Genomic DNA, 72,089 nt, shown 5'->3' on the forward strand with positions numbered 1-72,089 from the left:
CTTCTACTTCTTTGAACACATCATATATGAAGAGCTCAAAGATTAGCAAGAGAAGAATGTTTGTGAGACTCATTGTAAAATTCATATTCACTCAATTTTGTTGTATTTGACATTTGTGAGGTTGATGCTTACTGGTATTACAATGAATCATTAAAGGTGATCACTACCTTGATTACTGAGAAGATATAGTTATGATCCTACCAAAATCAGAAGGCATAAGTTGGTTAGTTTTTTTTTTTTTTTTATTTATTGTAAATAATGATAATCAAAACTCAAAACTAAGAGTTTTGAATTATTTATTTTTTTTGTTAACTTAGTTATGAAGCTTGCTCCAACAAAGCTTTAAGAGTTCAAAGGACTTTCGAGTTTTTAATACTATAAATATCGAAAAGCATAAAGGCTATTAATGTATACCCAAATAATAAGTCAAACAACCTATTATGTCATCATCAATTTTTTAAAAGTCCTTATAAACCATATCTAAAGGCAAATTAAAAAATAATAATCCCACCATTGTGAAATTAGCCAATAATAATCCCAAGTCAGGAATTAGCTAATAATAATCCCACCTCGTCCATTTTTGGAAAATAATACTCCAAATGCTGACGTGGCACTTTTGTCGTTTAGTGACTGTAGATTATTATTTTCCAAAAATGGACGAGGTGGGATTATTATTGGCTAATTCCTGACTTGGGATTATTATTGGCCAATTTCACAATGGTGGGATTATTATTTTTCAATTTGCCTATCTAAAATTGACGGAGTTCTAGTGTGTATATGTTGCTGCATTTTTTATTTATAATAAATGAACATATTCAAATATCATTTGTAAAAAGGTGGCTTTTGGATGATGATAAATGCCACAAAGTTTGTTATGCAATTATTCATATAATCGTGTACAGTTAATAATCGTAATTCGTAAAGGCGATGAGAAGATAATATTATTGAAGAAAACGAATAATATTTTTTAAATGAAATTCCTTTATTAGTACAAAAATGATACTCATGTGGCCACTTTTGATTATTTATATATTTACACACTCAGAAAAGAAGAGGATACTCATGTGACCACTTTTGATAATTTATATATTTACACACTCACAAAAGTTGAGGTTTAATGAACACTATTTTTTATTATTTTTATTTTAACAGAAAGCTCACACACTCAACTATGTCCGTTCAGGTCAAATTTCAAATTTGTACTATTCCGTCCCTGATATTCTTGAAACATGGCAATTTCGTCCAAAAACCTAAGATTGAATCGAATAATTGGACAAACCACATGGACAAAAATAACAGTTAACTCATTTCTTTAAGACATGGGACTGACATGTTTCAAGAAAGCCATGGAAAGAAATGATAGAAATTTGAAATTTGACGTGCACTGGTATGATTGAACAAACTACATGTATGAAATGTTAGTTAATTCTATATTTTATTTTATTTTTGTTTATATATATACCATATACGTAATCATTTATAAAGATGATTCACAAGTCATATATTACAAAAAAAAAAAAAAAATCCTATTATTATAATAGTAATTTAACTTATGTAACCAATGATTTAGGAAACTTTATGCATTAGAGTTTAGTAATAACTTTTGGGGGACTTTCAACTAGTTTTAACACGTTCAATCCGTTTGGCATATTTCCTTTTTAATAGTATATAACACAAATCGGATGATTCATAAGTAGACTTGTATATATAATAACACTGGAAGATACAATGTACAAAAGAATCAAGCTTTTATTATCAATTAGAAATATTATTATACAATATATAATAAGAATGAAGCATGTTAACCAACTTATAAGTTAATAAACCTTCTCAATTTGCACTCAGATTCATTTCCAAGCACAAGAAGCAACCAAATCGCGATTCATCCAGCCAAGAAACAGAGCCCCGTCTCGTTCTTGAAGGCTATACTTGCTCGAATAATTCTCGAGCAACGATTTAATAGTGGAGTTCACAAGTGAACTCAAAGGGTATGGTGTAAATCCAGCCATTGTAAATCTTGATCTCCATTTCCCTAATACTTCATGTCTTTCAACTCTTTCAGCCCCTTCACACGCTATAATGTTTACTATATCGCGTGCAAGACAATGTTGTTCAACATTAATTCGTTGTTGATCATTTCTAGGTAGAGTTACATCAATCGATTCAAAAATAGCCGTGTAGTAGTTTAGTGTTTCTTGAAACCTATGGACGAAAGGGGCGGTGTTGACATTCGATTCTTGTTCAACAAGTGTAATGATTTTTGAAGACCGACAAAGAACAACAAATGTCCAGAGTGATGCTTCTTTAGACATTTGCCGGTCTTCAAAAATCTAGGAAACATTATTTGAGAATACAATTGAATTTATCGGAGATGTAGAATGAGATCCTCAACTGTTGGGTTATCATCTTTCAACCCCATTTTCCCTAAATATATCAATTCTGATTTTCAAACCTCCCAAAGCCACCTATCCGCCTCCAAAAAGATCAAGACAGCTTGAAGCATGAGCTGGACTTGCTGTCATTCCACCAGTTGAGTATTTAATCCCAATATATACCAACTGAAAATCAATCTACTCGTAATCACATGGTACACCAATGCAAGCATCTGAATAAACAATAAACAATAACAAATCAAAGACAAAATCAAAAGCTACAAACATATCAAACAAATTTCATAGAATCATGATTTATTTTAAACACATATACATCTATTTTTAAACACAAACAGACATTACCTCTTCATCAATAAAGTTGAGATCCATTTTATAACCTTGATCACATTCGGAAGCTCGGCCAACGAACTCAAGACTTCCACACCAAACAACAAATCCAGCAAGATCTACCTGAAGAACATCTAGCATCCAAACTTTCAGTTCATGATAAAAAGAAAAAAATCAAAAAATATCTATTTTTAAACTACCGTTCGTCTGCATAATATTCAAATCGATATTAAAAATGATGAATAAACAGACATCACCAGGTTTTCTAATTTGCATTGGGATTTCTCCTTTTACAAACATATCAAAATCAATCTACTTGTAATCACATGGTACAACAATGCAAGCATCTGAATAAACAATAACAAATCAAAGACAAAATCAAAAGCTACAAACATATCACTCAAATTTCATAAAATGATGAAAGAAATTAGGTCACGGATTGTTACCAGATTTAGCGAGAGAAGAATCGATGGAAGCATTGGAGAAGATAACGATTTAAAGAAACTTTAATCTGGAAAACACATAACATAGCTCAAGAAACCACGAAGAAGAAGGAGACCTGATTACAAAGTATATTAACAATTACCAACAAAATAACAATTATGTGATTTATCTAAAACACATATACATCTATTTTTAAACACAAACAAACATTACCTCTTCATCAATAAAGTTGAGATCCATTTTATAACCTTGATCACATTCGGAAGCTCGGCCAACGAACTCAAGACTTCAACACCAAATAACAAGTCCAGCAAGATCTACCTGAAGAACAGGATAGCATACAAACCTCAGTTTGTGATAAAAAGAAAAAATCAAAAAATATCTATTTTTAAACTACCATTTGTAACACCCCGAAAACAGGATTGGAAATTAAACCCCGTTAATACTAAAGACGGGGAAAGTACCGTTAGCGGTAAAAGTAAACCGGAAAATATTAGGAATCAAGTGAATAATCCTAATATTAATTAAAAGTAAATAAGAGCTTCCAGGAAAATAGAATGGATAAAAGGCCCGATTTAACGGGACTTAAAATAAAACGGGTTTTAACTCTCGGAACCCACTAAGTTAACTAGGTAAAATTAACCTAGTTAGTAATGAGTAACTAAATAATAAACTATGGGTTATAGTTTCATTTATGAATCTCTAAACTTGAGGGGCTAAACATGGACAACTAGAGAAGTGTTTTATTAAAACACTTAAATAAAAAAAACACATACATGTGTGTACGTATGCGATCAGAAGAAGGAGCCAGGAGAGCTCAAACCCTAGTTCAACAAATCCTCCAAATCGAAGCTCAAATCAAGCCCGAATCGTCTGCATGATTACAAATTCGTGATCGCCTAGTCGTGGGGATCATAAGGTATGTAAAAATTTGATGATTTGTGAAGTTGTAAAATTTGAGTAATCTTCATAATCGCAAATTATGTATGGATTAGAGAGGCTATGGCTGAATTAGTGTTGTATGATTTCTTGAAAACAAACCCTAAATGTAAACTCGCTAATTTAGCACCATAAATTAGTGTTTTGGTTAACTAGTTATGTAGGTGCTAAGTGGGTTTTATGAATATGGGATGAACACTAGAATTATAGTGTTAAAATAGATGAACATTAGGTAAGTAATGCAAGTTCTAGTTGTAACTTATAAACACTAGACATAAGGGCTTGAAATTGATGCTTGAAGCTTGGTTGGAAGTTAATCAAGAACTTGACAAAAGAAGTATGCGAATCTTGCACACTAGGTGTTTGTTAAAATGCCTAAATGAAAACTAAAGTGCTGAAATAGATGATATTTTTGACATCTCTTAGCCTACAATCACTGTGTTATAGGTTTCTAACCATTACCAAGAGTTTAATAAGGGTTATAGCCATGGAAATAGGTTGCATTTGATGGTTTGGGTCGAATTTGAAAGGAACCTAAACATGATTTCCGTAGCTTTTTATATGGATTTTGACCAATCTTAAAAAAAATCATATAAAATCAACCGTTTATCCGATTTGGGTGTTCTATACCTTTTCGGAAAGCTTATGAAGTAAATTTTTACTGTTTTCAATCATAAGAAACAAATGTGGTTGTTAAAGAGGTCAAAAATGTGATTAAAACTGCTGTTCAGAAAACTTAAAAGCTGATTGAAAAATGAAAATATAGTTGTTGTGCTGATTTTATAAAAATCATATAAAATCATAGAAAATTCGTTAGAAAGTGTACCTTATATGCTTGCGAAGGTATTGAAGTTTTCTACGATCTATTTTTGAACATGTTAATCTTGTTCGGACTTTAAATGGGTCATATTGGTCGATTACAGCAGCTGAATAGAAAATCGCTGCACATTAATAATGTTATTATTAATCCGGAAAAGACATATGATTGCGTATACTTGTTTAGTCATGAAGTATTTATTGTTAGGAACAAATAGCACTTTATGTGACATGCTTAAAGTGTTTAAAATCACTTACTAACTTGTTATATAAGTAATTTCACTAACGGGTCAAACGGTTAGTGAATGAAAATAATTATGGTATGAAACTAGTTGTTGAATATATGGCATGCTTTGATTGATAAGTGTGTAAAAAAAAAGGGGTCCATAGGGTGATGGCCATTATATAGAATGACCAATCTAACCATCTTATGGATGTTATGATATAGTTCACTCTAAACAAGCTAGGTGGGAGCTTGAAAAGGAACGGGTCAAACGGACCATGGATGCGAAGAATGTTTGCGCGGACGAGAGGTAAGTAAAGCTTACACTTTTTTTAGGATACGTATTTACTTTATAGATTATAAACACGACAAAGGTTATATCCGAAATATGGGTTCCGACACGAAATGATACGGGTCGGGACGAATAAAAGGATAAAAACCATGTTTAATTGCAAAAAGGGCGAAATGGGTTAAATAATGAAATGGTAAATAAATACCATTCAAATATAAGTGCAAAATGTTTGGTCGTTTAGACTAAACAGGTCAAATGGTAATGTTAACACCATTTGACGAATAACGACTAACAAGTGCATGTCGAGTCTAATGCTCACAGGGTAAAACGGCTTATGGAATTTACGTGGCTATGAATCAGCAAATTATTAAGGCAAGGTATTAAAATGGGTCAATACTTTGACCCGCGCCAGGTACGCGTAAATTTGGTGGAAGATATGTGAATACCTTAATGTAGAAAAATGACATGTGAAAGTAGCGAGTGGGATTTAAACTTAAATGATTAAATCCTCTCTAACGGGTCAAAATATACATTTAAGCGTAGACGGGTCAAAATCTTGTAAAAAGGTAATAATCCGAATGCATAAAAGTCTCAAAATTTATTAAGCCGGATGTCGGACTTTAACTCCATATGATGGAGAATCAAATTACAAACATGTAGGAAGAAATGGTAGGTCAAACGGACAAGCGAATTTAAAGGTACGAAAGATTTCGTGTCAATTACGGCAAAATGGAAAGGCTGAATGCAGGGGCCACCATAACTTACGGTGCCACCGTAAGTTACGGTGGAGCTGAATTATTTACGGTGGTTGCCTACTGTTGTACGGTAGGAAAATTTTATTACAGAGGCCACCGTAACTTACGGTGCCACCGTAAGTTACGGTGGAGGTCATTTTCAAATTTTTGTTTTTGGAATCAATGGTTTCCCAGACTCGTTTGGACACGTTTTAAAGCCCGTAAGACTAAAGCATTTCGTGTTTATGAAATATAGGTACATTTTGGATGCCGGAAGACGATCAAGTTCGACGAAGGACCGAACACGATATAGATACATGCTTCCGCACTTTAACACATTGCAAATTTTAAACAACGAATTCAACCACATTATGTAGAATAACTTATGAATTGTAAAAGTTTTAATAAATTCGTATTTTTATAGTATGTGTAGGCTTAACTACACATCTAATTGTGTGCGTTTACATATAAAATTGTTAATTAGTAACTAGGGTGTTACAAGTTGGTATCAGAGCCCTGGTTTAAGAGATTCAAGTATGGTGGGGAAAACCATGCTTGGACTTAAACCTTATGCTCTTGACAAAGATTGGTGTTCGGTTCGAGGCTTGATCGCAAATCCGGTAAGTACATCTATGCTAATAGTTTAGCATGCTAAAGTGTTGTAAACAACACATGGGGTTATCGTGTGATACACGTTACCTCAATTAAGCGATAAATGTAGTTGACAAAGTTACGCGTGTTAACACATATAGTACAAAAGTCTTGTATTATGATACGGGCATTTAGTAAAGTTGACATTACTAACTTTTGTGAATGTCTTGATTGAAGGACACTTGCGTTTAAAGATGACAAAGGTTAAACAAATTAAAGATGTGATAGAGGAACAGTCCGAGGCATGACGAGAGGAACATGCTCACTAAGGACTAAATCGCGTAAAGACCGCGAACAAGGTTAATGGCAAGAAACGCCCGTCGGGGCAAGCATTATCAGGTGCGTGCTTTTAAATATAATCGCGCAATTAGCAATGTGCAACAAACATGTAAAGAATGATTGTCGCATAAGTAAATTAGAAACTTGGGAAACCTGAATAGAATACCTATCCAGGATATTATCTCCAAGAAAACTAAATAGAGGTGTTACTTACATGGGGTGTGATGTGAAAACTATAAAAAGGTCGTGTATGTCATGTGTTAATCGCTTACTCTGGCCAAGTAAGTAGTGGCATATGATACCATGAGTTTCTTATAGCGGACACATTATATCTGATGTAGTAAGGACGGGGTAAATGGGACAAATTAAAAAGTACCCAAAAGAATCAAGTGAGCAAAATATTTGATAATAATGTAAACGCACAGCCGAGTGACAGAAGCGTATTACATTAAGATAATGAGCCCGAGTGAAGGGACAAAGAAACACGTAAGATGATCAGAATACGTATCGGGAGGGGGTGTACTTACACTCGAACCCGGAAAATGCAAATATGTAAAATGATGTAGACATGTATTGGGAGGGGGTGTACTTACACTCGAACCCGGAAAATGTAAATATGTAAAATGATGTAGACATGTATTGGGAGGGGGTGTACTTACACTCGAACCCGGAAAATGCAAATATGTAAAATGATGTAGACATGTATTGGGAGGGGGTGTACTTACACTCGAACCCGGAAAATGCAAACATGTAAAATGATGTAGAGATGTATTGGGAGGGGGTGTACTTACACTCGAACCCGAAGAATATAAACATGTAAAATGATCAAGATATGCATTGGGAGGTAGTGTACTTACACTCGAACCCGAAGGATGCAAATAAGACTCTTAACGGGCCGATTTTGTAAAACACCAAATTTGATAACAAAGTAGGAATATAAAAGCGAAACGAAGTCATAATGCATACCGTAAGGGTTGCAACAATAACGACTTCGGTAAAACACCCGGTTGGTGGGTAAGGATTTAAACACATGCGTAGACCGAGAAACAGGAACGCGCATGGAAAGTCAAAAGACTCGGGTTTTGGGTCATGACCAAAGGACGATAAGATAACAACAAATAGAAATTTTGATGAATTACGCTCAACTATTTTAAAGTTGAACGGGTCGAACAAAGATTGAAGTTTAACATTTATAAGTGATAAAATTTTCACACGAACTAGTCTAACAAAATTTAAAAAAGGATGACTCTTGCTAACGTAAGTAAGCGCGGATCAAATAAAAAAAAGTGAGAAATATTAGTAAACCTATGTAAAGGAGTTAAAGGTGTTAAAAACATTAGAATAAAAGAACCCGGGTAATGGGACGTAAAGAAGTATAGGTAAGAACCGGTTAACAGTAAGTGTAGGGCAAATCGACGTGTAATTGACGTTAGAAGTCAAGGAGTCGGAAGGATAATTCGAAAGAAAACAATGTAGCCTTAGACGGTCAAGGTCAAACGAAATCCAAAAAGTAAAGGTGAATAATTCTAAAACATAAGAGGGGGTGCCTTAATGCCATATGCGTATATAAATGTATACATATTTGAATAAAGACTTGAATAAAAGATGATCTACGGGATCATCATAACCTGCGGGATATGAATTAAAGCAAAAGGATCATAAGGGTCTCACCTTAAAGAGGTGAAAACATAAGGAAATAGCCTACGAGGTTAAGTGAAGGAACCTACGGGTCAATAGTGTAAGGTGAGGGAATTTGTTACGATTCCCCGCATAAAGTAAGAACGGAAAACAATAAATTCTGAGTTATCAATTTCCTTGATATGGATAATTGACAAAAGTTAAAAGGAAAATGCTAAACTAAAACTCCGGTTTTTGCAAGAAATGACGTTTTTTACGAATATGAATTCTGATAGACGAATATGTAATAGGCATGAAAGATATAAGTCTTGACACTGATAAGTGCAAGACGATACATTTGAAAAGAAAGGTTGGAATAGACCTAAACATGACGTGACGCGATCACGGTCAAGAGAAGTAATGTGAAGTAATCATATTATGACCCGAGTGATGGGTACAAAGTAACTGGACTGATAAGTCTAGTTAGTGAGATCGGTTAAGGTCGAAACCCAAATTAAGAAATTGTTTAACACGTTATTCGCTACGAAGAGTAATGTAGAATAAACATAATTTATAAACCTATGTGACTAAGTGGCCAACGTTTGGCGACTCGGTCAAGTAAACAACAAAGGTATATAGATCCAAGAGATAAAGTGACGGCCCATGAGACCTCACTAACAGAAAATATTGATCACTTATTTGAGGGATCATAAAGCTATAAGTTCATGAACAAAAGAATAGTTGCTAAAAGTGAAAGATTTCACCAAGGACCTTTAAACGGGTCAAAATGACGGATTCATAAATAATTTGATAGTATATGAAAGCGATGAATATCGCTAAGTTAACGGGACTAGTGGAAATAACGAGGTTACGTTATTTCAAGATTGCACTATGTAGTATGAGATACGTAGACAATTAGTAACCAAAAGGATATTGCCATACTTTTCTGGTAATACTAACAATTGGTCAAAGTAAAAGTAACGATTAAAAGATTTCTCGGATCAAATGCATTGAGTTTGAACTCGATGAATTAAGCAAGAAAAGGTTTCGAGGACGAAACCTCTTTAAGGGGGGTAGACTTGTAACACCCCGAAAACAGGATTGGAAATTAAACCCCGTTAATACTAAAGACGGGGAAAGTACCGTTAGCGGTAAAAGTAAACCGAAAAATATTAGGAATCAAGTAAATAATCCTAATATTAATTAAAAGTAAATAAGAGCTTCCAGGAAAATAGAATGGATAAAAGGCCCGATTTAACGGGACTTAAAATAAAACGGGTTTTAACTCCCGGAACCCACTAAGTTAACTAGGTAAAATTAACCTAGTTAGTAATGAGTAACTAAATAATAAATTATGGGTTATAGTTTCATTTATGAATCTCTAAACTTGAGGGGCTAAACATGGACAACTAGAGAAGTGTTTTATTAAAACACTTAAATAAAAAAAAACACATACATGTGTGTACGTATGCGATCAGAAGAAGGAGCCAGGAGAGCTCAAACCCTAGTTCAACAAATCCTCCAAATCGAAGCTCAAATCAAGCCCGAATCGTCTGCATGATTACAAATTCGTGATCGCCTAGTCGTGGGGATCATAAGGTATGTAAAAATTTGATGATTTGTGAAGTTGTAAAATTTGAGTAATCTTCATAATCGCGAATTATGTATGGATTAGAGAGGCTATGGCTGAATTAGTGTTGTATGATTTCTTGAAAACAAACCCTAGATGTAAACTCGCTAATTTAGCACCATAAATTAGTGTTTTGGTTAACTAGTTATGTAGGTGCTAAGTGGGTTTTATGAATATGGGATGAACACTAGAATTATACTGTTAAAATAGATGAACATTAGGTAAGTAATGCAAGTTCTAGTTGTAACTTATAAACACTAGACATAAGGGCTTGAAATTGATGCTTGAAGCTTGGTTGGAAGTTAATCAAGAACTTGACAAAAGAAGTATGCGAATCTTGCACACTAGGTGTTTGTTAAAATGCCTAAATGAAAACTAAAGTGCTGAAATAGATGATATTTTTGACATCTCTTAGCCTACAATCACTGTGTTATAGGTTTCTAACCATTACCAAGAGTTTAATAAGGGTTATAGCCATGGAAATAGGTTGCATTTGATGGTTTGGGTCGAATTTGAAAGGAACCTAAACATGATTTCCGTAGCTTTTTATATGGATTTTGACCAATCTTAAAAAAATCATATAAAATCAACTGTTTATCCGATTTGGGTGTTCTATACCTTTTCGGAAAGCTTATGAAGTAAATTTTTACTGTTTTCAATCATAAGAAACAAATGTGGTTGTTAAAGAGGTAAAAAATGTGATTAAAACTGCTATTCAGAAAACTTAAAAGCTGATTGAAAAATGAAAATATAGTTGTTGTGCTGATTTTATAAAAATCATATAAAATCATAGAAAATTCGTTAGAAGGTGTACCTTATATGCTTGCGAAGGTATTGAAGTTTTCTACGATCCATTTTTGAACATGTTAATCTTGTTTGGACTTTAAACGGGTCATATTGGTCGATTACAGCAGCTGAATAGAAAATCGCTGCACATTAATAATGTTATTATTAATCCGGAAAAGGCATATGATTGCGTATACTTGTTTAGTCATGAAGTATTTATTGTTAGGAACAAATAGCACTTTATGTGACATGCTTAAAGTGTTTAAAATCACTTACTAACTTGTTATATAAGTAATTTCACTAACGGGTCAAACGGTTAGTGAATGAAAATAATTATGGTATGAAACTAGTTGTTGAATATATGGCATGCTTTGATTGATAAGTGTGTAAAAAAAGGGGTCCATAGGGTGATGGCCATTATATAGAATGACCAATCTAACCATCTTATGGATGTTATGATATAGTTCACTCTAAACAAGCTAGGTGGGAGCTTGAAAAGGAACGGGTCAAACGGATCATGGATGCGAAGAATGTTTGCGCGGACGAGAGGTAAGTAAAGCTTACACTTTTTTTAGGATACGTATTTACTTTATAGATTATAAACACGACCAAGGTTATATCCGAAATATGGGTTCCGACACGAAATGATACGGGTCGGGACGAATAAAAGGATAAAAACCATGTTTAATGGCAAAAAGGGGCGAAATGGGTTAAATAATGAAATGGTAAATAAATACCATTCAAATATAAGTGCAAAATGTTTGGTCGTTTAGACTAAACAGGTCAAATGGTAATGTTAACACCATTTGACGAATAACGACTAACAAGTGCATGTCGAGTCTAATGCTCACAGGGTAAAACGGCTTATGGAATTTACGTAGCTATGAATCAGCAAATTATTAAGGCAAGGTATTAAAACGGGTCAATACTTTGACCCGCGCCAGGTACGCGTAAATTTGGTGGAAGATATGTGAATACCTTAATGTAGAAAAATGATATGTGAAAGTAGCGAGTGGGATTTAAACTTAAATGATTAAATCCTCTCTAACGGGTCAAAATATACATTTAAGCGTAGACGGGTCAAAATCTTGTAAAAAGGTAATAATCCGAATGCATAAAAGTCTCAAAATTTATTAAGCCGGATGTCGGACTTTAACTCCATATGATGGAGAATCAAATTACAAACATGTAGGAAGAAATGGTAGGTCAAACGGACAAGCGAATTTAAAGGTACGAAAGATTTCGTGTCAATTACGGCAAAATGGAAAGGCTGAATGCAGGGGCCACCGTAACTTACGGTGCCACCGTAAGTTACGGTGGAGCTGAATTATTTACGGTGGTTGCCTACTGTTGTACGGTAGGAAAATTTTATTACAGAGGCCACCGTAACTTACGGTGCCACCGTAAGTTACGGTGGAGGTCATTTTCAAATTTTTGTTATTGGAATCAATGGTTTCCCGGACTCGTTTGGACACGTTTTAAAGCCCGTAAGACTAAAGCATTTCGTGTTTGTGAAATGTAGGTTCATTTTGGATGCCGGAAGACGATCAAGTTCGACGAAGGACCGAACACGATATAGATACATGCTTCCGCACTTTAACACATTGCAAATTTTAAACAACGAATTCAACCATGTTATGTAGAATAACTTATGAATTGTAAAAGTTTTAATAAATTCGTATTTTTATAGTATGTGTAGGCTTAACTACACATCTAATTGTGTGCGTTTACATATAAAATTGTTAATTAGTAACTAGGGTGTTACACCATTGGTCTGCATAATATTCAAATCAATGTTAAATGCAACGCCTCTGCCGTCTTCATCCACTTCTCTATATCTACAGTTTTAGAGATAGAGAGTTAAGAGAGAGTAGACAGAGAGATTGAAATGGGTTTTTGAAATTATGATCGAGTTTGGATTTGGGTTTGAATTTATATTTGAGAGAGAGAAGAATTGAAGATCTGATGACATTAAATGCAAATTACATATCCCTATGAAGTTTTAAATTTCAAAGTACCCTCCCATTTTAATGAGACATCAGCGGTTTAAAATTTGAATGAACATCAGTGGTTTCATAATTGAATGTGGGCCAGACATTTGAAATTGAAAAGTGGGGCAGTGGTTTGAATGGCAGGTCTTTGAATTATGATGTCACTGTGCTTCCTCTATGGCTGCCACCTCTTCGCCGATGACATAAGAAAAACATTGTTGGACATGCTCTCTAGCTGACACGTCAGCTTTTCTTATGTTACTTGAATTTCTCCTTTTATAGAAAGTATAGATAGATTTACACACTCACAAAAGAAGAGTGTTTAATGACGAACATTTTTTTATCATTTTTATTTTAACAGAAAACTCGCACACTCAACTATGTTCGTCCAGAACAAATTTCAAATTTGTACTATTCCGTCCTTAGCATTCTTGAAACATGTCAATTTCATCAAAAAACCTAAGATTGAATCGAATAATTGGACAAACCACATGGACAAAAATGGCAGTTAACTCATTTCTTTTGAACGGAACTAACATGTTTCAAGAAAGTCATGGAAAGAAATGATAGAAATTTGGCCTGTACTGGTATAATTGAACAAACTACAGGTACAAAATGTTAGTTAATTCTATATTTTATTTTATTTTTGTTTATATATATACGTAATCATTTATAAAGATGATTCACAAGTCATATATTACAAAAAAAAAATCTATTATTATAATAGTAATTTAACTTATGTAACCATTGATTTAGGAAACTTTATGCATTAGAGTTTAGTAATAACTTTTGGGGGACTTTCAACTAGTTTTAACACGTTCAACCCGTTTGGCACATTTCCTTTTTAATAGTATAACACAAATCGGATGATTCATAAGTAGACTTGTATATATAATAACACTGGAAGATACAATGTAAAACATGTACAAAAGAATCAAGCTTTTATTATCAATTAGAAATATTATTACACAATATATAATAAGAATGAAGCATGTTAACTAACTTATTAAGTTAATAAACTTTCTCAATTTGCACTCAGATTCATTTCCAAGCACAAGAAGCAACCAAATCGCGATTCATCCAGCCAAGAAACAGAGCCCCGTCTCGTTCTTGAAGCCTATACTTGCTCGAATAATTCTCGAGCAACGATTTAATAGTGGAGTTCACAAGTGAACTCAAAGGGTATGGTGTAAATCCAGCCATTGTAAATCTTGATCTCCATTTCCCTAATACTTCATGTCTTTCAACTCTTTCAGCCCCTTCACACGCTATAATGTTTACTATGTCGCGTGCAAGACAATGTTGTTCAACATTGATTCGTTGTTGATCATTTCTAGGTAGAGTTACATCAATCGATTCAAAAATAGCCGTGTAGTAATTTAGTGTTTCTTGAAACCTATGGACGAAAGGGGCGGTGTTGACATTCGATTCTTGTTCAACAAGTGTAACGACTTTTGGAGATAAACTTTTCACGAGTCGTAAAAGCCTATCTCTATGATTTTGAGGATTTACACTCTCGTCCGGCATATGATGAAGCATAAACGCAAAATTAACCGCTAATGATTCACCAGGACGACAACCAAGATGTTTGGTTTCAATTTCGGAACCAGAAACCGATACTCCATGAAACTCAAACGGGATATTACAAGATTGCGCTAACTTTGTGAGCCGTTGACCAACAATGTTGACTTCTCCACCTCTCGCGTATGCACTAGTGAAATCATCCACACCCGTGATACGAAGGCTAGGGGGCCCACCGGGCCGAGAAGCAAGAGCTTGGATTAAAGTAACCCATTGACTACCTTGCGCGATTTGAAAATCGATTATATGAATCCTACTTTCGTTCTTCGTGGCTTCTGCAATCGCTCCATTTGCTGATAAATATCCGAATTTGAAATAAGGACACGCTTCGTAGAGTAAACACATATACAAAAACAGTTCATTCCCGCTTGGTTGTTTGCATTTTAGCGCGTTGTATATGGAGCTACCCGAAGAAGATAATCTCGCTACAAGTCCTTCTAACATGTAAGCACCTAAACGGTGAGCTGGCTCGCCAGATACTGACACCATCGGGCGTAACTCTGACATCAGCCAGTTGGCGGTTATTGTATCGTTTTCCGCTACTGATTTAGCACAAGCAATAAGTAACTCTTTAAAGTCTCTTCTAGATACAATATCTGCTATTGTTCTACCTGCTGCAGCGCGTGAAGCTGTTCGACTAACAACACCCCTTGAAGAACAAACATCAAAGGATTCCATATAACCATGATCGGTTTCCATCATAACCTTTTCGAGTTCTCTCAATCGGTACTCAAGATCATCATGATGCATATCTTGTTGTGACATTGAGCTGCCATTTGAGGAAAAGCTGGCGGTTGGAGACGAATAGTTACCAATTTCAGGCGTCTGAAACGAGTAACTGTAACCGTTCGGATTCATCTGAATTCTGCTGTTTAACATAACAACAATCATAAATAAGTGATGAATATATTTAGTATTGAACCGACAAATAGATGCTGCTCGTGGCGGATGCATGATTTTATTCTAATGGCTTCCTTTTGGTAAAGTCTCTTTAATTCTCACTATTTTTTTCTAAATTCTACAAAGTTCTCACTATTTTTTTCCCTTTTTTTCAAACGCACTGGGTTTCTGGGAATCCACAAATGTGGGCTGGATCCGCCCCGCTGATGCAAAGTATTTATTTCATCAACAAACAATCAAAACTATTATTAAAAAATCACTTTAATAAATCCAGGATCATGTTTTCACAAAACCAAAATTACCAAATTTATATTCCAGGATAATTAAATCATTAATAACAAAATTAACCATATTAACTAAATAGCACAAAAACAGAGGAAATAAGCAATTTAACAAGAAGAATAAATTAATTAATAAGAACCAAAATTCTGGTAACTAACAGAAGTTAGTTAAACATCTTCAAACATGCATCTTCATCTCTTTATTAACTAACTATTAACTAACAGTTTCTTTATTAATTATTATGATCAAGTATAATTTTGATGCTATAACATACCTTTTTTTCCTGATGAAGATGAACAGATGATATTTGATTTTTATGTTGATTTTTTGGGCTTGAATGGATTTGAAGATATGTGGTTTATGCTTCAGAAGAGTGGTACTACATAATACATATAGTAGAAGTATCTATTGCTTCTTATGATGATATGACACATTCCAATGAAGTGGTCTGCTATTTATAGCCGAGAATTTTGGATTTACTCGTTTTAAATATTTAAAAAAAATTGTTTTGAAATTCTGAATATTGTTTTTTTAAACATAAAAATGATTAGTATTGTAGCATCAAGTTTTACATGTTTTTAGATATTTTTATAGTACTTTAGTTCTTAAGAATAACTTTTAGACAATACATACTTTTTTTATATATAATATTATATTTCAGTGTGAATGAGTTATATAAAAAATCAACTAGGTTATTTCCCGTGTGACACACGGGTATAATAAATAAAACTTGTATAAACTTTAAAGCCGTAAGTAACCAAGATTACACATAAATTTAAATAACCAAGAGACATAAAATGCATTAGAATTAAGACACTAACTCGGTCAGAATATGAATGTATTACAAAAATATACAAATAATTCATAAATTTGTAAATATTGTTTACTTGGTAAATGTTGCTGTTGATGTTATATTTTTTAGATCATACGTAATAGATTTTGACAAATTTGATGATGATAATATCTTGCTAGAATTGTTGTTTTAAGTATCATATTGGATCTATGATAATCCAACAACTTTTAAAATTTTGGCCTTTCGGTAGCGTTGGTATAACCATTGTCGAGGGTACAACATGCAAGAAATAGTTAACTTTTGTTTTTTGAATGAAAATGAAAAGATGTCATCATATTATAAAGAAAATATGTTTATGCTAAACAGAAATTGTTTTATCAATTTAATATCTCAAATTTAATTGGAAATAAAAATATAAAGAGTTATCTGTCATTTTCATCCCTGTGGTTTGTTCATTTCTGTCATTTCAGTCCAATTTTCAAAAATGCGTCATTTTCCTCCCCGATGTTCTAGAAACATGCCATTTCAGTCCAAAAGATAGCGCCCATTAAAAACGTTGAGGACAGAACTGGCACAAGGCGTTATGTTTTTGGACTGAAGTGGCAGAAATGAACAAACCACGGGGACGGAACTGGCGCAAATTTGAAAATTGGACTGAAATGGCAGAAATGAACAAACCACAGGGATGATATAAAAACACTTGTAATAAGTTGTATTTTTCTAAAAACCAATACAATAATTAAATTCAACTAAATTAAGAAAAATGATTTGTCCCTAAACCATTTGTTAAACATTGAGATTATTACACGTATTTTTAAGCAAATTAATTTGTAAAGATTAGCCAATTCAATATGAATAAAAGAAATTATATTTTCTAGCACGTAGAATATAATTTTAAATTGCTTATCCAAATTTTAATTGATAGTTATCTTTAAGCAAATTAATTAGTAAAGATACTGTCCAATTCCTTTAATTATCTTTTAGCATGTAGAATATAATTTTAAATTACATATGTAAATTTTAATTGATAGTTATCTGAATTTAAAAAAAAATAAGTAGAGATAAATAGAAAAATACATTTTTTAGGCGGGAAAACTCTATGGAAATCACCCCAGAGAATGACACGTGTCTTTAATAGGTTTACTTTATTATATGTATAGATTTTAACTAGTAAATTGGGTTGAGCTATAGCATAAACTCAAATTCGAGTGGGTTGGTTTGGGTCGTAAACTTTATCCAATCTAAAAACAAACTCGTATTCAACGTGAGTCAGGTCATGGCTTGGTAACTTTTATTTTTTTGAACTGCAAATGTTTGTTCTACACTATTATACCAATTATTCTAAATTATCACATTTGCGCAGGTTTGAACCATATTGGCTCGGTAATATTTTGTTCTGATGATTTTGTACGAGTATCAAATGAAAAGTTAACACTAATTAAAGTGTTATATGAAAGATGCTAATAACTAAGAGAATAAAGGATGAAAATTATTCAAAGTAACTACATTTAACTCGAATCTGATTTGAGGATTAATACGAGTCAAGTAGGTTGAGTTAAATTACAATCAAATGTACACAAGTTAGTTAAAAAGGTAATAAAAAAATTTAAATGCATGTTTTAACTTTACATACAAAATAATTTTAAAAGCGGACCATCATTTGGCAAAACAGAGACAACATAGTTAGATTTGCTTAGCTATAATATTTTTTTTTTTAAATTCTTATTCAAACGTCACAATTAATATCTAAATTTCTTTACCGAAGAGAAGTGTTTTTAGTGATATCCAAATGTCATGCGTGAGTCAGAGATTTTACCAGCGTTATCTGTGATTTCAGGCGAGGATGATCTTTTGCCTATGAATATGCCGGGAGGTCGGACTTTGTTGGACTTTAAAAAAATATCTTAAATTTCTTTACCCATTAATTATTAAACTCAAAAAATGGTCCAAAAAAACATTGAATATACTACTGTGGTATACTCGCATGATTTTGTGTGGTGTATAACTCGCCTCCTAGGTTGAACCGCTTTAGCGCGGTTTGTTTGAATAAAACATAGATAATGACTCCTTACTTAACTGTCCTTTTTTTTTTGAACGGCAAATTTGGATCACTGACGGACCATTGGAGTATCATCGTGCCACCAGCAGAACCACCCGATCATATCCATCTCCACTAGGCAATAATGTCTATACACCAATTCAGAAGGAAACCCAATAAATATGGAAAAACCCCCTTTGTGGGAATCGAACCCATGACCTAATGGTCATAATCCTTATCCCACCACCAAGATACCACTAGGCTATAATGCCATGGGTCTTTGTACCCTTATACTTAGATCTATTTCCATATTACCCCCTCGTTTTATAATTTGTTTACACTATGATAATTTGTTTACACTATGATATTGGCTTTCACTAGCTTGAGTTTCATACAAGGCTTCAAGCCACACTCAAGCTTACATTGAAACTAATTGGTCAAGCTATCAAATAATTGTTTTTTTTTTTAACTTCAATTTCTCTTTGAGCCAAGCTCATGCATACAGCCATACATTGACAATATATCACTGTTTTGTATTAAATTATTATCATTATTACTTTAATCTTATAACGCACACGTTAAACTATATTCGTTTTCTTGTAAACGTGACATTTAATCTTATAACGCACACGTTAAAATTTTTATCCTCATGAAATCGAGTTTATATATCACCTTGATATTACTTTTTTTTAATCATCTTAACTCGTCTCACATCGGATGGAATGAAATAGTGTTTCGTAAGAACCTTATCTTTCAAAGAAGAAAAACTAAAAAGATTGACATTAACATTTATAATATACCTCAGGGGTTATAGTGTATATTATTAGCTCTGTTCATACTTCACATTTCTCTTGTTTTTAATGTTGTATAATTAATGCCAATTTGGGGTTAGCTCACTTGGTAGAGGTTTTTACCTCTTAGTGGGAGGTCTTAGGTTCAATCCCAAGCAAGGTGTAAGATTAAAAATAATTTGGTGTAATTTAGGGCTGGATAACCATTTCCATTAAAAAAAATGTATGATTAATACATATTTGTTGTGTTTGTAGCTTATTGGGCTTACCGTGCAATTTGAGGTGGGCATTTTGGGTTTTTTTCATACCGAGTTCCGACTATGGTCCACAAAGTCAAAAACCAAGTATTGCAATACCCGGATTGCGTATGGATCCGACTTTAGAGAGAAAGTGATCAGATTGTTTCGATTTTAGTTATGGAATTCTTTTTTTGGATTTTGATCGGGGGTAGGGTCGGGTACACCCAAGTTGGACCCGGTTTTAAATCATAGGGATTGCGTATGGATTCAGGTTTTAGAGAGAAAGTGATCAGATTGTTTCAGTTTTACTTATGGGATTCTTTTTCAGGTTTTGATCGGGGGTAGGGTCGGGTACACCCAGTTTTAAATCATAGGGTGTGAACCCGGTAAATACCCGTCACCCAGGGTTGGGTAGGGAATTAGGTTGGGAACACCCAGATTTTCAAGGGTTTTCGGGTAGGGTACAATGAACGAATACACACTATTTACATGTATAGCTTGCTATTAGTTTTCTTAAAATAATATTAAAGGAAGTAACATATAGTTTTAGTGGAAGTAACATTTTTAATTAATACTCATTGCTTAACTTAAACGAATTAAAACATATAGTTTTAGTGGAAGTAACATTTTTAATGTGTAATTATAACCTCTAATATAATACTTAACCATCACTCTGATTTAAAAATCTTCTTCTCCAGGCTTCATAGCTTTGTTGGATTTACATCAGTTATAGTCTTCATAGCTTAGTTGAATTAAGTGCAGCTTCAACTCTACAAATGTGATTTCCAGTCAGCGTATGTTGATTGGAGAATAAGTGTTTTAAAAGCCACCTTGACCCACACCCAATTTAAGACTATCTCCAACGCATCCGAAATCATGCCGTCCAAGCCACGTCGGAGCCGTCCGAAATTAGGAGTTGCATTGGAGCCAGACGCCCGATGATGTCCGAAGGGGAGGCGTCCAAAGTTAAGGGCCTGATTTGTCTCGGTTATTGAGCCATTTTCTTTCTTTTTTTTTCAATGGTGATTTCCAATTTGTTTAATAAGACACCTTTGCAAATATTATAAGGCACCTGTGATTACATGGAAAGCTTCAATTGAGCTTTAATGGAGAAAATGAGTTTTTAGTGGTTGAACCGCCATTGAGTTATCTTACATATAGACCTGGTTGCAGAAAAGAGAGATTGTAGAAGATGAATAGCAAAAAAATGAAATTGGAGTGAAAAGGAAGAAAGTAAATAGGAAAATATTGATAAGAAATGAAGGGTGAGAAATGAGTAGGGTTTCAGAGAAGAAGATAAAAAAGTAAAGAAGCAGAGAAGGTTTCTATTTAACAATAAGACTTGTATTAACCTTTTTAATTGAAGTAGATTACATAAGCTTTAGGATTAATTTAAATTTTGAACAATCCAATTAATAAAAAAATCGTTGCATAAGCAGTTTTTATGTATTCATATTTTTTAAAATCTAGTTGACTTATGAATTAGATAGTACTTATTTACTTATTATTTAGATACATTTTAATAATTGGAGTAATTAAATTTAAAGAAAAATGAGTGATGATGTGGAAAATGTAAGGATATGTTTGGATATTTGTATGGTTGGAGTAGAAATTGAGGTTTTTAAGGATTTGTAAGGATTTTTATGGATTTTTAAGGATATGATGTGGCAGCTGAGTAGGCAGGTAAGGACGCCTAAAAACGCCTTTAGCATTGGAGATAGTCTAATTAAAAGTTTTTTCGGTTCTGACACAACCGGCTGTTTAGCCACATTTGATCCACCACTTTTGGCTTAGTGGTAGAAGACTTGAGTTCAATCCTCACTTGTGTCATTTTCGTGGATTAGACAATGACAGATAAAGTTTAGCCTCCTATCCTGAGACCATCCGAGTTTTCATTCCACAATGTGTTATGCAGAGAGTGTTTCCAGGGGGCGCCCAAGCCAAACTCTAAAGTCAACATGGGCTCAGTTAAGATAACATATTCTGGCTGGAATAAAGCAACAGCCAACAAGGCTCTCTAATTTGAGAAGAGCAATAGCCTAATATAAGAAAGTAATTGTTTCAAAAAAAAATCAACTGCTGTTTGTTTCTTGGCTGGAATAAGGCAACAAGTCTCTCTAATTTGATCCACCACTTATAGTTTGTTTCTTGTCAATGCAACTACAATTACTTGTTGATCCGGTTGTTCAAACCTTAATTCCTCACAAAGTTGAAACATTTACTAGTATTTTTTATTATTTTATTTTAGGTAGAAAGGAACATATATATTTATACTAGCTAAACAGAACCACAAACAACTCTAAGCAAACATGTTTAGATTACAAACGGTTTGTTGATAGACCATCAAAACCGAAAAAATATATAAACTCCAAAAAACCTAAAGAATCAAATTGATAAAGGTTCACGATTTTGAGAAGTGGAAACACTGGAGTTTGGAATCAGACTGACGTGCAAATAATATTTTGATCAGCAAAGCACATAATAACGCGCCTATGATATAAATCGATATCTTTTAGCATCATTTCCCAAACTCCATCCAATAATTTTAAATTTAAAAAACAGCAAACGGCTGTTAAGCCAACATAGTCAGAGTAGAGCAACAGCACTCTCCAATTTTAATAGTGCGATGTCCTAATACACGAAGGTCGATGTTCTAAAAAATAACTAGAATGTAATACAATGTGCAGAGGAAATAAAATTTGATTTGAAATTTAGATGGTATTTATTTCAGCAAACTAAATAAAATCTGTTTTTGTCAAAATCAAAATAAAAAATAAAATCTACATTCCAGTATTTAACATATGAAACAAGCACTACCTGTATTATAAACGGTATCTCACTGGACCATCAAAACCAGAAAAAAAAAAAAACAAACTGCAAAAAGCTTAACAAACTAAACTGAAAAACCAAAAATTCTTATGAGATCAAGAAACACTGGAGTTTGGGATCAGACTGACGTGCAAATAATATTTTGATCAGCAAAGCACATAATAATGTGCCTATGGTATTAATCGATATTTTTTAGCATCATTTCCCAAACTCCATTCAACAAGTTTCAGATTTTAAAAACAGCAAATGAAATGGACACAACATCAAAACAATAAATTAAATCTATGAACCGAAAGCTTTGTACCGTTGTAACCCCTAATTTTGCGATAAGAGAAACGGCGACGTTATTCGAGAGCCTGTTTGTTTGTGTTTGTAAACCCTAATTTTCTGTTGTATTTATAGACGACTTTGATTAAGAAATTTATACACTGGTCCCCTGTCCATGACGTATGTACTGATATGGTCCTTCTAATTTACATTTGGGGTGTTTATTGTTTATTTTTACATTGATTCTAGGTTCATAACTAATTTGAATTTTTGATACGACTTGAAAATACGTTACAAACCTAACATGAAATTCGCGAATTTAAGTTTAATTTAAACGGGTTCGGTCAGTCCAGGTTGAACCCGTTTAGTTAAATAGGTCGAGTTCAGGTCAACTAGGTCGGATTGACGGGTTAACCCGTTTAATCAATTTATATTACATTTTATTTTTTACAATATCATTATATCAAAAATAAATTTGGGGTGTATATATTATACATAATTATAACTTGAAAAGTGATATTGACATAAAGTTTTATAACTAAAATGCAGTTGTATTATATACAATTTTTTTTTTGTAGTAATATTAACTTGAGAAAAAAAAAATTAAAATTTTGAAAATTCGGATTGAACAGGTCGTGTTCGGGTCAACCTGCTAATACTCGGGTCGTGTTCGGGTTCATATGTATGTATGGCAAGATCTTCGGGTTCGGATTTGTCTAAAATTTTCGGGTCGTGTTCGGGTCAACCTGCTAATATTAGCACCACTGATTACTAGGGGTGCTAAACAGGTCGGGTTCGCGGGTTGACGGGTCCAACCCCAACCCGAAAATTTTATATGAACCCGAACTTGACCCGAAGCTGAAAATCTTGTTAAACATATGAACCCGAACAGGACCCGAATATTAGCGGGTTAACCCGAACACGACCCGTTTAACCCGAAATTTCAAACTTTTAGTTTTTTTTGCAAATTAATTTACTTACATTGAAATTTTACTAAAAAAACACAAATGCGTATAATACAATTACATTTTAATTATAAAACTTTATATCAATCTCTCTTTTTAAGTTAAATTAATTATGCATAAAATACAACAAAATTAATTTATGACATAAAACATAACGTAAAACATAAAATATAATGTGAATGGGTTAAACAGCCAGGTTGACCCGAACTCGACCCGTTAAGCTAAACGGGTTCGCGGGTACAACCTGAAACTGACCCGAACCCGTTTAGACTAAACCTAAACCCGCAAATTCCGTGTTAGGTTCATGTCGTGTTTTCGGGTCATGTCAGAAATTCACACCCCTACTGATTACAACCATATCATGGTAGATTTGTTATTTTTTATTTAAAATTTTTTAGTACTAAATCACTTGTATTTGTTATTGGGCTTGCATTTGGGAAGACTGAAGACGCATTACCTGTTTCAATTTTATATTGGGCTCAGTTATTTATACGGTAACTATCTCAATGTGTGGCCCATTGGTGATAGATGTAGGATTAGGGCGCATAGACCTTTGTATATTTGTGGGCCGGCCTTTTTTAGTTCTTAACCATATCTGGCTTGTGGCCCAATTGTTAGATTTGGATGATAGATTAATTCTTTGGGCTAACTTTGTCCCCTTCCCCTACCTAGTTAGTGCCTTTTGCCTGCATTCATTTTTCCTTTTCTAATTTTGGGTCTGTTCCCCTTTCCAAAATAAAAATAATAATAATAATAATAATAATAATAATAATAATAATAATAATAACAAAAAAAAAAAGGGATTTGAACTAACACCATATTTATGGGGTGCAAATAGTAATGTCATTAGACCGCAAGGTCATGGCCACTAGATTGCACTAGGATTAAAAATCGTAATACCTTTAAATACTTTGAATGACCCACAAACACTATATCCGTGGTACATCCAATAATTCCTTACTCAAAAAGTCTAGGTATGCAGTACGACATAATATAACATCCCACAAAGTTCCTCACAAAAGTAAAAGTCTTCTATGCTTCACATTCCTTACTCAAAAAGCCAGGTGGTTTCATTTGTTCGGTATCTAAGGTGAGCGTGAGTTATGCATATATCTTTGGTTCTTTACTGCACGAGTCGAACTGGATATATTTACTTATGAATGGGTCAATTTTTTTTATCATGATTCCTATTTATCTTAGGTGGTTAAAATTGAAAATCTAGAGGGTCAAACGGATAGAATGGGTCAATCAAAGTTCACCAAAGAGTGAATTTTTAAGGCATATAACCACTTCAATCCCTTCACTGATTTATGAAAGTTCCACACAGGTGAAATTTCAGTTTTTGACAAATATATGGAGCCAAACGTGTCACGTTGCAAACTCATAACTAAATTATTTTGACCAGAGATAATTTCTTGTTACTCATCAAATTTGGGATCTTTAGTTACCTTTCTTGACAATTTTCATTACTGTAACAATATTGTTTTTGGTACTAATTTAACACATTAATTAGTCATAAAACATAAATATATGGACAAAACGCTAAAAAACTTGATGGGACACACAACTGTAGATTCATACTGATTATAAGTGTTAGTATACCTAATGTATAATTTTGATATTCTTGATGTACCTAGTTGTATTTAATCTATTCTTGTATCACCTATGTGTAACTTATTCTTTTATATAATATCTCCATCCACAATTGTCGAATTCGTTCCAAAATAAACCTTTTCATGACTTAACCATCAGTCGTCCTGACATTTCATATGCCGTGAACCAAGTTAGCCAGTTCTTACAACATACTACTAAAGTGCACTTTCAACATGTTAAACGAGTTCTTCGTTATGTTAAAGGCACACTTGCCATGGGTCTCTCTTTCACCAAACCTTCCTTTACATCCATTCTGGGATACTCGGATGCAGATTGGGCTTGCTATTTGGAGACACGGCGGTCTACTTACGGATATTCTATCTTTCTTGGTCGAAACATGGTATCCTGGAGTGCTAAGAAACAACTAACTGTTTCTCGTTCCAGTTGTGAGTCAGAGTATCGTGTCATGGCGAGTGCTGCTGCAGAAATTATCTAGTTAACTCACTTGCTACGTTAGCTTCATGCTCTACCTCCTGGTTCACCAACACTACTTTGTGATAATCAAAGTGCTTTGTTCAGACTCGGAATCTCGTTGCTCACAAGAGCGCTAAACATATTGATTTAGATTATCACTTCATCCGGAAACTTGTCACGTCTGGAAAGCTTCGCACTAGGTTTGTTCCGACCAAGCTTCAGGTTGCTGATATATTCACTAAAGGTCTCAATCGATCCCAATTTGAGTAATTCTGCTCACAACTACGTCTTGGACCACCACCCTTTTGCTTGAGGGGGGATGTTAGTATACCTAATATATAATTTTGATATTCTTGATGTACCTAGGTGTATTTTATCTATTCTTGTATCACCTATGTGTAACTTATTCTTTTATATAATATTTCCATCCACAATTATGGAATTCATTCCAAAATTAAACTTTTCAATAAGGTCGTAAACATGGATCAATGGATGGGTTCTTATGTTGGGGAATTTTATAAAACCAGACGATTAGAGAGGCGTGTAATCACTCTCAGATCAAATTATTTCGATGGTTCTACCGAATATTTCAATCGGATAAAACTCTGATTGAGAAATCGAACAAACAATGTGACAACTGGCAAAAATAATGGTAATTCCGTACAACTTAAACACTTAATTAACGTTTAATTTCTCTCATTACGATTTAATTACTGCATGATTAGGTCGTATATGATCTAGCAATCATAGGACATGGTTAAAAATGCAAACAATATTAACATAATCGCCATGTCGCGAGAAAACCGCAAAACTATGTCCTAATATGTTGGCAAAATGCTGAAAACACTATTCCCCTGAGCACACTATTCATGCCAGCAAGTTCTGAAAACTGTCGGAACGGGCGACGAAGGGCATGGACGCACTTGGTAGATGAAATACAAATAAAAATCCCTAATTAGGGGCATTAAATCACTAAAACACTTCAACTTTCTGGTAAACGCGTATGAATGCACTTTGTCTGTTCTGCGCAAAATATAACCAAAATAAAGCGTCCACGACACTAAAATCTATCATTTCAGTGTCCGTAAGACTTATAATAAATGTATACACCTTAAATGGGCTTATGGATCTCAACGGAAGATTCGAAACACAAGCTTCCGGTACTACGACGGTACACTCATAACTTGTCCGATTTCGCGCCGACAAACTAGTTAATGGTATTTTTACCACTCTAAAGCCTAAACCAACAATCTAGTGAACTAGTTAGCCATGTTTTGGCGTCACCAACGCCTTGAATAAACGCTATAGCATTGATGGTAAATTAAAACCATAGCTCCCAGTATTATATAGCGTCTTTTATATTTCACCCGAGATCGAACCAACGAGCGAACTAGTGGTGTTTTTACCATCCAAAACCTATATCCACTAAACTAGTGGACTAGTTAGACTTTATTTACTCCCTTAAACTAACATATTAATGATGCTAGAACACACTTAATAACCAAAATATTGTTATGTATATGAATCACATGTCTAAATGTTAAAAAAAAGGGGATAAACTTAACCACCCCCTAGCCATTTACGGTCAACAAGTGGCCCCACCCACTTGTTTTCTTGTTGAAAAATTGAGGGTTCAAGGCATGGTAGGAAGATATGGAGGATGGCATGGACATGCAATCATATAACCTAAACTTACTACCATTTCTTATCATTTACCAACTTATCAAAACACCAAACATCACCCTCCTCCTCTTCTCTATTCTCGGCAGCCAACACCCCCATAAACCCATCCTTTTCACCCATTAAACAAGCCATTTTAATCCCTAAAGTCTCCTTTCAAGACCACTCAAAGAAGGTGCAAGCTTGGAGAGTTTTTAGGACTATCTTTGGAGCTAAACCTCTTCTTAAACATCATCTTAAGACACTTGCAAAATTGTAAGAACTTATTCCGCTCATTTCAAGTTCATTATAAATTATAGTTTAGTATTATATATGTTGATCATCTTGAACAAAAAAAAAATCAAAGATTAAAACCCTAAACACAACTTAAAAGTATACTAAAAATGTTATATTATGTGTTGATGAAGTTGTTTAGTGTTAGTTAGCTTAGATAATCTTGATGTTATTGTTAAAGTAGGGTGATTAGTATGATGATCTTGTATGATAAAGATTAAAAATGATGATTTAAACATTGTAATTGTAATGTTTAAATCTAAACAAGATCATCAACCTCATGATCCATGAACTTTACTACGATCTAAAAATGAGATACAACATATATGTGGCTTTTATAGAGATTAAATCATGAATTATATTATGATGATCTTAAAAAGTAGCCTAAACAAGTTTATTTAAATGAGTGAACTAGTTAAAGATCATGAGAAATATTGTTAGTTTTAATGATTTTGTTAAAATATATAAAAAGTTATGTGATTTTTAGAGGTTTTTGTTAAGAATATATTTATAAGGTTCATGGAAAATGAAGGTGTTTATTGGTGATATATGCATGCAAAGTTGGTAATGAAACTTGTTTTGGATGGGTCATGATTAAGGGTGCTTAACATGCTTAAAAACGCGTTTTAAAAAAAATGTGGGAAAACGCCATAGTTTAGGGGAAACTATGGCGAAATTTTCTAAAATGTTAATCGCGATTAAAATGAGATTAACGGGGTGATTAACATGGTTAATCGTGATTAGTAAACCTAATTGTGATTAATGACCCTAATCGTGATTATAGAAACCCTAATGACAATGGTTAAGCATTTACCATACAAGAGTTTACTTAAATACTTGATAGTATTTTTAATAAGTAAAGGGGGGTGAAAAGTTAAATGTATAACAATAAATATAATTTTTGTAAAAATTATATACATATATATATATATATATCTATATATCTTTTAAAAACCATAGATTGGCACATAATGTGTGTATATTATTTGTATGTAGTAGTGGTAGGAACAATACATACCAAATATAAAAATACACTACACTTGGAAAATACACCAAACATATACACATGAGACTCCATATATATTGTGGTTAAAACAAATAAACGGACAACGAAACGCGGACGAACGGACACCGAACAAATCGAATTTTAACCATAATATTAACAAGACTATATATATTTGAACCGACGCAAAATAAATATAATAAACGCTCCACCAAATGAAACGCGCCGCCACCGACATCGAACACCTCCACGTATCGGCACGAAGCGTGCACTCATTGCGGACGACACATGGACACTTTCGACACGAGGATATGAATTTTCGACTCTACGATGGAACTCTAAAAATAATGCATATTTTTAGAAAAGAAAAGTATACCTACATATTTTAACACTTATAAAAGTCCGGAAAGTATAAAGTATATATTACTAAGTATACATATACATGTGAGGACACATGTATAATAATACGTATAAAATACACTTATAAAAGAATAAAAATATTTGGGCATATAATGGGCTAATGAAGGTCCATTTATACAAAAAATGGGGCTAAAGCCCACTTACATAACATAAAGATTGGGCTAGGCCCAATATCTTAAATACATGGGCAATGGCCCATTTTGATAAACACCTATAAAGGCCTAAATATCATAAAAGGTGGGCTAGGCCCAATGTAAAATACATATATATTTTTATAAATATATATTGTAATAAGACATTAAAATACGGTATACCATACGTATAAATACGGTATACCACACGTATAAATACGGTATACCACACGTATTAAATACGGTATACGACACGTATAAATACGGTATATGCATACATATCAATTAAAGATATACACTTATATTTGTGTAACAAATATAAAGTCTCAAATCAAAGTATACCAGAAACAAATGCCAACATATTATTAAATTACACAAGTGTTCCAAAAACAAAATGAGAATAACAAACGTTCAAGATGAACAACGAGTATAAGGTCTAGGAAAGACCGACGTGTCTAATGAGTTAGAACCCTTGTAGGTTGACTCGCGTTTACGGAACACGTTGCTAGAATATATATCTCTCTCAGGAGCGCAAAGCTGTGAGTTCATGTCCCCCTTTTCTCTTAACTGTTTTCGGATTTATAACTCTCGGGGGTGAAATACATGTTACATATGTTTCAATGGTATGATTTGGCTATGAAATGAACTATTAGATCATGTGAGCATAGACTGAAACTGAAATGCCAATAACTCTCATAAGAAACATGGACAAAGGTTAGATCTAACGGGTACGGCCGAGCCCCACTCATGGTCCATTTGTGACTACTTAGAGTGCTTTTGTGTCCCAGTCGAGATGATTCGACGACGGTCAAGGGGATTTGACACAGTCAAGGAGATTTGACACAGTCAAGGTGATTTGACACAGTCAAGGTGATTCGACACAGTCGAGGGGATTCGACACTAATAATAGCCCACTCGGGTTGGGTACTCCCTATGTCTTCACATATTAATGTCCTTGCAAAACATTAATGATCTGTTCATAGACGCTATACATACCTGTTTATTATAAAAGATCTCTCACATGTTTAAAGGTTTAATTGGAGCTCACTCAAAACACATGAACTCGCTCAACTTTTGTTGATGTTTTCAAATTTACATGTATTTCAGGAAACTAATGGGACTTTGGTGCTGGTGTTTACTATGAAGCTTTTGGATGACAAGTTATCGATGTCATCCCTTTTGGAGGGTTTGGTCCATATATCTCATCTTCAATGAGATATAGGATGCAAAGCCTTATGTTTTAATCTTATGTCAAACTAGTCCTTTTGTAAACTTAAAACTCATGTTGGTTTGTATCCTAAACAACTTATGATGTGTAATATTTTATAATGTCAATGGATGAACATTGGATTTTTTTAATCATGTAGTTGTTTACTTACATCGTATGCAATGAAAACTAATCAAGTTCACACTACACGCTTCCGCAAATTAACGGGTGTGACAGATTGGTATCAGAGCTCCGATTGTAGTGAACTAGGATTCCTTCTCGAGTCTAGTCTACAATCACTAGGATCCTCTCACGAAAACATTTTGTCTTTGTAAAATGTTTTTCATTGCATATACAAAAGCACCAAGACCCGTTCATAAAACTCTTTTCAAGAAAACAATGCGAGGACATTAATTGGGGCATAGTCTATATGGGGTAGACTTGCCGAACTAGATTGATTTGTGCAAATCAATGTGATTATATTTGATATGCTATGTTTAGTTATATATATAATAAGTAATGATATTACTTATTGATATATATATATATATATGCATGTTGTATGGAATATTTTGCCTAAAATGAAATACCTTCGACTTCAAATTCTATTGTTGTTCTTGACTCACGCGGTGAGAATATCTACCTCGCATCTATTGCGGAGCTTATGGCGGATGTAATTACTACGTGCGACCTAAAGCTTGATGTAGTCCAAGATGGTTGTTCTTCCCTTGAATGCGGAGATGCCTGACTTCGGTAGCGACGACGATGAGGCGGAGGAGGCAACCCTGGACAACAACTCTATTTGTTGGGCGAGGTCCCTGTGGTTTTTACGAATCATGATTGACGACACTCTTGCCCAGACAAGGAAGATGAAGTACTCATCTTGAAGGTGCCCCTCCAGTTACTATTGTTATGAATTCTCTTTATTCCTACTTCGTCTAAGCATTGTGCTATTTCGCGCGTAACGATAACGGACGTTGGCGCGTGGACCATTATAAAGGTCCTTTCCGTGTTGAAGGTATGAAGACAGTAGTGTCCCTTCTCTGACTGATCGGTTGCTTTGAACGAGAGAAAAATTAGGGTAACCATGCAAGACAATTTATTATTATGGGGGCCCACGTAATAACAACTTGTAGTGCATGGAAATCCAGGTGGGCTCTGCGGGTCAAGCAAATGATCACTATCTATTTGAAATCCCTAAGTTGTTCCAAATCTCCATCTAGTAGAACACTAACCGAAATAGTTACTATAACACTCTATAAAGTAGGAAGTCTGTCTTTGCCTACTTCATGCCTAACACTCCTACCCGTAGTACGAGTCGTTTGGGACCCAATATTTAAGCAGGTGAAAATGGCTAACACTTAGAAAAGATTCTCCTCATCCTTCACCTCACATGCACCCTATCACCCATTAACTATATCGCCACCACCAACACCCCTACCAGTAACTCTACACTCTCTATCCCGTAGCACCCCATCGTTTGAGTAGTGCATTCGTGCCTTTGAAAACCGCTCTACGGTTGCCACAAGGCACAATTCGGTTCCGAGGAAGAAGTCACGTACCCTCACGACCATATCTCTGCGTTTTCGCTATCACCCCTATATGTGGTAGTAATGCACAACCCCCCCCCCCCCCTCACCTTTTGGGAAGTATGCCCGTTTTGTAAACTAAAGACCCAAGAAGACCAATGTAGAAGGAAAATAGTCACTACTTTTGTATTATGAAACTTGTATGACCAAGGTGATATAACCTCGAGTCCATTTTGTTTTTTTTTCTAAAAAAACAATGTATCAAGTTGTCAAAATTATACGGAAGCTCGGTGGTTGTTTTCTTATTTATACATTGTCGATTATATGTGCATGTGATATTTATGTGATTACATGTTTGCTTGTTGTGATGATTATTCACGTTGTATATGTATATATACATATATACTTCATAGGCAATTATTTGGTGAATGTTGTCTAACCTACCCGATACTTTTTTTAGGGAGAAAATGCCACCCCGACGTGACATTAACACTAACACGTTACCAAGGACAGAAGCCGAGCTTCAGGAGCGCATATCACAGGCAATTGCACAGCACGAGGCCAACCGCTCCGGACACAGCGGTGGCACTTCCGGAAATAACCCTCCAACTGGCTGTACTTATAAGCAATTCCTGGATTGCAAACCCCTAAACTTTGATGGCATGGGAGGTGCCGTCGCTTTTGTTCGTTGGGTTGAAAAGACCGATTCCGTTCTAAGAATGAGCAAATGTGCACCTAAACAGAGAGTCACTTATATTCTGGGTTGTTTTTGGATGGTGCACTCTTCTGGTGGAACCTCCAAGTTCAAACTCTTGGCGAAACTGCTGCATATGCGCTCAGTTGGGATGAGCTTAAGGAATTAATGCGCAAGAAATACTGTTCAAGAGCTGAAATCCAGAAACTTGAAACCGAATTCTGGAATCTGAAGATGGATGGACCAAGGGTTGCCGAGTATATTCAGCGTTTTCATGATTTATCAATGGTCGTTCCCTATCTTGTCGAGCCGGAATTCAAGAGAATCGATCGGTTTATTTGGGGACTTGCGCCTCAAATCCTGAGCATGGTTACTGCCGCAAAGCCTCGAACCATCGCAGAGGCTATCGATTTGAGCGTTACACTTACTAAAGAAGCTCTTCGTATGGGAAAGTTTTCGAAATCTGAGACAAACAAGAAAGAGACTCACGTGGAGTCTTCGGGCGACAACAAAAGAAAGTTTTCAAACCTGAAGAAAGGCAATCAAGTAATTCATGACCACTCAAATGCAAACAAAAGAAGGGAAGCAAACCCGCCTCGTGGCATGAAAGCTTATGGAGCCACCGATAAGGCCAGTGGTAAGGTTTATTTGGGGACTAAGCCGAGATGTGACGAATGCAAGTTTCACCATGAAGGTCGATGCCTGAGACCTAAGTGTGACAGATGTGGAAAAGAGGGACACAGCAAGGATGCCTGTTGGGCAAGATATCCCAACCAAGGAGGAAACAATAGCTACAACCAAGGCGGAAACAACAATGGTAGATTTCCAGGTTGCTTCAATTGTGGTGACGTGGGGCACTTTAGAAAAGATTGCCCCAAGAAGAACCAAGCGAGGAAGAGACTTCACGATCAGAGATCGTGAAGCACGCCAGGATCCCAATGTGGTTACGGGTACGTTCCCTATTAACCAACACTCTACATCCATTCTGTTTGATAGAATTTAAGAATACACTTGGCCTAGTTTCAAGTAAGCTAGACGTCCCGTATTCTATAGAATTGGCAAATGGAAAGTTAGTTAAAGCAATGAGGTGATTAAAGGTTGTACTTTGGAACTTAGAGAGTGGGAATTTTCTATTACCTGTTGACTTGGGAAGTCATGATGTTGTATTCAACATGGATTGGCTACCCAAGAATAGAGCCAAAGTTGCTTGTCATGAGAAAATCATTCGCATCCCTCTTGCGAATGATGAAACACTATGGTACGTGGCCTTCATGCAGTTGATGCAAGGACGCTGGGCCCCATAAGGCGGTGGATTGCAACATCCCACATTGGTCATAAAGGCGCAGAAGTGCCTCCGAAAGGGGGTGCATAGCCATCCTTGCTCATATTGTCGATAATGAGACCCGGGAGCCGAAACCAGAAGACATCCTCGCTGTGAAGGAATTTCCAGAAGTTTTTCCCGAAGACTTGCTTGGGTTACCTCCACAGCAATGAATGGAGGAGCGGCAAAGGCACCTTATCGATTAGCTCCGTCCGAGATGCAAGAACTATCGACTCAACTGAAAGAGTGCTAGACAAGAGAATTTATCGAGCCGAGCTTCTCACCCTGGGGAGCTCTAGTGTTGTTTGTCAAGAAGAAGGATGGCAGTTTTCGTATGTGCTTAGACTACACGGAGTTGAACAAGCTAACCAATCAAGAATCGGTACCCTTTATTGAGAATTGATGACTTGATCGACCAATTTCAAAGTTCTAGCTACTACTCCAAGATCGACTTGTGGTCGGGATATCATCAACTGCGAATACAAGAAGAAAGTATCCCTATAACGGCCCTTAGGACTCATTATGGACATTACGAATTCCTTGTTATACCGTTTGGCTTAACAAACGCACCGGCCGTATTCATGGACCTCATGAATCGGGTGTGCAAGCCATACCTGGATAAGTTCATGATTGTGCTCATTGATGACATTCTTATTTACTCGAAGACCAAGGAAGAACATAAGCAACATCTGCGAGCTATCCTAGAGCTTTTGAAGAACAAACAGTTGTATGCTAAGCTGTCAAAGTGCGAATTCAGGGTTCGCGATGTGCAATTCTTGGGTCATGTGGTGAACGAGAATGGAATTCATGTCGACCCTGCCAAGATCGAGACAACCAAGAGTTGGGAAGCCCCAAAGACGCCAACTGAGATACGACAATTTCTGGGGTTAGCAGGCAATTACAGACGATTCATAGAGAATTTTCAAGTATTGCCCATCCGTTAACGTTCCTAACCCAGAAAGACAAGAAATTCGACTGGGGAAAGAAACAAGAAACAACTTTACCGACATTGAAGAATACAATCTGCGACGCACCTATCTTATCTTTGCCTTACGGTGCCAAGGGATTTGTGGTATATTGTGATGCTTCTCGACAAGGTCTTGCTTGCGTGGTGATGCAACGAGACCAAGGAATCGCGTACGCATCGCGTCAATTGAAGGTGCATGAGAAGAACTATACCACGCATGACCTTGAACTAGGTGCAGTTAATTTCGCGATGAAGATTTGGCGTCATTACTTGTATAGAAAACGTTGCATGATCTTTACTAATCACAAGAGTTTGCAGCATATCTTTGATCAGAAGGATTTGAATATGAGACAACGAAGAGGGGTTGAACTGTTGAATGATTACGACTGTGAGATTAAGTATCACCTGGACAAGGCGAGCGTTGTAGTAGATGCCTTGAGCCGCAGGGAGTGCGCAAAACCACTAAGGATGTGAGCCTTGGAGATGACCATACAGACGAATCCCGCTACTCGGATTCGTGAGGCTGAGCAAGAGGCGCTCAAACCAGAGAACCTACAAGTCGAAGCATTACGTGGAATGGGAGCGCAATCGTTGCCCAAGGAAGATGGAACATTGTACTCGCTGAAGCGAATTTGAGTTCCATTCTTTGGCGACCTACGTACTATTATTTTGGACGAGGCTCATAAGTCAAGTACTCTATACATCCGGGATCAGATAAAAGGTACCAAGACTTAAAAGGATTTTATTGGTGGCCTAACCTTAAGGGCGACATTGCTACTTATGTCGGAAAATGCCTTACATGCGCTAAGGTTAAGACGAAATACCAAAAGCCTTCAGGATTACTGCAACAACCTGAAATTCCCCTATGGAAATGGGAACAAAGTGATGGACTTCATTACTAAGTTACCCCGAACCTCGAGAGGTCACGACAAGGGTTGGGTAATCGTTGATCGACTTACGAAGTCCGCACATGTTTTTTTACCCACCTGTGAGAAGGATAGCACTTGGAAGCTGGCTGAAATATATCTTAAGGAAATTGTGGCACGACACGGTGTGCCTGTTTCTATTATATCGGACCTAGAAGGTCGGTTCTTGTCAAGGATTTGGTAATCATTCCAAAAGGCCTTTGGATCACGATTGAATCTTAGTATGACCTTTCACCCACAAATGGATGGCCAAAGTGAACGGATGATACAAAATTTGAAGGACATGCTACGTGCTTATGTGATGGATTTGGGTGGAAATTGGGATACTCACTTGCCCTTAGTGGAGTTCTAATACAATAATAGCTATCACACTAGCATTCAGGACGCCCCGTTTGAAGCACTGTATGGACGAAAGTGTCGGTCCCCGCTATGTTGGGCGGAAACCAGGGATAAACAACTCATTGGCCTAGAATTAGTTCAGGAGACTACAGATAAGATCATTCAAATACGATGCCATATCAAGGCAGCTCGCGATAGACAAAAGAGCTATGCCGACAAGCGGTGCAAACCACCATCCTTCGGGGATTGAGACATGGTATTGTTAAAAGTCTGGCCTTGCAAGGGCGTAGTAAGATTTTGTAAACGTGGAAAGTTGAACCCACACTACATTGGACCTTTCAAAATTATGGAAAAGATGGGAACCGTTGCTTATAAATTAAAACTACCAGAAGAACTCAGTAGTGTACACGACACGTTTCACGTGTCTTTTCTCAAGAAAAGTCCGACTCAAGAAATGGTTGTCATTCCAGCGGACGGGATACATATTAACGACAAACCCCAGTTTAATGAAGAGCCTGTTGAGGTTATGGAATGGAAGATCCACAAGACACGGATGAGTCGTATAAAACTAGTTTAAGTTCGATGGAACTCGCGTCACGGTCACGAGTATACTTGGGAACGTGAAGATCAAATCAATTCCAAGTACCCTCATTTATTCCAAGACTCCCATGTGTAAAGCCCTGCGTTTTCATACTTTCCACATTTAGAAACCTTGCTTGAAATTCTAATTTTGGAAATCTTGTATTCTTGTAATTGTTTCCTCGTTTCAAGCCATTATAAATCCGAGACTTTGATCATAATAAAATTCGTTATTTCATACAAATTATACTTATAAGTATCGATTCATTATACATTTTATACATGCTTATACGTTTTGCAATACTTAGGTTATACGTTACCAATATCAAATGCATACGTGCAACCGATGCTCGACATACTGGTAGTCATACGTACTTGTTAACTATTAAATATATGGTTAAATAATAATAATAATAATAATAATAATAATAATAATAATAATAATAATAATAATAATAATAATAATAATAATAATAATAATAATAATAAGTTAGACATCAACTTACGTTGATGTTTGTTGTTACTATTAAAAAAAAAATAAAGAATATAGATGTTGTCCAAGCTAGCGATCGAACTAACCAAACATGTTCTAAATTCTTTTTTTTATTTAGACACCTAACACATGAGGTTTAATAGTAAATTATATGTGTGTCTAATCTAATATATTGTATTATGTACAATACTTAATTATTTGTCTCAAAACAAAAAAAATAGAAGGATAAGTGGCTGTCAACAGCCCACTCGGCCGCAACTATATGTGTTGTGTTTTGAATTGTTTTTTTTTTTGTTTAAACACTCAACTAACCATAATTAATGCCAACCCAACTTAACCCTAATCCTTTCTCCTATAAATACAACTTAATCTCAGCCTCCTTACACTTTCACAACTCTCTAATCTCTCCAAAATCACTCAAAATCGTTGCTGCAAATCAGAGTTCGGACAGATTCATCGAGCTTTACGAAAATGGGCATAACTTCTTCATTTCTTATCCGTTTTGGTCCATTCTTTTTCCAGAACGCTTGGCTTGACCTTGTCTTCGATTCTAGGGGTGTTTCACAGCAAACAAGTCCCTGGAACTCCGGCAAAAAGGCTTCAAAGTCCACTGTTTAAGTTTGTTTTCATTAATCTTTGTTTAGACATGAGTTTAACTCACTCAAACCTATGTCCTTATGCTTATAACCACTCCTATGGTTAGTTAGGCTTAAAAACAAGGTTGAGACATACAAAATCAGAGGATAATCCTCAAATACTTTCTGTTTTGTTTAGGGTTTTTGACCCACAAGTCATGTTCAAGCTTCAAGCTTGATGAAGGAGTGATTATGGATCAACTTGGGTTATCCAACATAGAATCCCCACATGATTTGATGATTTCTCAAAGTATAGTTGTTCTTATTATTGTCTTAATATTGTTCAAGACCCTCCTTGGTTGTTTTTACATCAAGTGTAGTGGTGAACACATAAGAGGTGCCTAAATGGGAGCTTGTTCTTCCTACCTCCTACATGACTTCTATGACATATTTGAGGTACCTAAATGAAGATTAAATCTTCTACCGCATGCTTGAAATACTTGTAGTAAGGACTTATTAATATATACTACCTAACCTAAATAATATTTATATACATTCGAACCTTTGATGTTGAATTCATGTTCATTTGTCAAAGTAGTAGGACATCATCTAGGACCTAAACCTTGTTATGATTCTTATGAGTGTTCAACTCATGAAAACATTGTTATAACCCTCGTGGTTACCAAGTATCATACAAGTGTTATGTGTTGAAGATGATTATGTTGATATAATACTTTCATGTTGTTTTATTCCGAATCTCGACTCTAAGCATACTTGAACTTTAACCCATATACATTGGACTCTAAATCTCTACTCGTCAACAATTGGATAATCGAAAAGCATATGCAAACTTTGTGAGTATACTCGCAACCCCCTTTTTATGTTTACCACTTTTTAGGGTGTAACATGTTTTACTATTAAACTACACTTAAACTTATTCTTTATGCAATGCACAAAGCAATCCTTATACATGAATACTATGTTATGATACTTGATGCTTACGTGGACCATACTTATGTGATATGTTTTAGTCATTAGCTCTCACGAGCCTCCCTTCGACATGTATAGCGCTATAGGAGTAACGCACCGCCCCCCTTAAACTTGGGTCATGTTGAATTAATTAAACTTTCTTGCGTAAACTGAGGTTGGCTAGAAATATTGCATGCCACGATAGGTTGATCTCGTATAAACTAAGTTGCCATGTGGATTCGTTTTAAACTTTTATACTTATACTTATACTTATGCTTAAACTTGTATACTCGCCTTTGCTTTTGCATTGAACTTTATTTTAAACATGTTACAGGTTGAGGATGATGATGCTATGAAAAGAAGTAGCGTTGATGCCTAGATACACATATAGACGTTTAGGTTTAATATGTTGTATCAATTTTGCTTATGTCGTTATGTACTTCTTTGAACTTGATGTATTTGAATTTCTTGTAATGTTGACAATTTACTTTATGAAATGAAATCGGTTTATTAAATATTGTCACAAATAGTGTTATGAAGTCTCTTGCAATCTTCACACTTCGTCTCATCCCGATGTTTCCACCATTGGTTGGGGTGTGACACCATGCAACCGGTAACACGACTTGAATTTCGGGACGAAATTCTTCTAACAGGGGGAGAATGTGACAACTGGCAAAAATAATGGTAATTCCGTACAACTTAAACACTTAATTAACGTTTAATTTCTCTTATTACGATTTAATTACTGCATGATTAGGTCGTATATGATCTAGCAATCATAGGACATGGTTAAAAATGCAAACAATATTAACATAATCGCCATGTCGCGAGAAAACCGCAAACTATGTCCTAATATGTTGGTAAAATGCTGAAAATACTATTCACCTGAGCACACTATTCATGCCAGCAAGTTCTGAAAACTGTCAGAACGAGCGACGAAGGGCATGGACGCACTTGGTAGATGAAATACAAATAAAAATCCCTAATTAGGGGCATTAAATCACTAAAACACTTCAACTTTCCGGTAAACGCGTATGAATGCACTTTGTCTGTTCTGCGCAAAATATAACCAAAATAAAGCGTCCACGACACTAAAATCTATCATTTCAGTGTCCGTAAGACTTATAATAAATGTATACACCTTAAATGGGCTTATGGATCTCAACGGAAGATTCGAAACACAAGCTTCCGGTACTACGACGGTACACTCATAACTTGTCCGATTTCGCGCCGACAAACTAGTTAATGGTATTTTTACCACTCTAAAGCCTAAACCAACAATCTAGTGAACTAGTTAGCCATATTTTGGCGTCACCAACGCCTTGAATAAACGCTATAGCATTGATGGTAAATTAAAACCATAGCTCCCAGTATTATATAGCGTCTTTTATATTTCACCCGAGATCGAACCAACGAGCGAACTAGTGGTGTTTTTACCATCCAAAACCTATATCCACTAAACTAGTGGACTAGTTAGACTTTATTTACTCCCTTAAACTAACATATTAATGATGCTAGAACACACTTAATAACCAAAATATTGTTATGTATATGAATCACATGTCTAAATGTTAAAAAAAAAGGGATAAACTTAACCACCCCCTAGCCATTTACGGTCAACAAGTGGCCCCACCCACTTGTTTTCTTGTTGAAAAATTGAGGGTTCAAGGCATGGTAGGAAGATATGGAGGATGGCATGGACATGCAATCATATAACCTAAACTTACTACCATTTCTTATCATTTACCAACTTATCAAAACACCAAACATCACCCTCCTCCTCTTCTCTATTCTCGGCAGCCAACACCCCCATAAACCCATCCTTTTCACCCATTAAACAAGCCATTTTAATCCCTAAAGTCTCCTTTCAAGACCACTCAAAGAAGGTGCAAGCTTGGAGAGTTTTTAGGACTATCTTTGGAGCTAAACCTCTTCTTAAACATCATCTTAAGACACTTGCAAAATTGTAAGAACTTATTCCACTCATTTCAAGTTCATTATAAATTATAGTTTAGTATTATATATGTTGATCATCTTGAACAAAAAAAAAATCAAAGATTAAAACCCTAAACACAACTTAAAAGTATACTAAAAATGTTATATTATGTGTTGATGAAGTTGTTTAGTGTTAGTTAGCTTAGATAATCTTGATGTTATTGTTAAAGTAGGGTGATTAGTATGATGATCTTGTATGATAAAGATTAAAAATGATGATTTAAACATTGTAATTGTAATGTTTAAATCTAAACAAGATCATCAACCTCATGATCCATGAACTTTACTACGATCTAAAAATGAGATACAACATATATGTGGCTTTTATAGAGATTAAATCATGAATTATATTATGATGATCTTAAAAAGTAGCCTAAACAAGTTTATTTAAATGAGTGAACTAGTTAAAGATCATGAGAAATATTGTTAGTTTTAATGATTTTGTTAAAATATATAAAAAGTTATGTGATTTTTAGAGGTTTTTGTTAAGAATATATTTATAAGGTTCATGGAAAATGAAGGTGTTTATTGGTGATATATGCATGCAAAGTTGGTAATGAAACTTGTTTTGGATGGGTCATGATTAAGGGTGCTTAACATGCTTAAAAACGCGTTTTAAAAAAAATGTGGGAAAACGCCATAGTTTAGGGGAAACTATGGCGAAATTTTCTAAAATGTTAATCGCGATTAAAATGAGATTAACGGGGTGATTAACATGGTTAATCGTGATTAGTAAACCTAATTGTGATTAATGACCCTAATCGTGATTATAGAAACCCTAATGACAATGGTTAAGCATTTACCATACAAGAGTTTACTTAAATACTTGATAGTATTTTTAATAAGTAAAGGGGGGTGAAAAGTTAAATGTATAACAATAAATATAATTTTTGTAAAAATTATATACATATATATATATATATATATATATCTATATATCTTTTAAAAACCATAGATTGGCACATAATGTGTGTATATTATTTGTATGTAGTAGTGGTAGGAACAATACATACCAAATATAAAAATACACTACACTTGGAAAATACACCAAACATATACACATGAGACTCCATATATATTGTGGTTAAAACAAATAAACGGACAACGAAACGCGGACGAACGGACACCGAACAAATCGAATTTTAACCATAATATTAACAAGACTATATATATTTGAACCGACGCAAAATAAATATAATAAACGCTCCACCAAATGAAACGCGCCGCCACCGACATCGAACACCTCCACGTATCGGCACGAAGCGTGCACTCATTGCGGACGACACATGGACACTTTCGACACGAGGATATGAATTTTCGACTCTACGATGGAACTCTAAAAATAATGCATATTTTTAGAAAAGAAAAGTATACCTACATATTTTAACACTTATAAAAGTCCGGAAAGTATAAAGTATATATTACTAAGTATACATATACATGTGAGGACACATGTATAATAATACGTATAAAATACACTTATAAAAGAATAAAAATATTTGGGCATATAATGGGCTAATGAAGGTCCATTTATACAAAAAATGGGGCTAAAGCCCACTTACATAACATAAAGATTGGGCTAGGCCCAATATCTTAAATACATGGGCAATGGCCCATTTTGATAAACACCTATAAAGGCCTAAATATCATAAAAGGTGGGCTAGGCCCAATGTAAAATACATATATATTTTTATAAATATATATTGTAATAAGACATTAAAATACGGTATACCATACGTATAAATACGGTATACCACACGTATAAATACGGTATACCACACGTATTAAATACGGTATACGACACGTATAAATACGGTATATGCATACATATCAATTAAAGATATACACTTATATTTGTGTAACAAATATAAAGTCTCAAATCAAAGTATACCAGAAACAAATGCCAACATATTATTAAATTACACAAGTGTTCCAAAAACGAAATGAGAATAACAAACGTTCAAGATGAACAACGAGTATAAGGTCTAGGAAAGACCGACGTGTCTAATGAGTTAGAACCCTTGTAGGTTGACTCGCGTTTACGGAACACGTTGCTAGAATATATATCTCTCTCAGGAGCGCAAAGCTGTGAGTTCATGTCCCCCTTTTCTCTTAACTGTTTTCGGATTTATAACTCTCGGGGGTGAAATACATGTTACATATGTTTCAATGGTATGATTTGGCTATGAAATGAACTATTAGATCATGTGAGCATAGACTGAAACTGAAATGCCAATAACTCTCATAAGAAACATGGACAAAGGTTAGATCTAACGGGTACGGCCGAGCCCCACTCATGGTCCATTTGTGACTACTTAGAGTGCTTTTGTGTCCCAGTCGAGATGATTCGACGACGGTCAAGGGGATTTGACACAGTCAAGGAGATTTGACACAGTCAAGGTGATTTGACACAGTCAAGGTGATTCGACACAGTCGAGGGGATTCGACACTAATAATAGCCCACTCGGGTTGGGTACTCCCTATGTCTTCACATATTAATGTCCTTGCAAAACATTAATGATCTGTTCATAGACGCTATACATACCTGTTTATTATAAAAGATCTCTCACATGTTTAAAGGTTTAATTGGAGCTCACTCAAAACACATGAACTCGCTCAACTTTTGTTGATGTTTTCAAATTTACATGTATTTCAGGAAACTAATGGGACTTTGGTGCTGGTGTTTACTATGAAGCTTTTGGATTACAAGTTATCGATGTCATCCCTTTTGGAGGGTTTGGTCCATATATCTCATCTTCAATGAGATATAGGATGCAAAGCCTTATGTTTTAATCTTATGTCAAACTAGTCCTTTTGTAAACTTAAAACTCATGTTGGTTTGTATCCTAAACAACTTATGATGTGTAATATTTTATAATGTCAATGGATGAACATTGGATTTTTTTAATCATGTAGTTGTTTACTTACATCGTATGCAATGAAAACTAATCAAGTTCACACTACACGCTTCCGCAAATTAACGGGTGTGACAGATTGGTATCAGAGCTCCGATTGTAGTGAACTAGGATTCCTTCTCGAGTCTAGTCTACAATCACTAGGATCCTCTCACGAAAACATTTTGTCTTTGTAAAATGTTTTTCATTGCATATACAAAAGCACCAAGACCCGTTCATAAAACTCTTTTCAAGAAAACAATGCGAGGACATTAATTGGGGCATAGTCTATATGGGGTAGACTTGCCGAACTAGATTGATTTGTGCAAATCAATGTGATTATATTTGATATGCTATGTTTAGTTATATATATAATAAGTAATGATATTACTTATTGATATATATATATATATGCATGTTGTATGGAATATTTTGCCTAAAATGAAATACCTTCGACTTCAAATTCTATTGTTGTTCTTGACTCACGCGGTGAGAATATCTACCTCGCATCTATTGCGGAGCTTATGGCGGATGTAATTACTACGTGCGACCTAAAGCTTGATGTAGTCCAAGATGGTTGTTCTTCCCTTGAATGCGGAGATGCCTGACTTCGGTAGCGACGACGATGAGGCGGAGGAGGCAACCCTGGACAACAACTCTATTTGTTGGGCGAGGTCCCTGTGGTTTTTACGAATCATGATTGACGACACTCTTGCCCAGACAAGGAAGATGAAGTACTCATCTTGAAGGTGCCCCTCCAGTTACTATTGTTATGAATTCTCTTTATTCCTACTTCGTCTAAGCATTGTGCTATTTCGCGCGTAACGATAACGGACGTTGGCGCGTGGACCATTATAAAGGTCCTTTCCGTGTTGAAGGTATGAAGACAGTAGTGTCCCTTCTCTGACTGATCGGTTGCTTTGAACGAGAGAAAAATTAGGGTAACCATGCAAGACAATTTATTATTATGGGGGCCCACGTAATAACAACTTGTAGTGCATGGAAATCCAGGTGGGCTCTGCGGGTCAAGCAAATGATCACTATCTATTTGAAATCCCTAAGTTGTTCCAAATCTCCATCTAGTAGAACACTAACCGAAATAGTTACTATAACACTCTATAAAGTAGGAAGTCTGTCTTTGCCTACTTCATGCCTAACACTCCTACCCGTAGTACGAGTCGTTTGGGACCCAATATTTAAGCAGGTGAAAATGGCTAACACTTAGAAAAGATTCTCCTCATCCTTCACCTCACATGCACCCTATCACCCATTAACTATATCGCCACCACCAACACCCCTACCAGTAACTCTACACTCTCTATCCCGTAGCACCCCATCGTTTGAGTAGTGCATTCGTGCCTTTGAAAACCGCTCTACGGTTGCCACAAGGCACAATTCGGTTCCGAGGAAGAAGTCACGTACCCTCACGACCATATCTCTGCGTTTTCGCTATCACCCCTATATGTGGTAGTAATGCACAACCCCCCCCCCTCACCTTTTGGGAAGTATGCCCGTTTTGTAAACTAAAGACCCAAGAAGACCAATGTAGAAGGAAAATAGTCACTACTTTTGTATTATGAAACTTGTATGACCAAGGTGATATAACCTCGAGTCCATTTTGTTTTTTTTTTCTAAAAAAACAATGTATCAAGTTGTCAAAATTATACGGAAGCTCGGTGGTTGTTTTCTTATTTATACATTGTCGATTATATGTGCATGTGATATTTATGTGATTACATGTTTGCTTGTTGTGATGATTATTCACGTTGTATATGTATATATACATATATACTTCATAGGCAATTATTTGGTGAATGTTGTCTAACCTACCCGATACTTTTTTTAGGGAGAAAATGCCACCCCGACGTGACATTAACACTAACACGTTACCAAGGACAGAAGCCGAGCTTCAGGAGCGCATATCACAGGCAATTGCACAGCACGAGGCCAACCGCTCCGGACACAGCGGTGGCACTTCCGGAAATAACCCTCCAACTGGCTGTACTTATAAGCAATTCCTGGATTGCAAACCCCTAAACTTTGATGGCATGGGAGGTGCCGTCGCTTTTGTTCGTTGGGTTGAAAAGACCGATTCCGTTCTAAGAATGAGCAAATGTGCACCTAAACAGAGAGTCACTTATATTCTGGGTTGTTTTTGGATGGTGCACTCTTCTGGTGGAACCTCCAAGTTCAAACTCTTGGCGAAACTGCTGCATATGCGCTCAGTTGGGATGAGCTTAAGGAATTAATGCGCAAGAAATACTGTTCAAGAGCTGAAATCCAGAAACTTGAAACCGAATTCTGGAATCTGAAGATGGATGGACCAAGGGTTGCCGAGTATATTCAGCGTTTTCATGATTTATCAATGGTCGTTCCCTATCTTGTCGAGCCGGAATTCAAGAGAATCGATCGGTTTATTTGGGGACTTGCGCCTCAAATCCTGAGCATGGTTACTGCCGCAAAGCCTCGAACCATCGCAGAGGCTATCGATTTGAGCGTTACACTTACTAAAGAAGCTCTTCGTATGGGAAAGTTTTCGAAATCTGAGACAAACAAGAAAGAGACTCACGTGGAGTCTTCGGGCGACAACAAAAGAAAGTTTTCAAACCTGAAGAAAGGCAATCAAGTAATTCATGACCACTCAAATGCAAACAAAAGAAAGGAAGCAAACCCGCCTCGTGGCATGAAAGCTTATGGAGCCACCGATAAGGCCAGTGGTAAGGTTTATTTGGGGACTAAGCCGAGATGTGACGAATGCAAGTTTCACCATGAAGGTCGATGCCTGAGACCTAAGTGTGACAGATGTGGAAAAGAGGGACACAGCAAGGATGCCTGTTGGGCAAGATATCCCAACCAAGGAGGAAACAATAGCTACAACCAAGGCGGAAACAACAATGGTAGATTTCCAGGTTGCTTCAATTGTGGTGACGTGGGGCACTTTAGAAAAGATTGCCCCAAGAAGAACCAAGCGAGGAAGAGACTTCACGATCAGAGATCGTGAAGCACGCCAGGATCCCAATGTGGTTACGGGTACGTTCCCTATTAACCAACACTCTACATCCATTCTGTTTGATAGAATTTAAGAATACACTTGGCCTAGTTTCAAGTAAGCTAGACGTCCCGTATTCTATAGAATTGGCAAATGGAAAGTTAGTTAAAGCAATGAGGTGATTAAAGGTTGTACTTTGGAACTTAGAGAGTGGGAATTTTCTATTACCTGTTGACTTGGGAAGTCATGATGTTGTATTCAGCATGGATTGGCTACCCAAGAATAGAGCCAAAGTTGCTTGTCATGAGAAAATCATTCGCATCCCTCTTGCGAATGATGAAACACTATGGTACGTGGCCTTCATGCAGTTGATGCAAGGACGCTGGGCCCCATAAGGCGGTGGATTGCAACATCCCACATTGGTCATAAAGGCGCAGAAGTGCCTCCGAAAGGGGGTGCATAGCCATCCTTGCTCATATTGTCGATAATGAGACCCGGGAGCCGAAACCAGAAGACATCCTCGCTGTGAAGGAATTTCCAGAAGTTTTTCCCGAAGACTTGCTTGGGTTACCTCCACAGCAATGAATGGAGGAGCGGCAAAGGCACCTTATCGATTAGCTCCGTCCGAGATGCAAGAACTATCGACTCAACTGAAAGAGTGCTAGACAAGAGAATTTATCGAGCCGAGCTTCTCACCCTGGGGAGCTCTAGTGTTGTTTGTCAAGAAGAAGGATGGCAGTTTTCGTATGTGCTTAGACTACACGGAGTTGAACAAGCTAACCAATCAAGAATCGGTACCCTTTATTGAGAATTGATGACTTGATCGACCAATTTCAAAGTTCTAGCTACTACTCCAAGATCGACTTGTGGTCGGGATATCATCAACTGCGAATACAAGAAGAAAGTATCCCTATAACGGCCCTTAGGACTCATTATGGACATTACGAATTCCTTGTTATACCGTTTGGCTTAACAAACGCACCGGCCGTATTCATGGACCTCATGAATCGGGTGTGCAAGCCATACCTGGATAAGTTCATGATTGTGCTCATTGATGACATTCTTATTTACTCGAAGACCAAGGAAGAACATAAGCAACATCTGCGAGCTATCCTAGAGCTTTTGAAGAACAAACAGTTGTATGCTAAGCTGTCAAAGTGCGAATTCAGGGTTCGCGATGTGCAATTCTTGGGTCATGTGGTGAACGAGAATGGAATTCATGTCGACCCTGCCAAGATCGAGACAACCAAGAGTTGGGAAGCCCCAAAGACGCCAACTGAGATACGACAATTTCTGGGGTTAGCAGGCAATTACAGACGATTCATAGAGAATTTTCAAGTATTGCCCATCCGTTAACGTTCCTAACCCAGAAAGACAAGAAATTCGACTGGGGAAAGAAACAAGAAACAACTTTACCGACATTGAAGAATACAATCTGCGACGCACCTATCTTATCTTTGCCTTACGGTGCCAAGGGATTTGTGGTATATTGTGATGCTTCTCGACAAGGTCTTGCTTGCGTGGTGATGCAACGAGACCAAGGAATCGCGTACGCATCGCGTCAATTGAAGGTGCATGAGAAGAACTATACCACGCATGACCTTGAACTAGGTGCAGTTAATTTCGCGATGAAGATTTGGCGTCATTACTTGTATAGAAAACGTTGCACGATCTTTACTAATCACAAGAGTTAGCAGCATATCTTTGATCAGAAGGATTTGAATATGAGACAACGAAGAGGGGTTGAACTGTTGAATGATTACGACTGTGAGATTAAGTATCACCTGGACAAGGCGAGCGTTGTAGTAGATGCCTTGAGCCGCAGGGAGTGCGCAAAACCACTAAGGATGCGAGCCTTGGAGATGACCATACAGACGAATCCCGCTACTCGGATTCGTGAGGCTGAGCAAGAGGCGCTCAAACCAGAGAACCTACAAGTCGAAGCATTACGTGGAATGGGAGCGCAATCGTTGCCCAAGGAAGATGGAACATTGTACTCGCTGAAGCGAATTTGAGTTCCATTCTTTGGCGACCTACGTACTATTATTTTGGACGAGGCTCATAAGTCAAGTACTCTATACATCCGGGATCAGATAAAAGGTACCAAGACTTAAAAGGATTTTATTGGTGGCCTAACCTTAAGGGCGACATTGCTACTTATGTCGGAAAATGCCTTACATGCGCTAAGGTTAAGACGAAATACCAAAAGCCTTCAGGATTACTGCAACAACCTGAAATTCCCCTATGGAAATGGGAACAAAGTGATGGACTTCATTACTAAGTTACCCCGAACCTCGAGAGGTCACGACAAGGGTTGGGTAATCGTTGATCGACTTACGAAGTCCGCACATGTTTTTTTACCCACCTGTGAGAAGGATAGCACTTGGAAGCTGGCTGAAATATATCTTAAGGAAATTGTGGCACGACACGGTGTGCCTGTTTCTATTATATCGGACCTAGAAGGTCGGTTCTTGTCAAGGATTTGGTAATCATTCCAAAAGGCCTTTGGATCACGATTGAATCTTAGTATGACCTTTCACCCACAAATGGATGGCCAAAGTGAACGGATGATACAAAATTTGAAGGACATGCTACGTGCTTATGTGATGGATTTGGGTGGAAATTGGGATACTCACTTGCCCTTAGTGGAGTTCTAATACAATAATAGCTATCACACTAGCATTCAGGACGCCCCGTTTGAAGCACTGTATGGACGAAAGTGTCGGTCCCCGCTATGTTGGGCGGAAACCAGGGATAAACAACTCATTGGCCTAGAATTAGTTCAGGAGACTACAGATAAGATCATTCAAATACGATGCCATATCAAGGCAGCTCGCGATAGACAAAAGAGCTATGCCGACAAGCGGTGCAAACCACCATCCTTCGGGGATTGAGACATGGTATTGTTAAAAGTCTGGCCTTGCAAGGGCGTAGTAAGATTTTGTAAACGTGGAAAGTTGAACCCACACTACATTGGACCTTTCAAAATTATGGAAAAGATGGGAACCGTTGCTTATAAATTAAAACTACCAGAAGAACTCAGTAGTGTACACGACACGTTTCACGTGTCTTTTCTCAAGAAAAGTCCGACTCAAGAAATGGTTGTCATTCCAGCGGACGGGATACATATTAACGACAAACCCCAGTTTAATGAAGAGCCTGTTGAGGTTATGGAATGGAAGATCCACAAGACACGGATGAGTCGTATAAAACTAGTTTAAGTTCGATGGAACTCGCGTCACGGTCACGAGTATACTTGGGAACGTGAAGATCAAATCAATTCCAAGTACCCTCATTTATTCCAAGACTCCCATGTGTAAAGCCCTGCGTTTTCATACTTTCCACATTTAGAAACCTTGCTTGAAATTCTAATTTTGGAAATCTTGTATTCTTGTAATTGTTTCCTCGTTTCAAGCCATTATAAATCCGAGACTTTGATCATAATAAAATTCGTTATTTCATACAAATTATACTTATAAGTATCGATTCATTATACATTTTATACATGCTTATACGTTTTGCAATACTTAGGTTATACGTTACCAATATCAAATGCATACGTGCAACCGATGCTCGACATACTGGTAGTCATACGTACTTGTTAACTATTAAATATATGGTTAAATAATAATAATAATAATAATAATAATAATAATAATAATAATAATAATAATAATAATAATAAGTTAGACATCAACTTACGTTGATGTTTGTTGTTACTATTAAAAAAAAAATAAAGAATATAGATGTTGTCCAAGCTAGCGATCGAACTAACCAAACATGTTCTAAATTCTTTTTTTTATTTAGACACCTAACACATGAGGTTTAATAGTAAATTATATGTGTGTCTAATCTAATATATTGTATTATGTACAATACTTAATTATTTGTCTCAAAACAAAAAAAAAAAAATAGAAGGATAAGTGGCTGTCAACAGCCCACTCGGCCGCAACTATATGTGTTGTGTTTTGAATTGTTTTTTTTTTGTTTAAACACTCAACTAACCATAATTAATGCCAACCCAACTTAACCCTAATCCTTTCTCCTATAAATACAACTTAATCTCAGCCTCCTTACACTTTCACAACTCTCTAATCTCTCCAAAATCACTCAAAATCGTTGCTGCAAATCAGAGTTCGGACAGATTCATCGAGCTTTACGAAAATGGGCATAACTTCTTCATTTCTTATCCGTTTTGGTCCATTCTTTTTCCAGAACGCTTGGCTTGACCTTGTCTTCGATTCTAGGGGTGTTTCACAGCAAACAAGTCCCTGGAACTCCGGCAAAAAGGCTTCAAAGTCCACTGTTTAAGTTTGTTTTCATTAATCTTTGTTTAGACATGAGTTTAACTCACTCAAACCTATGTCCTTATGCTTATAACCACTCCTATGGTTAGTTAGGCTTAAAAACAAGGTTGAGACATACAAAATCAGAGGATAATCCTCAAATACTTTCTGTTTTGTTTAGGGTTTTTGACCCACAAGTCATGTTCAAGCTTCAAGCTTGATGAAGGAGTGATTATGGATCAACTTGGGTTATCCAACATAGAATCCCCACATGATTTGATGATTTCTCAAAGTATAGTTGTTCTTATTATTGTCTTAATATTGTTCAAGACCCTCCTTGGTTGTTTTTACATCAAGTGTAGTGGTGAACACATAAGAGGTGCCTAAATGGGAGCTTGTTCTTCCTACCTCCTACATGACTTCTATGACATATTTGAGGTACCTAAATGAAGATTAAATCTTCTACCGCATGCTTGAAATACTTGTAGTAAGGACTTATTAATATATACTACCTAACCTAAATAATATTTATATACATTCGAACCTTTGATGTTGAATTCATGTTCATTTGTCAAAGTAGTAGGACATCATCTAGGACCTAAACCTTGTTATGATTCTTATGAGTGTTCAACTCATGAAAACATTGTTATAACCCTCGTGGTTACCAAGTATCATACAAGTGTTATGTGTTGAAGATGATTATGTTGATATAATACTTTCATGTTGTTTTATTCCGAATCTCGACTCTAAGCATACTTGAACTTTAACCCATATACATTGGACTCTAAATCTCTACTCGTCAACAATTGGATAATCGAAAAGCATATGCAAACTTTGTGAGTATACTCGCAACCCCCTTTTTATGTTTACCACTTTTTGGGGTGTAACATGTTTTACTATTAAACTACACTTAAACTTATTCTTTATGCAATGCACAAAGCAATCCTTATACATGAATACTATGTTATGATACTTGATGCTTACGTGGACCATACTTATGTGATATGTTTTAGTCATTAGCTCTCACGAGCCTCCCTTCGACATGTATAGCGCTATAGGAGTAACGCACCGCCCCCCTTAAACTTGGGTCATGTTGAATTAATTAAACTTTCTTGCGTAAACTGAGGTTGGCTAGAAATATTGCATGCCACGATAGGTTGATCTCGTATAAACTAAGTTGCCATGTGGATTCGTTTTAAACTTTTATACTTATACTTATACTTATGCTTAAACTTGTATACTCGCCTTTGCTTTTGCATTGAACTTTATTTTAAACATGTTACAGGTTGAGGATGATGATGCTATGAAAAGAAGTAGCGTTGATGCCTAGATACACATATAGACGTTTAGGTTTAATATGTTGTATCAATTTTGCTTATGTTGTTATGTACTTCTTTGAACTTGATGTATTTGAATTTCTTGTAATGTTGACAATTTACTTTATGAAATGAAATCGGTTTATTAAATATTGTCACAAATAGTGTTATGAAGTCTCTTGCAATCTTCACACTTCGTCTCATCCCGATGTTTCCGCCATTGGTTGGGGTGTGACACCATGCAACCGGTAACACGACTTGAATTTCGGGACGAAATTCTTCTAACAGGGGGAGAATGTGACAACTGGCAAAAATAATGGTAATTCCGTACAACTTAAACACTTAATTAACGTTTAATTTCTCTTATTACGATTTAATTACTGCATGATTAGGTCGTATATGATCTAGCAATCATAGGACATGGTTAAAAATGCAAACAATATTAACATAATCGCCATGTCGCGAGAAAACCGCAAACTATGTCCTAATATGTTGGTAAAATGCTGAAAACACTATTCACCTGAGCACACTATTCATGCCAGCAAGTTCTGAAAACTGTCAGAACGAGCGACGAAGGGCATGGACGCACTTGGTAGATGAAATACAAATAAAAATCCCTAATTAGGGGCATTAAATCACTAAAACACTTCAACTTTCCGGTAAACGCGTATGAATGCACTTTGTCTGTTCTGCGCAAAATATAACCAAAATAAAGCGTCCACGACACTAAAATCTATCATTTCAGTGTCCGTAAGACTTATAATAAATGTATACACCTTAAATGGGCTTATGGATCTCAACGGAAGATTCGAAACACAAGCTTCCGGTACTACGACGGTACACTCATAACTTGTCCGATTTCGCGCCGACAAACTAGTTAATGGTATTTTTACCACTCTAAAGCCTAAACCAACAATCTAGTGAACTAGTTAGCCATATTTTGGCGTCACCAACGCCTTGAATAAACGCTATAGCATTGATGGTAAATTAAAACCATAGCTCCCAGTATTATATAGCGTCTTTTATATTTCACCCGAGATCGAACCAACGAGCGAACTAGTGGTGTTTTTACCATCCAAAACCTATATCCACTAAACTAGTGGACTAGTTAGACTTTATTTACTCCCTTAAACTAACATATTAATGATGCTAGAACACACTTAATAACCAAAATATTGTTATGTATATGAATCACATGTCTAAATGTTAAAAAAAAGGGATAAACTTAACCACCCCCTAGCCATTTACGGTCAACAAGTGGCCCCACCCACTTGTTTTCTTGTTGAAAAATTGAGGGTTCACGGCATGGTAGGAAGATATGGAGGTTGGCATGGACATGCAATCATATAACCTAAACTTACTACCATTTCTTATCATTTACCAACTTATCAAAACACCAAACATCACCCTCCTCCTCTTCTCTATTCTCGGCAGCCAACACCCCCATAAACCCATCCTTTTCACCCATTAAACAAGCCATTTTAATCCCTAAAGTCTCCTTTCAAGACCACTCAAAGAAGGTGCAAGCTTGGAGAGTTTTTAGGACTATCTTTGGAGCTAAACCTCTTCTTAAACATCATCTTAAGACACTTGCAAAATTGTAAGAACTTATTCCACTCATTTCAAGTTCATTATAAATTATAGTTTAGTATTATATATGTTGATCATCTTGAACAAAAAAAAAATCAAAGATTAAAACCCTAAACACAACTTAAAAGTATACTAAAAATGTTATATTATGTGTTGATGAAGTTGTTTAGTGTTAGTTAGCTTAGATACTCTTGATGTTATTGTTAAAGTAGGGTGATTAGTATGATGATCTTGTATGATAAAGATTAAAAATGATGATTTAAACATTGTAATTGTAATGTTTAAATCTAAACAAGATCATCAACCTCATGATCCATGAACTTTACTACGATCTAAAAATGAGATACAACATATATGTGGCTTTTATAGAGATTAAATCATGAATTATATTATGATGATCTTAAAAAGTAGCCTAAACAAGTTTATTTAAATGAGTGAACTAGTTAAAGATCATGAGAAATATTGTTAGTTTTAATGATTTTGTTAAAATATATAAAAAGTGATGTGATTTTTAGAGGTTTTTGTTAAGAATATATTTATAAGGTTCATGGAAAATGAAGGTGTTTATTGGTGATATATGCATGCAAAGTTGGTAATGAAACTTGTTTTGGATGGGTCATAATTAAGGGGGCTTAACATGCTTAAAAACGCGTTTTAAAAAAAAACATGGGAAAACGCCATAGTTTAGGGGAAACTATGGCGAAATTTTCTAAAATGTTAATCGCGATTAAAATGAGATTAACGGGGTGATTAACATGGTTAATCGTGATTAGCAAACCTAATTGTGATTAATGACCCTAATCATGATTATAGAAACCCTAATGACAATGGTTAAGCATTTACCATACAAGAGTTTACTTAAATACTTGATAGTATTTTTAATAAGTAAAGGGGGTGAAAAGTTAAATGTATAACAATAAATATAATTTTTGTAAAAGTTATATATATATATATAAATATATATATGTATATATTTCTTTTAAAAACCATAGATTGGCACATAATGTGTGTATATTGTTTGTATGTATTAGTGGTAGGAACAATACATACCAAATATAAAAATACACTACACTTGGAAAATACACCAAACATATACACATGAGACTCCATATATATTGTGGTTAAAACAAATAAACGGACAACGAAACGCGGACGAACGGACACCGAACAAATCGAATTTTAACCATAATATTAACAAGACTATATATATTTGGACCGACGCAAAACAAATATAATAAACGCTCCACCAAATGAAACGCGCCGCCACCGACATCAAACACCTCCACCTATCGGCACGAAGCGTGCACTCATTGCGGACGACACATGGACACTTTCGACACGAGGATATGAATTTTCGACTCTACGATGGAACTCTAAAAATAATGCATATTTTTAGACAAGAAAAGTATACCTACATATTTTAACACTTATAAAAGTCCGAAAAGTATAAAGTATATATTACTAAGTATACATATACATGTGAGGACACATGTATAATAATACGTATAAAATACACTTGTAAAAGAATAAAAATATTTTGGCATATAATGGGCTAATGAAGGTCCATTTATACAAAAAATTGGACTAAAGCCCACTTACATAACATAAAGATTGGGCTAGGCCCAATATCTTAAATACATGGGCAATGGCCCATTTTGATAAACACTTATAAAGGCCTAAATATCATAAAAGGTGGGCTAGGCCCAATGTAAAATACATATATATTTTTATAAATATATATTGTAATAAGACATTAAAATACGGTATACCATACGTATAAATACGGTATACCACACGTATAAATACGGTATACCACACGTATTAAATACGGTATACGACACGTATAAATACGGTATATGCATACATATCAATTAAAGATATACACTTATATTTGTGTAACAAATATAAAGTCTCAAATCAAAGTATACGAGAAACAAATGCCAACATATTATTAAATTACACAAGCGTTCCAAAAACGAAATGAGAATAACAAACGTTCAAGATGAACAACGAGTATAAGGTCTAGGAAAGACCGACGTGTCTAATGAGTTAGAACCCTTGTAGGTTGACTCGCGTTTACGGAACACGTTGCTAGAATATATCTCTCTCTCAGGAGCGCAAAGCTGTGAGTTCATGTCCCCCTTTTCTCTTAACTGTTTTCGGATTTATAACTCTCGGGGGTGAAATACATGTTACATATGTTTCAATGGTATGATTTGGCTATGAAATGAACTATTAGATCATGTGAGCATAGACTGAAACTGAAATGTCAATAACTCTCATAAGAAACATGGACAAAGGTTAGATCTAACGGGTACGGCCGAGCCCCACTCATGGTCCATTTGTGACTAGTTAGAGTGCTTTTGTGTCCCAGTCGAGGTGATTCGATGACGGTCAAGGGGATTTGACACAGTCAAGGAGATTTGACACAGTCAAGGTGATTTGACACAGTCAAGGTGATTCGACACAGTCGAGGGGATTCGACACTAATAATAGCCCACTCGGGTTGGGTACTCCCTATGTCTTCACATATTAATGTCCTTGCAAAACATTAATGATCTGTTCATAGACGCTATACATACCTGTTTATTATAAAAGATCTCTCACATGTTTAAAGGTTTAATTGGAGCTCACTCAAAACACATGAACTCGCTCAACTTTTGTTGATGTTTTCAAACTTACATGTATTTCAGGAAACTAATGGGACTTTGGTGCTGGTGTTTACTATGAAGCTTTTGGATTACAAGTTATCGATGTCATCCCTTTTGGAGGGTTTGGTCTATATATCTCATCTTCAATGAGATATAGGATGCAAAGCCTTATGTTTTAATCTTATGTCAAACTAGTCCTTTTGTAAACTTAAAACTGATGTTGGTTTGTATCCTAAACAACATATGATGTGTAATATTTTATAATGTCAATGGATGAACATCGTATTTTTTTAATCATGTAGTTGTTTACTTACATCGTATGCAATGAAAACTAATCAAGTTCACACGACACGCTTCCGCAAATTAACGGGTGTGACAAACAATACGTGTGTGTTGTAGAATTCGTAGTGAACCAGAATGTGACCAAGAACCCTAATTTCGAGTTTGGGGACGAGGGCTGGTAACTTCCTGTTGGTAGTTATTATTTTAAAATTCAAAGATTGCCACTAAACTGCCTTAATTTGTTATAAAAAAATTGTGACGTTTTTCAGGAAAATTAATTTTTTCTAAGGCATTTCCAATCAACCCCAGCCAGGGGCTCTTGGACCCTACTCCCAGGGGCGCTGCCCCCGGACACCCATCAAGGGGGCGTTGCCCCTTTGGAACCCCCGTTCGGGGCTCCGCCCGAATAGTTGGAATTATAACAACTCGAACAAGCGTGCACTCCTTCACCTCCTAAGTTATTCAATGTTTATTATAATTCCCTTTGGTCACCAAGTTAATCCCGATGTAACACCCCGTGTTACCGAATGTCAAAGTCAAAGTCAAGTTTGACTATAACTAGTCTAATTTGTGTGTTATTAGTTGTATTATGTGGAGTAAGTGTTATTAATCAAAGAATCGATGTAATCGAATGTTAATCGACGCGAAACGCTTTACGACTGTAAATAGTAGGAAGTAACAATGCGATAAAGTCAATCAATCAATAATCAAGCTAATCGAATCATCAACCGAACCCGAAACTCGAATTATGCGAATTTGGTGTTATATTACGTGTGTGTGTGTGCCTTACGTGTTACCTGTGCGTGTTTACTTTATGTTATGTGTGGTGATCAATCGAATCAAAACTCGAAACTCAATCGAACTCAATCGAAACCGACTTATGATGAATGGTAGCGAAAAGTTAGTGTGAAATATAGATGCTTATATGTAGATATAGTGGTTGGAACTAAAAGTAATTTGAATAGGAAACTCTATTGTATTCGTATCGTCTTCAGTCGGAATCGAAATATCAGAAATCGTCGCACCGAACGCTCAAAGCAGGTTGTGAATCGATCAGGCTCGTAGCCGATCGAACAACCCAGCCGATCGGACGGACTGTCCGATTGAGCAAGCTGTCCGATCGGGATGCCTGGCCGATCGGCCATCTCTTTCCCCTTTTGGAAGCCTATAAATAGGCCTGTCATTGTCATTCTTTCCACTTTTGGAAACCCTCTGACCGACCAGCTCGTGTTCTTCACTATTTCTCAGATTTCTCTCAATCCCGGTAAGATTTCATCCTAAATCTTGTAAGTTTTTTTTATCTATGCACACTCCTACACCTTTCTATCTTTCAAATCTTGATTTCTAACCGTGAAATCATCAAGATCTAAGTATTCTAGGATGATGTCATCATGGTGTTCTTCAAGAACTTCATGTTTTGGCCTCAATCCACCAAGAATCACTTGGATCTAGCCGATTTCCACATAAACAAACTAAGATCTATCACAGATCTGAACATTTACATGGTGTGAAGGATTGAAAGAAGGATTTCCAACTCTCTTTCAACTCTTTTACACTCAATGCCTTCAAACCGGTAGAGACGGAGCTTGAGCCAACTCACTAATCATTCTAATGGTTGTGTGGTTCAAGATTCGGATTCTATCTACGGGGTTCACCGATTTCGGGTTAAACGTTAAACTACCGTTCCGAAATGTTCACCGGCCGGACTTAGGTGATTCCTGTCCGAGCAGGGGAAACAAGTAAGAACGAAAAGGTGCCATGGTTCAGCTCGTTGTCAAAATACCTTGATATAACGTCAAATAATCAGAACAGCCAAGCGTTAGACGAACAGGCTGACCAGGTCAGAATGCGGACCGATCGAACAGGTTGTTCGAACGAACAGCCCAACCGGTCGAACATGTCAGCCGATCGACCAGGCCAGCCGGTCGGCTAGCAGATGGCCCCACCCTTTAACAATTTCATGAAGTATAATATTGAACGAAGTGATGTTCAATCGAACGATTGTTTGATAACATTACTCTTCGAATCATGAGATACTATGCTTCAACCCTTAATCGATTTCAACTCGTTCGACGTATTGGAATGCCACCCGATCGAACATGCCGTCCGATCAGGTGACATCCCACTGAGGACCCATTCTGAAGTACCTAACCGGTCGGTTAAGCCGGCTGATCGAACAGGCCGTTCGATCGATCGACCTGAAAGGTAAGGACACTTCAGTGTTCTCAAATACTACAATGAAAACTTCAAAAGGACAAGCCATCATACACAAACACATCCTACTCAAAGGAAGAAACAATCCACTCAAACAGTCCAACCGATCGAGCCTACCGGCCGATCGAACAGGCTGTCTGAACGGACTGTCTAACCGAACGAACAACCCGTTCGATCGAACCTACAGTTCAATCGACTAGGCTGTTCGACCCATCAACACTTGTATTCGTGTACGCGTTACTCATCGTTATGCTATCGAACTGATCAGGCTAACCCTACTCTCAAGCGCTCACTTCAATCCATCAATCAATCACTGTGAGTATACTCGAACCCTTTTTGCTTTAGCACTTTTGGGTGTTACATACGTTACTTATCTAAATCACAATCGAACACACTACTCAATTACTTTAAACGCTAACCGTTCTGCATGTATTACGTGACTAAATGAATGCTTGTTGTTATGTTTACACGTGGAATGTTGTCTGCCTGCCTTAACGACGATAGTACTATAGTTTGGACTCAGCACCCATTCACACGGGGGTTGTTAAGGACAATTACTTGCATGGATTACGGTGGTAACCATGTATTGCGAACTGCCTCGGGCAGTCAACCCGCAGTCATTGGTATCGATAAATCCATGTCGATAATTAACATGCTTCGTTTTCCTCTGTGTACGTGCTGGTTATGCGTAAACTATTTCGAACTCTATATGCTATTATCAAACTTGTATGCTCACCTTTACATTTTATGTATTGACTTTGTTTTAACGTATGTGACAGGCAATTAGGATGCTTATCTGCTAGGAAGGCGAGCTTAGAATAAGCGTCTAGAGCATAGTTGTCTGTAGATCTTGCAGATCGAGTCTCTAGAAGCATTTGATCAATATTTATATTTGAATCTGAGTTGTCGGAACAGAACATTTGACTAGTTGTTATCTGTAATAATTTGTCTTACTATTTGGGATACAGTATGGGACGTATTAATTAAACTAAATAGTAATGATAGTTGTTGTGGAAACTTCTGGACAATCTGTTTCGCTCAGTGCCATGCCCCGATGATTCCGCCATCGGTTGGGGTGTGACAGATTGGTATCAGAGCCATGACTATAGGGAATTAGGCCAGACACGACCTAGTCCGGGTCACTGTCTTAGAGACCTAGACTATAGTTAGAAACCAACAGACCAAGCTTATGTGCTATACCCAGCTATTTCTCGCTATCACTGCACTCGAATTTTCAAATAGGATCAAGCGATTTAGTCAGGATTAGGTGTGAAAACCGCAAACTCTCGACTAAATTGCTTGGGCAATGCTGATTTTATCAATTCATCAATGATTTCTTCATTAATTTTTCAAAACCAACGAGGAGAATTATACCAAATCAGGAGTGAAATCCATATTTTGATGAATAATCTCCTCATTTTTTACTAAAACAAGGAAGAAGTTGCTAAGCTAGGGGTGAAACCCTAACCTTGACAACTTGTTCCGGATTTTTATTTTTCTCACCAAAGCCTCGATGGACTCCAACGACCTGAACTCACAAGTATGACCTAGGGAATACGTGCTGAATGCCCAAGAATCGAGGCAAGCAACGCGAACCCGAAAGTCGAAAAGTGACGACAAGTCCACTGCGAATAGTCGAATCGCTTTGGGTAGTCGATGTCTAGTAGCCGCAGACAATCTATTCCTCGATTTTATGTGTTTCGATTCTGAGCTCGCAACTGCCAACTCTGATAACTCATTGATTTTATGTGTTTTAAGTGTACTTGTCTGTTTACGTGTTTTAATTTTGAAAATTATTCGATTTTTGCTATCACTTCGATCGACACACACGACCCGCGTTGCTATTCTATCTCAAGACGTTAACAAGTCGCTGCAGTTTTAGACAATATTATGCTATGATACACGATTATACTATACTACTCGACACGCTATACGACTATACGATGCTACTCGATATGCTAATCGCGACCGAACATACGAACGACACGCGAGCTTTGAATGATAGGTTTCTGTATTCTGACTGCATCTGTGATTAAATGCCTATGTGCTTCTGTGATTCTGTGCTCTATGTGCTTCTGTGATTACGTGAATCTTTGGTTTTGTGCCTATGTGTTTTTGTGATTCATGCCTTATCATGTTCCTGAGCTTTAGTAAGTAGTAGACATGAGAGGTGAGATTCGATTTGTTGTGTCTGAGACCTACGACAATGTCTGTTGCAGACCATGTCGTCATCTGGACACCGAACCCCTCTTACCCGCCAAGAAAAGAGAGACCGTCGTCTTGCTGCTATCATCGCCAAGCAAGTGGCAAAAGCTGCAAGCGAGGTGTATGAAAACGTCAGCAAATCGTCTGAAGAGTCGCGAACTGAAGCTCCTAAAGATGCTAACAAGACAGTTTTCAGTTTCAAACAGTTTAAGGCATGCGGACCAAAAGAGTTTACCGGAGAAGATGGCCCTACCGCCATGTTTCAATGGTTTGATTCGACTGAAGTCACTCTGCGCCAAAGCGGCTGTCCTGAAAATCTCCGTACCCTAAATGCGACCAGCGTCTTCTAGTCCCGAGCTCTAGACTGGTGGACGACCGAACGAAATAAACGCGGGAATGATGCAGCTTATGAGCTGACTTGGGAAGAGCTGAAGGCCATCATGATGGACGAATTCTGCCCTCCCAATGAATGCCAAAAGCTGGAGGACGAGTTTTGGAACATCAAGCAGAAGGACGGAGACAACGCTGCCTTGACTCCTCGCTTCAAACAGCTTAGCATTATCTGTCCCGATCAAGTTAAGACGCCAGACATGGCCATCAAGAAGTACATACGAGCTCTACCTGATTGTGTTGCCGACTTCGTTCACGCCGCCAAGACATCATCAATTGAGGAGACTTACTTGCTTGCCGCCGAGATCAATGATAAGCGAGTAAAATCTGGTTTCTGGGATAAGCCATCCAAGTCTCTGCATCAAGCTACTACTGCACCAACCGCCGACTCCACTACTCAGCCATCCAAGTCATCACACCAAAAGATGAAGCACAACAACAGCAGCTCCAGCAACAAGAACTGTGCTATCACAACAACTGCTGCCCCTCTGCAAGCCGTACAAGCTCAGCAGCAGTCTCATCACCGACCAGCTCTAGTGACCAATGCACCGCCAGCAAAGCGCGCTTACACAGGTCCCCACCCGCTCTGCCCGACATGCTCATATCATCATCCGGTGGGACTCGCCTGTTGTTTCTGCGCTCACTGCAACCTCTACGGTCATTTCACTACGAACTGTCGCTATGGTCCCCGTAACACCGCAGCTCCTGCCGCCGCTCATCAAGCTCTACTCCCAGCCCCTCAAGGCCAACACGCAGCTCAAGCACCTGCGGTCAATGCTCGAGTCTGCTTTGCATGTGGTGATCCTAACCATTTTGCAAACATGTGCCCAAACAGGGTTGTGAAACAAGAACCCCAGCAGCAGCAGCAGCAGCCTCAACAGCAGCAACAAGTAGCCCGTGCCAGAACCTTCAACATCAACGCCCGTCAAGCTCAGGCTGACAACAACGTGGTTAATGGTACATTCCTTGTGAATGGTATTTATGCATCGTGTTTGTTTGATACTGGAGCCGATAACTGCTTTGTGTCGTTTGAATTCGAGAAGCTCCTTAGTCGTAAGCATTCTTATCTCCCCTCGTCATTCGAAGTTGAAGTCGCTACGGGAAGAACTGTCGTCGTTAATTCTGTTCTCCGTGATTGTACCCTCGAGCTCAACAATCATATCTTCCCTATCGACCTTATTCCGATGCAGCTCGGAAGCTTCGATGTTATAGTAGGCATGGACTTTCTTCGCGAAAACCATGCTGAAGTTGTGTGCTTTGATAAAACGATTCGATTCTCGCTCGCGAATGGTGATCTATTATGTGTGTACGGTGAAACAGCTTCGAAAGGTCTCAAGCTCATGTCATGCATCCAAGCTAGCAAGTATCTCTACAAGGAATACAGAGCTTTCTTGGCCAACATTGTATTAGCGGAGAAGGAAAAGAAAAGGAAGGCTGAAGTCAAGGACGTTCCAGTGGTTCGTGAATTTCCTCAGGTGTTCACTGAAGATCTTCCTGGACTACCGCCAAGTCGTGATATCGACTTTCGTATCGACCTCATTCCTGGAGCTAATCCCGTAGCCAAAGCTCCTTATCGACTCGCTCCATCCGAGATGCGGGAACTTTCGAACCAACTCCAGGAGTTACTTGAAAAAGGCTTTATTCACCCGAGCACCTCTCCCTGGGGCGCGCCAATCCTTTTCGTTAAAAAGAATGATGGGTCGTTCAGGATGTGCATCGACTATCGGGAGCTGAATAAGTTAACCATCAAGAACCGTTACCCTTTGCCTCGAATAGATGACTTGTTTGATCAGTTGCAAGGTGCTACGTGTTTCTCGAAGATCGATCTACGTTCAGGTTATCATCAATTGCGCATTCAAGAGGAAGACATCCCCAAACCGCTTTTCGAACTCGTTATGGCCATTATGAATTCGTTGTTATGCCTTTTGGTTTAACTAACGCACCCGCGGTTTTCATGGATCTGATGAATCGCGTGTGTAAGCCATTTCTAGACCGTTTCGTCATCGTGTTCATCGACGATGTCTTGATCTATTCCAAATCGAAAGCCGAACACGCGCAACATCTACGTTTGGTTCTCGAGTTACTTCAGGGGAATCAACTCTATGCCAAGTTCTCCAAGTGCGAATTCTGGCTAGAGGAGGTTCAATTTCTGGGTCACATCATTAATAGTCAAGGTATTCATGTCGATCCCGCGAAGATTGAAGCAGTTAAGAGCTGGATTACGCCTAAGAACCCGTCCGAAGTTCGTTCTTTTCTCGGACTAGCGGGCTATTATCGGCGATTTATCGAAGGATTCTCTAAGATCGCTGTGCCGCTTACCGCCCTTACTCATAAAGACAATCCTTTTTGTTTGGGGAACCGAACAGGAGTCTGCCTTTCAAACCCTCAAGCATATGCTCTGCAATGCTCCTGTTCTCACGTTGCCCGACGGAAACAACGATTTCATTGTCTATTGTGATGCTTCCAACCTTGTTCTTGGCTGTGTTCTCATGCAATGGGATAAGGTTATAGCTTACGCATCTCGTCAGCTCAAAATCCACAAGAAGAACTATACAACCCATGATCTCGAGCTAGGCGTAGTTGTTTTTGCATTGAAGATTTGGCGACACTACCTGTATGGTACCAAGTGTACGATCTTCACCGATCACAGGAGTTTACAACACATCTTTAATCAGAAAGAACTTAACATGCGTCAACGCCAATGGGTAGAACTTCTTAATGATTACGACTGTGAGATTCGTTATCACCCAGGCAAGGCAAATGTTGTTGCCGACGCGCTCAGCAGACGGAGTTATTTGCTCAGTATTCGCAATACCCAAGCCCAGCATGATCTCGAAACCCTCATCCGCGAAGCCCAACATGCTTTCTTTAATGAATGCACCTTGAAGAAAGAGAGGATTTATCACGATGGAGCTCAGCTGGTAAGCAAAGCAAATGGGATTTTCTATTATCTGGACTGAATTTGGATCCCTAAGCGGACCGATTTGCGAAAGATTATAATGGACGAAGCCCACAAATCCCGGTATTCTATTCATCCCGGTGCCGATAAAATGTACCAGGATCTTCGCTCCAAGTACTGGTGGCCGGGTATGAAACGGGATATCGCTCTTTATGTTGGAAGTTGCCTGACTTGTGCGAGAGTTAAGGCTGAACATCAACGACCTTCTGGCTTACTCGAACAACCTCCAATCCCCATATAGAAGTGGGAGAGTATAGCTATGGATTTCATAACCAAACTTCCGCCCACGCCATCAGGTCACGACAACATTTGGGTTATAGTTGATCGTCTGACCAAATCAGCCCACTTTTTGCCAATACGGGAAGACTACAAGGTAGAATGACTAGCCCGAATCTACACCGACGAGATCATTTGTAATCATTGTACGCCTCGTGACATCATTTCAGACCGTGATGCTCGGTTTACTTCGCGATTGTGGGAAACGTTTAAAACAGCTCTTGGTACGACGCTTAACCTGAGTACCGCATTCCATCCTCAAACCAATGGACAGACTGAAAGAACGATCCGTATTCTTGAAGACATGCTCCGCGCGTGTGTCATAGACTTCGGTGGTAGTTGGAATAAATACCTGCCGTTAGTCGAATTCTCGTACAACAACAGTTATCATGCCAGTATCCAAATGGCACCACTCGAGGCTTTATATGGAAGAAGATGTCGATCGCCTATTGTGTGGCACGAGATCGGTCACTCGCAATTAACCGGTCCCGAATTGCTACAAGAAACGACTGACAAAATCCTCCAGATTCGAGACAACTTGTTGAAAGCCAGGGATAGACAGAAAAGTTACGTCGATAGAAGACGCAAACCCCTTAAATTTGACGTTGGCGACTACGTACTCCTAAAGGTATCACCTTGGAAGGGTGTGGTCAGATTCGGCAAGAAAGGGAAACTAGCGCCTCGATATGTTGGACCTTTTAAGATTCTGGAAAGGATCGGCAAAGTCGCCTACAGACTCGAACTACCGGTGGAACTTAGTAACGTCCACCCGACTTTACATGTGTCAAACCTCCGAAAATGCCTAGCTGATCATGATCTGATTGTACCTTTCGACGACCTTCAAGTAAACGAAACGCTACACTTCGTGGAAAAGCCTGTCGAAATCATGGATCGCCAAACCAAGCAACTCAGACGCTCGCGCATCCCTATCGTGAAAGTCCGATGGGAAGGCAAACGAGGCGCGGAGTTCACTTGGGAACTCGAAAGCGACATGAAGGCTAAGTTCCCGCAGTTGTTTAAATGAAGATCTGAAGCGAGAAATTGGTAAAATCATTCACGGTGCAGTGTATCTTTGAGCCTAATTTCGGGACGAAATTCCTAAAACAAGGGGAGGCTGTAACACCCCGTGTTACCGAATGTCAAAGTCAAAGTCAAAGTCAAGTTTGACTTCTTTGACTGTAACTAGTCTAATTTGTGTGCTACTAGTTGTATTATGTGGAGTAAGTGTTGTTAATCAAAGAATCGATGTAATCGAATGTTAATCGACGCGAAACGCTTTACGACTGTGAATAGTAAGAAGTAACAATGCGATAAAGTCAATCAAACAATAATCAAGCTAATCGAATCATCAACCGAACCCGAAACTCGAATTATGCGAATTTGGTGTTATTTTACGTGTGTTTGTGCCTTACGTGTTACCTGTGCGTGTTTACTTTATGTTATGTGTGGTGATCAATGGAATCGAAACTCGAAACTCAATCGAACTCAATCGAAACCGACTTATGATGAATGGTAGCGAAAAGTTAGTGTGAAATATAGATGCTTGTATGTAGATATAGTGGTTGGAACTAAAAGTAATTTGAATAGGAAACTCTATCGTATTCGTATCGTCTTCAGTCGGAATCGAAATATCAGAAATCGTCGCACTGAACGCTCAAGCAGGTTGTGAATCGATCAGGCTCCTAGCCGATCGAACAGCCCAGCCGATCGGACGGACTGTCCGATCGAGCAGGCTGTCCGATTGGGATGCCTGGCCGATCGGCCAGCTCTTTCCCCTTTTGGAAGCCTATAAATAGGCCTGTCATTGTCATACTTTTCACTTTTGGAAACCCTCTAACCGACCAGCTCATGTTCTTCACTATTTCTCAGATTTCTCTCAATCCTGGTAAGATTTCATCCTAAATCTTGTACGTTTTTGATCTATGCACACTCCTACACCTTTCTATCTTTCAAATCTTGATTTCTAACCGTGAAATCATCAAGATCTAAGTATTCTAGGATGATGTCATCATGGTGTTCTTCAAGAACTTCATGTTTTGGCCTCAATCCACCAAGAATCACTTGGATCTAGCCGATTTCCACATAAACAAACTAAGATCTATCACAAATCTGAACATTTACATAGTGTGAAGGATTGAAAGAAGGATTTCCAACTCTCTTTCAACTCTTTTACACTCAATGCCTTCAAACCGGTAGAGACGGAGCTTTAGCCAACTCACTAATCATTCTAATGGTTGTGTGGTTCAAGATTCGGATTCTATCTACGGGGTTCACTGATTTTGGGTTAAACGTTAAACTACCGTTCCGAAACGTTCACCGGCCGGACTTGGGTGATTCCTGTCCGAGCAAGGGAAACAAGTAAGAACGAAGGTGCCATGGTTCAGCTCGTTGTCAAAATACCTCGATATAACGTCAAACAATCAGAACAGCCAATCGTTAGACGAACAGGCCGACCAGGTCAGAATGCTGACCGATCGAACAGGCTGTTCGAACGAACAGCCCAACCGATCGGACATGTCAGCCGATCGACCAGGCCAGCCGATCGGCTAGCACATGGCCCCACCCTTTAACAATTTCATGAAGTATAGTATTGAACGAAGTGATGTTCGATCGAACGATTGTTTGATAACATTACTCTTCGAATCATGAGATACTATGCTTCAACCCTTAATCGATTTTCAACTCGTTCGACGTATTGGAATGCCACCCGATCGAACATGCCGTCCGATCAGGTGACATCCCACTGAGGACCCATTCTGAAGTACCTAACCGATCGGTTAAGCCGGCCGATCGAACAGGCCGTTCGATCGATCGACCTGAAAGGTAAGGGCACTTCAGTGTTCTCAAATACTACAACGAAAACTTCAAAAGGACAAGCCATCATACATAAACACATCCTACTCAAAGGAAGAAACAATCCACTCGAACAGTCCAACCGATCGAGCCTACCGGCCAATCGAACAGGCTGTCCGAACGGACTGTCTAACCGAACGAACAACCCGTTCGATCGAACCTACAGTTCGATCGACTAGGTTGTTCGACCCATCAACACTTGTATTCGTGTACGCGTTACTCATCGTTATGCTATCGAACTAATCAGGCTAACCCTACTCTCAAGCGCTCCCTTCAATCCATCAATCAATCGTTGTGAGTATACTCGAACCCTTTTTGCTTTAGCACTTTTGGGTGTTACATACGTTACTTATCTAAATCACAATCGAACACACTACTCAATTACTTTAAACGCTAACCGTTCTGCATGTATTACGTGACTAAATGAATGCTTGTTGTTATGTTTACACGTGGTATGCTGTCTACCTGCCTTAACGACGATAGTACTATAGTTTGGACTCAGCACCCGTTCACACGGGGGTTGTTAAGGACAATTACTTGCATGGATTACGGTGGTAACCATGTATTGCGAACTACCTCGGGCAGTCAACCCGCAGTCATTGATATCGATAGATCCATGTCGATAATTAACATGCTTCGTTTTCCTCTGTGTACGTGCTGGTTATGCTGAACTATTTAGAACTCTATATGCTATTATCAAACTTGTATGCTCACCTTTACATTTTATGTATTGACTTTATTTTAACGTATGTGACAGGCAATTAGGATGCTTATCTGCTAGGAAGGCGAGCTTAGAATAAGCGTCTAGAGCATAGTTGTCTGTAGATCTTGCAGATCTAGTCTCTAGAAGCATTTGATCAATATTTATATTTGAATCTGAGTTGTCGGAACAGAACATTTGACTAGTTGTTATCTGTAATAATTTGTTTACTATTTGGGATACGGTATGGGACGTATTAATTAAACTAAATAGTAATGATAGTTGTTGTGGAAACTTCTGGACAATTTGTTTCGCTCAGTGCCATGCCCCGATGATTCCGCCATCGGTTGGGGTGTGACACCCGATTACACTAAAATATCTAACATCTTATCGATTTTGCAATGAAGTAGTTAGATGTTTGGTTTCTAGCTCGAGCCACTTATTTTACCATCTCCTGTCACAAGTGATGGACAAAAATCCGTACACATTCGATTTTCATCACGGATTTTGCCAATTATGATGCTAAGCTTGCTTGGCCCCTCATCTTGGACAACTCTATAGAGTGGGTGAGTATGAAATAGATGTGATCAATGTGCACGTAAGGCTACTCGGTACGGGTGACATCTCCGCCCTGTTGAGCCACGTCACCGGCCCTCCACACCGTTTCCACAGGGACGTCGGCGTCGTGAACGTCCTTCACAAGACGATGTTGCCGGTCCTCTCTCTTCTTGTTTATACACACACACACACACACCTATACAAAGAATACACACACACCTATACAAAGAATGATCGTGGTGAAGATAAGACGGTTATATCAATGAATGAAGCCGGAAAAATTAAATTTTCTTACGAGATAAAAATGATTACATATCTTCAACAATCAGTTAGAGATGACATACTTTCATTGCTTCAACACACAGACACATCTCAATTTGGGAAGCTTTGAAAAACAAATATGAGGGTGGGGCTGAAATGATGAAATGTAAAAAAGTCATTGTTAAAGAAGGAATTTGACCTTTTCAGTTGCTTGAAAGGAGAAAATATCAAACAGATGATAGAGCGTTATTCTCACCTGTTAATCGAGTTGAAAAGGTTTGGAATAGAAAAAGACCGAGATGAGATAATAGACAAGCTTGTAGATGCAGTCCCAAATGAAAATGACTGGTCTACATTCATCATGATTCTTAAGAACAGTTTAGAGTTTGATAAGTTGAATTTACAAACACTAATTCAAAAGCTCTGATACAACTTGTGAGAACCGTTTCGGGTTCCCGAATGCTCCAACCGGTCAGAAAGTCTTCATATTACGCGCGGAATTCGCGTAGGAAGATGACTAACACACAGAAATACCGTTTGAACACTGATTCTATTGATATAATGAACGTACAAAGCCGATAATTCAGTTTGCCAAAGCTTCGCTTCAAGTTGTCAAAAGTTACAAATGAGAGACCCAAGGTCTCTATTTATAGCCCTGCCCATTCGTCCTAACCTACCTGGGACGACTAGGCTAATCGCACATCCATTTCCCTAGGTCCATCCCCTTCGGGCCCATCCTTATATCCATCCTATGTGGCAGAGCATCCTTTGAGGACTACCCTACTCCACACCTAGTACTCTAGTAGTCTTAGTTTATATTACAGAGTGATTAGTCTATTTTAAACCATTATATTGTTTTCAAGGGGGTAATTATTGCCGGTGTTAGTCTATATATGATTGTAGGGTATTTGTTTGGTACAACGCAGGTGCTTATAAGTTGTAAACTGGAATTATTTTTAATTTACATTTTTGTAATATATTTATAATTGCATCTTTTACTTCTTAAACCAGTGTAATATTCTTTTCGGGTAATGTTTTGAAAACCGGGTTAGACATTGATATGGTTGCTTAATGCTTACGAGTCACCGTATTCTAAAACCAAACATTTTACTTGAGTATTCAGTAGTTACAATAGTTAACACATGTGTGGCTAGATTACATGGTCGAGTAGGCAAGTAGTCTAACATCACCAATAAGATTATTACAACCAGGGGCGGACCCATATAGAGTGGGTTGGGGTTCCCGGACCCCAATGTTTTTTAAAAAATTATTAGATTAGGTATATTAAATTGTATAAGGACCCCATAAATACAATTAGATGGACATCATAGACAGAAAAAGAAACCTGGTGTCAGTGGCGGAACTAGAAGAAATATCCAGGGGTATCCCAATTTTTTTACGGTACATTTATAGAACAAATTTCTTTTTTACGTACATTACGGGGCAGGGTTGATCCTGAAAATTCAAGTGCCCTAGGCGAGCCAAAAAAAGGCCCTTAGGCCTTACCGAATTAAATTTTATAAACTAGTTTTTTAAAGTTATTAATATTTAGGTTAACGAATCAATATTGAGCATATCACATTTGGGCTAGGCTTTATGAATTAATATTGGCAATAAGTTTTTAGATTTTAGATTAGGCTATGTTTTTTTTAATTTTTAGATCGAAATTAAACAATTCAAGAACTCAAGAAGAAAAGAAATAAAGAATACTCACAATCAGCACAATATCAGCGACTTCAGCCAATTAGCCTGTTCGATGATTATTGTTCTGAACTGTTTCAGCAATCAGCAGCGATCAATGATCATCAGCGACACCTTCAGCCCGTGTTCAACGACTTGGTATCTTTGTTGTTCAGCGACTTCAGCGTTCAGGCCACTCGGTTCAGCAATTAGCACAACAGTAGCAGTTCAGCACTTCAGTCTTTAGCGACAGTGCGACATACATCCCTCCTGCCGTCCTGCTCGACGTTTGGTATCCTGCTAATGTGCCGCCCATTCAAACTTCGAAGGCTTGGACTGTTATTTAGTTTGTAAACAATTTGGGCTTATTATTTAGTTTGTAATTGGGCTTATTATTTAGTTTGTAAAGAATCTCATTTGGGCTTATTATTTAGTTTGTAAACAATCTAGGCTTATTATTGGTTTGTAAACAATTTTTTAGGGGTATCATCGTAGTTGTTTAGGGGTGTCCGTTGTATAAAAATCGGAAAAAAAAAATTACACTACCGTTAAAAGGTTGAACCGTAGCCCGTGCTACGGCTAGTTCTAAGCTAGGTCCGCCCCTGCATGGTGTAGTGGTAAATCCATCTCTTTACCAACAAGAGCTCATGGGTTCAATCCATGTATAGCTCTTTTTTCCTCTTTTTTAAAAAAAAATAAAATCTAATTCAAACCTCGCTATGACCCGACCCGAACGAGGACCGAACCGAAAATTTTAACGTTTTGTTATGAAAATTTTGAACACCGAAAAAAATGAACCCCATTAAAAAAAAAAATCTTGCATCCGTCACTGATTACAACATCTTTCTCATCCTTTATAAATCAAATAAGTCAAGTGAAACTCCGTATATGTAAATTTATAGTATAGAAAGTCTAATGAACCAATAGGTTTTCTCATATGCAAACCCAATAGATAATTTGTGTGACCGGAATAACATAAGTTATTTGGTTGGATTGGTAATCATGTTAGT

The 72,089-nt window shown here is 37.2% G+C and overlaps 2 protein-coding genes, 1 long non-coding RNA gene and 2 other non-coding genes across 6 annotated transcripts; 1 reads left to right on the plus strand and 4 right to left on the minus strand.

Moving 5' to 3' along the window:
• Window positions 1-1,847: 1,847 nt before the first annotated feature.
• On the minus strand, window positions 1,848-2,312 carry LOC110943783 (scarecrow-like transcription factor PAT1). Its single transcript, XM_022185516.1, has one exon. It carries the CDS (start codon window positions 2,310-2,312, stop codon window positions 1,848-1,850), a length of 465 nt encoding a protein of 154 aa, XP_022041208.1.
• A 5,961-nt stretch (window positions 2,313-8,273) lies between these two features.
• On the plus strand, window positions 8,274-12,819 carry LOC118492359. The gene is made up of 3 exons (XR_004893363.1): window positions 8,274-10,314; window positions 11,596-12,075; window positions 12,654-12,819. It is a non-coding gene; the product is annotated as an uncharacterized LOC118492359 (long non-coding RNA).
• A 1,225-nt stretch (window positions 12,820-14,044) lies between these two features.
• On the minus strand, window positions 14,045-16,297 carry LOC110941560 (scarecrow-like transcription factor PAT1). 2 transcript variants are annotated; one of them, XM_022183201.2, is made up of 2 exons: window positions 16,160-16,297; window positions 14,045-15,571 (listed from the first exon to the last, which is right to left on the minus strand). In XM_022183201.2, exon 2 carries the CDS (start codon window positions 15,559-15,561, stop codon window positions 14,164-14,166), a length of 1,398 nt encoding a protein of 465 aa, XP_022038893.1. In that variant the 5' UTR covers window positions 15,562-15,571; window positions 16,160-16,297; the 3' UTR covers window positions 14,045-14,163. The 2 variants fall into 2 exon arrangements, with proteins under 2 accessions (XP_022038893.1, XP_022038892.1); XM_022183200.2 differs by having other exon boundaries at window positions 14,045-15,568; window positions 16,160-16,291.
• A 5,880-nt stretch (window positions 16,298-22,177) lies between these two features.
• On the minus strand, window positions 22,178-22,276 carry LOC118479426. The gene has a single exon (XR_004859561.1). It is a non-coding gene; the product is annotated as a small nucleolar RNA Z122 (small nucleolar RNA).
• Window positions 22,277-22,686: 410 nt separating this feature from the next.
• LOC118479424 lies at window positions 22,687-22,785 on the minus strand. The gene has a single exon (XR_004859559.1). It is a non-coding gene; the product is annotated as a small nucleolar RNA Z122 (small nucleolar RNA).
• Between the last annotated feature and the right edge of the window lie 49,304 nt (window positions 22,786-72,089).

Source organism: Helianthus annuus, chromosome 5 (assembly GCF_002127325.2).
Source record: "Helianthus annuus cultivar XRQ/B chromosome 5, HanXRQr2.0-SUNRISE, whole genome shotgun sequence".
Taxonomy (NCBI): Eukaryota; Viridiplantae; Streptophyta; class Magnoliopsida; order Asterales; family Asteraceae; genus Helianthus; species Helianthus annuus.

Excerpts from the sequence above, each read along its gene's own strand:
- LOC110943783 (XM_022185516.1), bottom strand. The coding sequence starts at position 2,312 with ATGTCTAAAGAAGCATCACTCTGGACATTTGTTGTTCTTTGTCGGTCT.
- LOC110941560 (XM_022183201.2), bottom strand. The coding sequence starts at position 15,561 with ATGAATCCGAACGGTTACAGTTACTCGTTTCAGACGCCTGAAATTGGT.